The sequence below is a fragment of the Megalobrama amblycephala genome, linkage group LG3 (genome assembly GCF_018812025.1).
Source record: "Megalobrama amblycephala isolate DHTTF-2021 linkage group LG3, ASM1881202v1, whole genome shotgun sequence".
In the NCBI taxonomy this organism is placed as follows: Eukaryota; Metazoa; Chordata; class Actinopteri; order Cypriniformes; family Xenocyprididae; genus Megalobrama; species Megalobrama amblycephala.
This window is the reverse complement of record NC_063046.1, coordinates 37,684,249-37,756,337: the sequence shown is the minus strand read 5'-3', so window position 1 is coordinate 37,756,337 and position 72,089 is coordinate 37,684,249.

The window sequence follows — 72,089 nt, the reverse complement described above, 5'->3', positions numbered from 1 at the left end:
GTTTAAAGCCCTTTGAAGCTGCACTGAAACTGTAATTTTGACCTTCAACCGTCTGGAGGCCATTGAAGTCCACTATAAGGAGAATAATCCTGGAATGTTTTCATCAAAAACCTTAATTTCTTTTCGACTGAAGAAAGAAAGACGTGAACATCTTGGATGACATGGGGGTGAGTAAATTATCAGGAAAAGTTTATTTGAAAGTGGACTAATCCTTTAATATACTGATCTTGTTTATTCTTGGTTAATTAGACTTAGCGTCCAGTAGGACGTGTTGTGAGACGCGGGGAAAGAGACATGTTTTGTATTTTATTTTCTCTGTATTGTATTTTTCCTTTTTTTTTTGGTGCGTGTATTTTTTGATTGTATTGTTTATTTTTTTTTTATACTTGTGGGTTTTTTTTATTTATTTATTTTTTTTTTATTGGGCAGTGTGCAATAATTCCCATCACAATTATCACAGGAGATTGATCAATTTCTTAATTTGACTATTTATGTGTGAAGTAACATGTATGGGGTTTATTGTTGCCTTGCCCATGTGTCTTCCATTATGTAATTTTAATGTGTCCTGTTTGGAGTAAAACTTAGTATTAATTGCTGAACATTGTGTAATAAAAGAAATAAAGTGTAATTTAGTGTAAAAGTGTAAATAATCACCAGCACCTATCTCTGTCTTTTAATTAGGATATGTAGTAGAATTTCTGTATTGGCCTACAGTGCATCTAGATATTAATTTAGTTGTTTGATTGTCCAACTATATATTTGTAAACTGTTAGCAGTGTGGAAAAGGTGAACAGAAGGTCACATGTAATTGTTACTCTATCAAAGGAGTTTTATATCATCGCGACGGGTTACTAAAGACCCGAATTTGTAAGAATGATTGGCGAAACATTCATGCATTTAAAACAAAACTAAGTAACTTTTTTTACCTTCATAAAAAGTTTTCTAACTCCTTACAATGGTTAATTGACTTGTAGTGGTGTTTTTGAGGCAAGCACTAACACCATCTGGCACGTCTACGCCAGAACACAGCATTTGCAAGTTGAGCTGCATCGACACAATCTCGCCTCATGTTCACGTTCAGGCGAGAGTGACAAAATACTTTACGGTAATTCAAAAACAATGTATATATTATGACATTATAAGACAATTTAAAAAATTACCCACCTCCATCGAGTGTACTGTATTTGCAAATTACCCACCTCCTCTTTCTTGTACTGTATTTGCAAAACTACTGCGCTGGTGAGCGTTGTAGTCCAGAGCTGTGCTTGGAGTATTTACAACAGTGTGATTCACTGAACGAAACTGTAGGGGGAGCTTCGCAAATCTTACTGAGTTCCGCTTTAAGGGTTAAATATGAGCTCATTGTTTCTACCTTAAATTAATTCATTGTAAGCTAACTGCATGATTTGTGTGTGTACATTCCTGAAATTACATAATTTGGACACAGTCGATCACCTCTGATAACAGATTACTCTAAATTGTAATTTTGACATGCATTTTCTCTATAAAGCTGCTTTGAAATATGTATTGTGAAACACACTATACAAATAAATGTGAATTTAAATAGTACTATAGACTTATGTTGAACTTTATGCTTGTACTGGCACTGTAGTAACACTATCACTCCCATTTTTGCAGAACAGACCCCAACTTAAATTGTTTTATATCTTGAATACTTTTGAGCACACTTTTGACTTAAGTTTGGTCTCCTTACAAATGGGAAACTTGGCAGATTATTTTAGAAGTGAAAGAAAACATATGAAAGTGGAAAAAAAAGTTATTGAAGTTTTAGTTTAGGAAAATTGTAAAAATATGATTTCTTATTTATATAAAATATATATTTTACAAAACTGTTTTACTCTAAAACTGCAAGAAAATCAAAGGCAAAATCTAAATTCTACTCAAGTTGTTTCAAATTTTAGGTTTATCTCAAAAATTGAGCCTTCAGTAAGATTTTGTTTGGGCTCAGTACCAAACTTTTCCACTATATAACATCCAGGCTCCATTGGTGACCACATAAGGACTCTTCCATTTCCATATAGACTATGATTTGAGTGACCTAAACCATTTATTTCCATAATATTCATACAATTTATGAAACTGACATCCTATTCAGAAGTAGTATCAGAATGTCAGTATGTGGTTTGAATTCAACCTTTTACAAACACATAAAGACCTGCAAACTGAACAAGATTTTTCATTTTCATTGGCATTTCAAAATAAATAGCGAATGTGAATTAATAAATTATTAAATAGTGAATGCGAATTAATAAATTACTGTCCCTCTGTTATTTGTCTTAGAAAACTACAAATATGAAAACTACAATTTGTAAGCTTTCAAATGATATTGTCACAGACACGTCAGGTTCCACCTCACTCCCTTACCCACGCACTCAATCACCAGCTTACTGATCACCGCCACCTGAAGCTCATCTGCACTGCAATCACCACCAGCATATAACCACCACACTCACACACATTCACTGTCCGGTCTCGTTTGCACTACAAACTCTTGTATGCTTACCTTAAGGACTCCAAACGCATACTTACCTGCTCCAGTCGTCTCCTTCGTCTCCTTCGTCTCCTTCGTCTCCTTCGTCTCCTTCGTCTCCTTCGTCTCCTTCGTCTCCTTCGTCTCCTTCGTCTCCTTCGTCTCCTTCGTCTCCTGTGTCTCCTGTTCTCCTCGTGTGCCTACCTGCCTGTGTGTGTGAGTGTCTCCGCCATCATCCTCCAACGCCATTCTCCATCCACATCTGGAAAACACCACAAGGACAGTATCACCCTCTCTTCATCATTCAAGAACTGCTTATACATCTCTCCATTACCATTTGCTCTGCTGTTTCAACAATAAACAAACCTGTGTTGCTTTTACATCTGCCTCCGTGTCTACATTGTAACAGAAGACGGACCGTAACAACAGTCAACAGCATGAGCACCAACGACCCTTTTCAAGAGCTCGTGGACGCATTGCGCCGAGCACTCACCCCACAACCATCCTCACCGTCTTCCACCAACGCTGCAGCTTCCGCACCCACCATCACCGCTCCTTCTCCAGCGTTCACCGCCAGTCCCATGGCCAAACCGGCGCCCTACTCAGGATCGGCGGAGGAATGCAGCGAATTTCTCCTTCAATGCGAACTGGTCCTGGAGATGCAGCCGCACCTCTACCCTACCGACACGGCTAAAATCGCGTTCATCATCTCACAACTGCAAGGTAAGGCCCTCCAATGGGCGGATTCTCTGTGGACCCAGAAAGGCTCTGTTGTAAAATCATATCCGACGTTCGTCTCTCACTTCCGTGAGGTCTTCGGAAAGCCTCTGACGGATTCATCGACTGGTGAGAAACTTTATAATCTAAAACAAGGAAATAACTCTGTTAACGAATATGCCTTGCAGTTCAGAACGCTAGCCGCCACCAGCGGATGGAATGAACAAGCCCTCATCACCACCTTTCGCCAAGGACTGGAACCTAATGTGCGGCTGCATCTCACTGCATACGAGGACTCCATAGGACTCGAACGCTTCATCCAACTCGCCATCCGCGTGGGTTCTCGTATGCAGTCGTGTCTCCTCGAGCACCAGGGCCAGTCACTCTCCAACATCCTCCTCCGTCGGTCCGAACCCGTCAGCTCTCCAGAACCAGCCAGTGAACCCATGCAAATAGATCATTCACGTCTCACAACAACTGAAAGAAAGACCCTGAATTTATGCTTATATTGTGGATCTCCGGGGCATGTCATCTCCACATGCCCAACCCGTCCTCCTCGGCCCGTGGTGAGTGCTATAATTCCCTCCATTCAAAATATGAAACCACTCACTACTATTGTAAACCTTACTGCTGCAAATGCCTCTGTTCCAGTGGTGGCGCTCCTCGACTCAGGGTCAGCAGGAAACTTCATCTCCGGCGCCCTCTGTCGACAACTCAAGCTCAAGATCTCCCCGTCTCCGATTAACTATCAAATCCACTCCATCACGGGCAAACCCCTGAGCTGTAAGACAATCCGTCACTGTGTGGGACCACTTCAACTTCGTGTGGGTATTCTTCATATTGAAAACCTCCATCTGCTGGTTCTGGATGAGTCCACCGCTGACGTGGTTCTAGGGGTCCCATGGCTTGAGCAACACAGTCCCACCATCTCCTGGTGCACGGGCGAAGTTCTGAAGTGGGGCGACCACTGTTTTCCTCGACTGCTTCCCAGCACTTCCTGCTCCGAACTCTCCACTCTCCAAGACTCTCTCCATCAACACCACGTTCATCGAAAGTCCTGTAGAGAAGCGCTCCGTGGATGTTCCTCCAGACTACGCCCCCTTCAGTGACGTCTTCTGCCCGCAACGCACCTCCAAGCTACCTCCACACCGGCCATGGGACTGTGCCATCGATCTGTTACCGGGTGAGCCAGTGCCCAGGGGACGCATTTACCCCCTGTCATTACCGGAGGAGAAGGCCATGGAGGAATACATCAAAGAGGCCCTTAGTCAAGGTTACATCCGCCCGTCTACTTCCCCTGCTGCTTCAAGTTTGTTCTTTGTGGCTAAGAAGGACGGAGGCTTGCGGCCCTGCATCGATTACCGTGCCCTAAATAAGATCACCGTCAAGTTCCGCTACCCACTTCCCCTCGTCCCAGCGGCCCTGGAACATCTCCGCGGTGCCACTGTGTTCACTAAGTTGGACCTCCGCAGCACGTATAACCTCATCCGGATACGTGAGGGGGACGAGTGGAAGACCGCCTTCGTCACGCCCACCGGCCACTATGAATACCTTGTTATGCCGTATGGCCTGGTCAACGCCACCTCCGTATTCCAGGATTTCATACACGAGGTGCTCCGGGAGTATCTCCACAAGTTCGTGCTGGTGTATATAGACGACATCCTCATCTACTCCCGGAGCTTGGCCGAACATCGGCACCACGTTGTGGAGGTCCTCCAACGCTTACGGCAATTCCATCTCTTCCTCAAAGCTGAAAAGTGCTCCTTCCACCAGCCCTCTGTCCAGTTCCTGGGGTACGTGATTGACCACAGTGGCATCCGGATGGACGAGGGGAAGGTTTCCGCTATCCAGACCTGGCCCACTCCAACAACCATCAAAGAACTCCAGCGCTTCCTCAGATTCTCCAATTTCTACCGTCGCTTCATCAAAAATTACAGTACCATCGTCAGTCCACTCACCAACCTGCTCCGTCACCAGCCCAAGTCTCTGTCCTGGTCCCCACAAGCCACCAATGCCTTTGAGACCCTCAAAAGAGCCTTCACCACCGCTCCCCTCCTCGTCCACCCTAACCCTGACCTACCTTTCGTCGTGGAAGTGGACGCCTCCACCACCGGAGTGGGAGCGGTCCTTTCACAGCAGCAGGGGACGCCAAGTAGACTCCATCCATGTGCCTTCTTCTCCCGCAAGCTCAACCCGGCGGAGGTCAACTACGACATCGGTGACCGTGAGCTCCTGGCCGTCAAGCTTGCCCTAGAAGAATGGAGGCATTGGTTGGAGGGGGCTAACCATTCATTCCAAGTTCTCACTGATCATAAGAACCTTGAGTATTTAAAGGCTGCCAAAAGACTCAACCCTCGCCAAGCACACTGGGCCATGTTCTTCTCAAGATTCAACTTCTCCATATCCTACCGCCCTGGTTCTAAAAATACTAAAGCTGATGCCCTGTCTCATCTCCATGCCCCAGAAGAAAAGCCTGAAGCTCCAGAAACTATCCTACCTGAGTCAATCTTCGTAAGCCCCATCCAGTGGTCTGAAGAAACCATACCCTCCTCCAATGCCTCCTCACGCACTCCGCCGGGTTGCCCCCAAGGCTTGCAATACGTCACACGGGCATGTCGCACTCCACTTCTGCACAACGCTCACTCTTCACTTGGCACTGGCCACCCGGGGGTCAATGAGACCCTCTCGTTGCTCAAACAACGCTTCTGGTGGCCCAACATGGCCAACGACGTCAGAAGGTACGTACAGGGCTGCAGGGAGTGCACCATCTCCAAGAGCCCACGCCATCTTCCCACCGGCAAGCTCAATCCTCTGCCCCTTCCTGAGAGACCCTGGTCACACCTGGGAGTGGACTTCGTCACCGATCTCCCCGAGTCTGATGGTCACACTTGCATCCTGGTAGTTGTAGATCGCTTCTCAAAATCCTGCCGTCTGATCCCCCTGGAGGGTCTACCTACCGCCATGACCACTGCAGAACTGATGTTCAACCATGTCTTTCGTCATTATGGAATACCCGAAGACATAGTCTCCGACAGAGCGCCCCAATTTATCTCCCACGTCTGGAAAGCGTTCTTCTCCCTCCTGGGTGTGACCGTCAGCCTGTCATCCGGATACCATCCTCAGTCGAACGGGCAGACGGAACGGAAGATCCAGGAGATAGGCTGCTTCCTGCGTACCTTCTGTCACGGCCACCAGAACTCCTGGAACCAGTACCTGGGTTGGGCCGAGTACGCACAAAACTCCCTCCATCAAGCCACAACTGGACTAACACCGTTTCAGTGCGTACTCGGCTACCAACCCCCACTGTTCCCCTGGGATGGGGAACCCTCCAACGTTCCGGCAGTCGACTACTGGTTCCGGGAGAGCGAGAGTGTTTGGGACTCGGCTCACCACCAACTGCAGAGAGCCCTGCGCAGACCCAAGATGACAGCCGACCTTCGGCGCTCCGACGCTCCAGTCTACCAACCGGGGAAGAAGGTCTGGCTGTCCACCAGGGACATCAGGATGCGTCTGCCCTGCAAGAAGCTGAGTCCCCGCTTCATTGGCCCGTTCACCATCATCCGACAGATCAACCCCGTCACGTACCGTCTCCAACTCCCTGCACAGTACAGTAGAATTCATTCCATGTTTCACCGCTAAAGTCTCACCACCCTTCTGTTCTTCCCTCCACAGATCCTGACGTGGCAGCCGTCGAGCCCCCCCTTCCACTCATCCTGGATGATGGCACTGCATACGTGGTTCACGAGATTCTGGATTCCCGGCGCCGTGGTGGTCAATTGGAGTACCTGGTTGACTGGGAAGGCTATGGCCCCGAGGAACGCTCATGGGTCCCCAAGAATGATATCCTTGATCCTAATCTGTTACAGACTGTCCACACCAACCACCCGGACAGACCTGCCCCACGCCCTAGAGGACGACCACCACAACGTCGGGGTCCTCGGCCCTCAGGAGCGGGCCGTGGGAGGGGGGGTACTGTCACAGACACGTCAGGTTCCACCTCACTCCCTTACCCACGCACTCAATCACCAGCTTACTGATCACTGCCACCTGAAGCTCATCTGCACTGCAATCACCACCAGCATATAACCACCACACTCACACACTTTCACTGTCCGGTCTCGTTTGCACTACAAACTCTTGTATGCTTACCTTAAGGACTCCAAACGCCATACTTACCTGCTCCAGTCGTCTCCTTCATCTCCTTCGTCTCCTGTTCTCCTCGTGTGCCTACCTGCCTGTGTGTGTGAGTGTCTCTGCCATCATCCTCCAACGCCATTCTCCATCCACATCTGGAAAACACCACAAGGACAGTATCACCCTCTCTTCATCATTCAAGAACTGCTTATACATCTCTCCATTACCATTTGCTCTGCTGTTTCAACAATAAACAAACCTGTGTTGCTTTTACATCTGTCTCTGTGTCTACATTGTAACAGATATATAGTTTGTCAATATTATTTTAGGTTTAGACTAATATATTATTTTTTTAAGTTTATAATGGCAAACGTCCCAATAGCAAAGTGTTGAATGATGTGTTTGTTGTTTCATGAAAACATCTGAAATGTGTTTTTGATAAATATAGCATCTAATCCACTTTATCTGTTATAAAAGTGTAACGTCTGGACCAATCAGCCACACAATTATTCATTGTATTTAATGAATTACCCATAAACTCACTCTCACTATCAAAGTTCTCTGAACTCATCCCCCTAAAACTGTAACCAGCATCCCAATGTTGCTAGCACACAGGTGCTTTTATGATCCAGAAGAATTCTGGAGAGACTAGTGACTCATTCTTCCTGAGAAGGACAAATAAACTCTCTTAATCCTATGTATTCTCTATATAACCACTTGGGAAATGTATAAACATGTATCCAATTTTCCCATCTCATGACTTTCCTTTTATAGGCTTTATTCTATGTATTAATTCTCTCTTTTGAACTATTTTGGTATTAATGTTCCATAGTTGCAAATGTATCGTTAACTGAGATCACATTGGCAGCATGTTTGGTATCTACGGACTCCAACTTTAATTTCCTATTTGGTAATTTATGTTACATGTTACTAACTCTGTGACATGTTAGAATTATAGGAAGCTAGAAGGTTATTCTCTCATTCATCCAATCCAGTGTCTTATGCTAATATCTTGCTACAGAACAAAGACTCGTAAAACTTCCCTCTGAAAGGGGAACTCCTTATTGGCTCAGACACCTCAAGAGGGTGTGACATCTTCACCCCTTATATTCACTGATCACAAGGAACCCTCTCTCTTCCTGCTCGTCCTCCTCTTCTTCTTTTTTTACTGACAAATGCTGATGTCAAGATGATGCTGTAAGAAGCTAGAAGCTTCTAAGGAACCCCAAGCTTGTGCCAGGCCTCGGCCTAGACCTTCCATTCACCAAAGATCCTCTGAATCCAACTGGTTCTCTTTCATCAAGACAATATCAGCAAAGATTCAATGGGAGCCTCCACAAATTGCATCAGGACAGTTTTAATTCAACTTGGAGAGACATGCAAGTATCAAACTTAGTCTCATTATCGGATACATTGAGTATCCTTACCCCTTTGAAAGAGGGGCCTGTTAAAACTAAACTGATGGTTTGCTCAAGGCTGTTGATCTGCTGAAATGTACAACAATGCTGTAACCTCTTGCTTCCTGTACTCTGCTTTAGCCCTCTCTCTCTTGGTAAACTGTATGCATGTATGTGTGTGAATGTTAGAGTAGTTTAAGTATTTAGTCTAGTTAATAAAGTCTTGTTCATGTCACACGTAAGGTTGTCCGTGTTTTGCGCTCATATACGGGAGTCCCTATTCATGTCGGTCCTGACTACAGGCTTTTAGTAGAATAAGATTGTTATTTCCCATAACCTGGAAATGAACATTTCTTAGAATTAATAAACAATTAACACTGTGTGTTCATTGAACAACAGGTTAATTGATTGTAATATTAATTTTATTACATTAAGTTAATTTTATTAACTGATTAAAATATTAATAATTAATTATAACTAGTTATGATTAATTATTCATATTTATTTTGAGCTAATTTGCTACAAAAGTATGCAAATACAGTGCAAGCGTCACTATATATATATATATATACACACACACACACACACACACACACACACACACACACATATATAGTTTTTTTTGTTTGTTTGTTTGTTTTTTTGTTTACATTTTTTAGCACACCAGGGTGACTAGGAGCATGAAACCTGAGGAAAGACAAAGGCCAAATTCCCTTAATCATTCATCATAATGAGTAAAACCAAAGAATATAGTTCTGATGTGCAGCATGTTGAGCTTCACAAAATAGAAAGTGGCTGTAAGAAAATAGCTAAAGCTCTGAAAATCCCCATTTCCACTATCAGGGCAATAATTAAGAAGTTCCAATCAACTAAAGATGTTACATATCTGCCTGGAAGAGAACGTGTGTCTAAATCGTGCTAATGTGAAGTGAGGAGGAAAGTTTGAGTGGCCAAAGACAGCCGGAGAATTGCAGAGAGTAGTTGAGTCTCAGAAAGTCTAAAAAAATATCAAACAGCACCTACATCCCCCCAAGTTGTTTGGGAGGGTTTCGAGCAAAAAGTTGTCAGACAAGACTGGAACTTCAAACGTGACTGCCTTCTATGGTCAGATGAAACTAAAAAAAGAGCTTTTTGGCAGCAAACTTACCAGATGGGTTTGGTGCACACATGGATAAAGAGTACCCTATGCCCACGGTTAAATATACTGCTGGATCTTTAATGTTGTGGGCCTGTTTTTCTGCTAGAGGTCCTGGACATCTTGTTCAGATACATGGTATCATGGATTATATCAAATACCAACAGATAAAAATCAAAACCTGACCGCTTCTGCTAGAAATCCAATAATGGGCTCTGGTTGGATCTTCCATCAAGACAATGATCCAAAACAAACATGAAAACCACAGACTGTATAAAACCCAACCGCTAGATGGCAGCGTTATCTCAGAACGTAAACTGATGCGGAGCCGGAGAAGGTGCATGCATCGCTAGTTTTAGCATTAGCAAACCCAGCTCACAAGACGATAGCATTATTCCACTCCTGCGGTATACAGAGCTGAAGTGTGGACTCGTTTTGGCATCAACTATAAAGAAGCCACTAAGGAGATCGACAAGAGTCATTTTGTTTGCAAAATAGGCCATGTTAAAATCCAAAACTCGGGAAACACATTGAATCCGATGTCATCCGCGCTGCTGAGAGAGGTGTTCGATAGAATATGTAATATGTACTGCAAGTTTTCCTCTAAGTAACAAAATAAACACACAACAAAACTGACATTGGTGGCAGCAGAAAGAAAGCATCTGATCATAGCGATGTGAATATGTTTGCACCAGCTCTGCAGTTCAGTACTTCAGTGAAGGCATGTTTATTTAAAAAGCACTTTATACAATAGACTGCTTTAAAGCAAGCAGCTTTACAGTATTAAATATAAAACAGTCATTCAGTCATGGAATGGATGATGCACTTTCTGTTGTTAAATAGTTTAGAAATTAAAAACTGCTATAATGTGAACCTTTAAAACATATACTGGTACACCTAAAAGATCCTGCAGTCACTTTACTATTTTCCCTTTACTTAGATTGCACAAAATAGTGATTAGTGATATAAATGCAAATGATACTGTATTGATTAAATAAAATAAAGTTGTCAGGTTTTATGCATATGGTTGTGTTCTTTATGACCATTTTTTCTAAAATTAGATCCTCTTTCTTAAAAAAAAACAAAAAAAAACAAGAAATATCCCAATATATCGCCTTTCTTACAGTTTCGCAATATATCGTATTGTAACCCCTGTATTGTGCTACGTATTGTATCACCAGATTCTTGGCAATACACAGCGCTAGCATTGTCCACATGCCTTATAGCCTACTAGCTGGGACTCCTTCTCTATGTAAACAGACGTGACGTAATGACACAAAGACGAACGGCTGCATGCTCGAATTTCCTACGTAAACCCACCAGTACCATCCGGATTAGGAAACATTACACGCTTAGTGTTGTGAATCGGGCTAAGGTAAGGAGACAGTTTTGAACACTGGCTGGTTATGTACTTGCTCAAAAATTGATTTTGAATCATTTTTAACCAAAAAATGTTACAGACTGCAGTTTTAACCCTCTACCGCATAGTGTTGCCATATGGCAACACTTTGTGTTCATTTCCTTGCCACCGTCTCTTTAAGAGAACATTCTAGTTTTTTAAGAGAAGACCTTAGTTTAGCCAATGATGTGCTTTGGTAAAGTCACATCACATCCAATTTTTTTCTGTGACGCGATATCTGACACACTGCTATCTCTTGTCGGTAGTTGCTGAAAGCAAACTAAAACGTCAGTAACAAACAATGACCCGCCCATGTCACATTCACAAAAAAAATGTTAACATCATCTCAGGTAAGGTATGATGACATATTCACCACTCAAAAAAGTTTTTTTAAATTAGTTTTTGGTAAATCGAGAAAATGTCTGTGTTGCCATATGGCAACACTGCACAATAATGGAATGCCATTATTATAATAGGTTAGCTAGCTAGCAAAAGTTAGCTGCAGTCTGTTAAGCTATAACAATAAAAACATTAATGCTAGTGATATAATGTTGATTAGTCGTATGTTAAGGACTGCCATGGCATTTGTATTATAGATTAAATCAACATCGGAGACCTGCCATCACAGCCAGTACTACTGGCCCAGACCAACCACTGGCCTACCATGGTGTCTCAAAAAGGCAGGTGCAAGTGGCTGTAAGTGTATTGTTAGGATGAAGTGCACCAAATGTGATGTGTACATGTGTCTCACCTCTGAAAAAAAAAATGCTTTTTGAAGTTTCGTACAGAAAAAAGGTGAAGTTTCAAGGATTATGGTGGGTTCATGTTCATAACCTTCCTCTCATAAGATTGCGTAATGTTGAATTTTCATGAACTGCAATGTTTTTGGTTTTATGTCAATGTTTTATGATACATGATGAACAGTATTAGATTTGTTTTTAACTGTATACATTTGCAATTTAAATAATTTTCATGAAAAATGTAATGAAATTTAAAGAATATAAAGCATTATTCAGCAAAAGAGAATGGAAAAGCACAAGATGTTGGAAAATAAGTATAAGGTATTGTTTATAATTACTGCTAAAGCTTATAATAGAACCAATTGATTCAATACAAACAACATTTCTGAGGAAAAATATCAACTATATACACTTACACTTATTCTAAGTTATTTCCACTATTGTATGTTGTACCTTTAAATATTTTTTTCCATTTTTTTTTTTTTTTTTTTTTTTTTTTACAGCACTTTAAGTTAAGCCATTCTAAGAAAAGAAAAAGAGTCAAATATTTTTTTTTATAGATTTATCATAATGCGTGCGGTAGAGGGTTAAGTCCTACTTAAGTGGGTCAAAAACACACACCTATGTTCAACTGCACTTAATATTAATTTAAAACCTTTTAATTTAATTGCAATTAACATCCAATTAAGTGTCTGAAAACATTACATCCCGTTTACACAAGTATATTATTTTGAAATATATTATATTCTTTTCACGTGTTCAGAAAAAACACTACTCGACTAATCAATTTTAAAAATATATACTTTCACATTCCCATTTCATATACAACACCAGTCTGTAGAAAAGAAACTGGCTTACGATACTGATCTGAACACAAGTCTTTAGTCTGGTGGTGTTGTTGCTTCTGTAAAAGCGTGCAAAAGATTTACTCTAATACAGAAGAATAGAAAAATGCAACACTTGTTCAGAGCACAACTCACTCACTCACTCTGAGCATGCACTCGGACAGAGAGACGGCGGAGAATATGATCCATCTCTTAGAAGTATGAACCATCAAACATATACATGAGAAAAAACAGCCACAGCAGCACGACAGCGACATACAGTCGTGATTTATCGAGAGACGGAGACAGAGATGCATTTCTCTTACGCTGTGTGTGTGTATAGGAAGCGCCGTTTGCTTGTTTATGTGCTTTAATAGGATTCGATTTTATAGATTTTTTTGGGCAATCACCTCCCCCGAAATTCTTCATCCCATTGCAGCGTGATAAATTCACAGGATTAAAAATGGCTCTCTGGCCTCTAAACGAGTGTGAAAAATAACAAAGATCCCGCTGCCTGCATGAACCCATAAAACACTGGAGTGTAGGACCAAATGTCCAGGACAGTATGTCCAGTAACGAAACGCATTCCACTCAAACGCTCTCGGCTGCGAGATCTGTGGGAGTAGATCAGATTATCGGCATGGAAACTGTGGGCTGATCACAGCTCAGCTTCATTTTAACACGGATTAAAAGTCAAAACTACCTTGTTAGCTTTTAAAACTCATCGGATTATAGGAAGGAATTGATCTGTGTCAGTTCCCACCTGTTCGCTGCTCTTCCTCTGATATAAATGTACCATCTAATTTTTTTTGTGTTCTATGTTCAGCACACAATCATAAGGGCTGCGTCTGAAAACTTAAAAATGCTGCCTTCAGAGAACGCATTCCAAGGTAGGAAGGCATCAAGGCATGTCCGAATCCAATGTTAGGGTCACTTCTTGTCTCCTGAGATACCTTCATCTGATCGATTTTTGAAGGCATCATAGATGTATCCTTCGCTGCCTTTGATATCCCACAATCCTGTGACAATCCCACCATTATGTGACAGTTGAGCTAAAAAAAAATAAAGATGGCATGTGAAAGTTGCGGTTGTGTGTAAGTTTTGACCAACGTTTTCCACTTCTGATGTCATTTCTAGTGAGAAATTACTATTATATTAATTAAATATGTGCTTATTAATCACCAAAGCTCACTCTATTTTGCTGTAGATAATTATGCCGCCTCAGTCTGAAATCAGTTTTGTGTGGTCCCTTTGTGCGCACACGCTGCTTACAAAGTCATCACCTGATATGCTAGCGAGGCAACAAGTCAAGTTTTCACAGCTAAAGCGTTCATAAAGTGTGCAATCATTGAATGACATCAAAGTACCATAAGAGTGATACAAAAGAAAACGGAGCCGGACATGAAGTCCATACCAGTCTTGAAAGATATCAGCTATATCAACCTCATGACTTAGTTGTGTGCCAGGTTGTGAAATTTGTGAAAGCATTTCAAAGCTAAAATACAGAGCTACAAATTCTAATGTTAATATTTTATGAACATTAATGTTTATTAATATAATTTTATTTTGTGTTTGAAGTGACTATAAACTGTAATTTCGTTTTTCATTGGCTTTAGAGACAGAGAGACAGTGAAGAGGTTGGGTTTTCATGTTTTATGGGGACTTTCCACTGCTAACGCATTATAAAAGTGTTTAACAGAAAAGCACATCCACTTCCACATATTTGACTGTATATCAGATATTTTTAATGCTATAGCTAAAAAATTTGTGAATATTTTGAATAAAAAAAGGAAAAATGAAATAAAAGCAGATTACCAGCTATTGTGGTTGCGGCGTGTCACGTGACAAGCAATGATGCGTCACCATGGAAACAATAAATTGATACGTTCTAAATAGCGGTTGCCTTGAAAAACTCATGCTGGGGGCTCAGCCAGCATATTTTAATTTATGTGTGAAAGGGTTAAGGCCTTTATGTACGCAGTAACACTGTCCTTCCACAAAATGTGAAATACGACTAGTTTTGTTCTCTTCCAGCTGTGCTTCATTTTTCAGGCTGCTCTCTTGAGGGCATGAGTGTGCTTGTTATAGTGTGCTCTTGGATAAGAGAGAGTCAATATTATCTGTTGCACCACTGAGTTCTAAGTTATCTGGTATGCTGAGGAGTTGAAATTGATCAGGAAGATTATTTATAAAGCAGTTTTTAGTGGTAGAAGAGATAGTTCTACCATATTTGTAACAGGGAGTTGGTTTTACCTTGGCTAAATGCAGTATGAGACTAGATAATAATCTGAACTGTCCTCGCTCTGCTGCAGAATTTCAACGGCATCAACATCAATTCCATGTGACAATATTAGATCTAAAGTATGATTATGACAATGAGTGGGTCCTGACACATGTTGTCTACAGACAAGAGTTTAAAATGTCTATAAATGCCAATCTCAATGCATATTTTTCATTATCCACATGGATATTAAAATCAACAGCAATTAAAGGGGTGGTTCAATGTTTTTTTTTCTAGGCTTGATTTTGTTTTTGGGGCACAGTTTAACATGTCTTAATGCTTCGTTTTTTTGAAAACGTTGTATTTTTCATATATTTTAGCTTTATTCTACACCTCTGTTTCCACTGTCATATGAACGTCTCGTTTGACTTCCTGCTTCTGTGAAGCCACTTCCTCCGAAATACGCAATGTGCTCAGATTGGTTAGCGGCAGAGGTGTAAAAAGTACTCAAAAATGTTACTCAAGTGAAAGTACAAGTACTGAGTGAAAATTTTACTTAATTAAAAGTAAAAGTATCTGTCCAGAATCATACTCGAGTAAAAGTAAAAAAGTACTACATTAAAATTGTACTTGAGTATTAAAAAAGTAAAAGTAACAGCAAGAATGAAAACTAGAGATTCTTGTTTAAGCTTTTAATCTCTAAAAACATGAAGTGAATGAACCACATACAAAGTTTTATCCTCCTTTAGAACTGTTTGTGTTTAATTGTATTTAATTATCAAACTATAAGACTACTACCTAATGCCAGTATGCAACATGCTACTCAAAGTTGCAAAACCTTGGATTTAACTTGAGCAGAAGCTGATTTTCAAAATTGTGAGTGTCAAGCCTAGCTCTTTTGGGGCTAAAAATCAATCCTGCAGTGCCTGAAACACTGGTGTCTGAAACACAGGCCAGATATCCATCCAACTCTTTGCTGGCTTCATGTGTTGTCTGTTTCAAAGAAGCGAAAAAATCTTCATCATCAGATGAACTGTTGGCCAAGGGTGCTCTTGATTCTGTGGCTGATTTTTGACTTCCTCCATTTTCTTCCACTGACTGTTATACAGTGGGTACGGAAAGTATTCAGACCCCCTTAAATTTTTCACTCTTTGTTATATTGCAGCCATTTGCTAAAATCATTTAAGTTCATTTTTTTCCTTATTAATGTACACACAGCACCACATATTGACAGAAAAACACAGAATTGTTGACATTTTTGCAGATTTATTAAAAAAGAAAAACTGAAATATCACATGGTCCTAAGTATTCAGACCCTTTGCTCAGTATTTAGTAGAAGCACCCTTTTGATCTAATACAGCCATGAGTCTTTTTGGGAAAGATGCAACAAGTTTTTCACACCTGGATTTGGGGATCCTCTGCCATTCCTCCTTGCAGATCCTCTCCAGTTCTGTCAGGTTGGATGGTAAACGTTGGTGGACAGCCATTTTTAGGTCTCTCCAGAGATGCTCAATTGGGTTTAAGTCAGGGCTCTGGCTGGGCCATTCAAGAACAGTCACAGAGTTGTTGTGAAGCCACTCTTTCGTTATTTTAGCTGTGTGCTTAGGGTCATTGTCTTGTTGGAAGGTAAACCTTCGGCCCAGTCTGAGGTCCTGAGCACTCTGGAGAAGGTTTTCGTCCAGGATATCCCTGTACTTGGCCGCATTCATCTTTCCCTCGATTGCAACCAGTCGTCCTGTCCCTGCAGCTGAAAAACACCCCCACAGCATGATTCTGCCACCACCATGCTTCACTGTTGGGATTGTATTGGACAGGTGATGAGCAGTGCCTAGTTTTCTCCACACATACCGCTTAGAATTAAGGCCAAAAAGTTCTATCTTGGTCTCATCAGACCAGAGAATCTTATTTCTCACCATCTTGGAGTCCTTCAGGTGTTTTTTAGCAAACTCCATGCAGGCTTTCATGTGTCTTGCACTGAGGAGAGGCTTCCGTCGGGCCACTCTGCCATAAAGCCCCGACTGGTGGAGGGCTGCAGTGATGGTTGACTTTCTACAACTTTCTCCCATCTCCCGACTGTGTCTCTGGAGCTCAGCCACAGTGATCATTGGGTTCTTCTTTACCTCTCTCATCAAGGCTCTTCTCCCCCGATAGCTCAGTTTGGCCGGACGGCCAGCTCTAAGAAGGGTTCTGGTTGTCCCAAACGTCTTCCATTTAAGGATTAGGGAGGCCATTGTGCTCTTAGGAACCTTAAGTGCAGCAGAATTTTTTTTTGTAACCATGGCCAGATCTGTGCCTTGCCACAATTCTGTCTCTGAGCTCTTCAGGCAGTTCCTTTGACCTCATGATTCTCATTTGCTCTGACATGCACTGTGAGCTGTAAGGTCTTATATAGACAGGTGTGTGGCTTTCCTAATCAAGTCCAATCAGTATAATCAAACACAGCTGGACTCAAATGAAGGTGTAGAACCATCTCAAGGATGATCAGAAGAAATGGACAGCACCTGAGTTAAATATATGAGTGTCACAGCAAAGGGTCTGAATACTTAGGACCATGTGATATTTCAGTTTTTCTTTTTTAATAAATCTGCAAAAAATGTCAACAATTCTGTGTTTTTCTGTCAATACGGGGTGCTATGTGTACAAACAAAGAGTGAAAAATTTAAGGGTGTCTGAATACTTTCCGTACCCACTGTAATTTCCAGGTCAACAAAGAGCTTAGAACCCAAGAGGCGACACTCTGATACTTTTTAGGCAACAGTCACTAGATGGCGCTCCAGAAGCGCGGCCACCATTATGGGGTGAAAATACTAACTGGAGCATTGAATCCTTCACATCTTATGCACCCAAAATCGCTGAATTTCACTGCCAAATCAGAAGCACAGTAGAACAGTTTTTTAAATTAAGTCACCCGTAAATTGTATGGCTCCTACAGTAAATGTTGTATTGTCTTATATATTTTATTTTATCAGTTGTGGAATCCAACCATTCATCCATCTGAGGTAACGTAGTTAGCCTACTTTATTGAGCATTTTCATTTTATGAAACTTTACACATTTTTTAATAGTAAATTAATAATTAATTAATTTAAGATCATCATGTTTGCAGCGAACAATATATTTCAGACCTAGTGGAGTAATAATAATAACATCTAGATCTGAACTGAAATAAGCTATATTGTACGTTTTAATGGATCACGCTACAAACATAATGATCTTATGATCTGCTGTGTCCATTATCGCATAATTCCCACTTTTGGACACTTTTGCTTCAATGGACATTAGACAACACTGCAAAATCAAGCTGTTATATTCATATATTTATTGTCCAACATTCCCAATTTTTCTGATGCATGTCATAATTTCAATTTCATATGTCGGTATTAATTCAGTGTTTATAAGTCTAATACTAATACTAGATCTTTTAAAGAGTTTTAACCCAAACTGACTGAGAGCAAAAAGTTTTTGTGAAAAAGTTTTTTTTTTTTTTTTTTTAACAAAGCAGCTGATATTGCCATAGAAACTAGTGGACTGCCAAGTCGCCTTCACCCCAAAATGGCAGAAATACAAGGCCGCTGCTGGCGCAGGTGTTGCAATGGAACATTCTGCTGAGTGTTGCTTCTTGTTAGTGTATATTCTTTGAGGTCAAGGTGCTGTGCATTGTGGTAATTGATGCAACATGACGTCACTTCCAAAGGACCAATGAACATGTCTGACCAATTTCATGGAATGTGAAAATGAATCTCATTGAATAAATAACCATTAAATTAAACTGGTCATCAGCGCAATTCAATTGGTTTGGTAATAGCAAAAGAAGATAGAATGAAGTGATCTCCAAAAAATAAGTACTTTTTGACTGTAAATAAAATTGTAAGGAGTAAAAAGTACTTTTTTTTCTCAAAAAATGTAATCAAGGAAAGTAAAAGTATTGATTTTTAAATGTACTCAAGGAAAGTAAAAATCCCCAAAAATAATACTTAAGTACAGTAATCAAGTAAAATGACTCAAGTACTTTACACCTCTGGTTAGCGGGCCCAGTGTAATCCAGAACCATCGTGATTCGCTGAAGCGTCCGGAAGCGCCACGCCCCTTACCATTTGTTACAGGTTACATGGGCTTCGGTTATATTGTATGCTCAATTTGATTATATTGCTGTATCAAATTGAGCCTGAATCAGACCCAGATGAACAGCAATCGCTGCTTTTAAAGGACGTTTAAGAATGGTATTTCATTTAGTATTTGTGTCAAAGTGTTTAGATGCTGTCACTGCTGTTTGTTGGCTTTCAATATACAGTTTTACCCTGATTAAAGCTTTACTGTAGCCGAATACATGACTGAGTAGTTTTTGTAAAGGTAGCGTTTAATTTACGGCATGAACAACTCTTTGTCTATGAACATAGAAGTTTGATGGTGTTTGTTGGAGAAGTATGCACTATAATACAGCTAACTGGCTAGTGAAGCAATAACGAGTTGCTCTTTGTATATGTCCTTGATGCATCCAAAAAATAGCAACAGAACTATACGTTTAAAAGACATGTACAAACAATAAAACGTACTTACAGTTTGAAGCCAATAAACAGCAGCTTCTGCTTTTAAAGTGGGAACTGCTCCATCTTTCAGTAAAAGCCTAGCTTTATGCAAATCCAGCATTGAACTTGTGTAGATTCTGGAAGCTGTCTTCAGCATCGCATCCAGTGTAGAAAATATTAAAGATTACAATGGGTTCTATTATCTTTTGACGTGCCGCGCCGCTCGCGTCTGGTGTACACAACTCTTCCGCTTTCATTATGCTGCATGACATGGCCTTGCCCACTTTGTTGCATGTTCCCGGGGGCGTATTTTGCAGGGTTTATGATGTCAGCAACCCGGGAAGAAGCTTGTTGTAGTCCAAACCGGTCGTTTTTGTAGGCAATAAACTGCCATAAATTTAAAAGACAATATCTCCGTTTGCATCGAACTTTCAGCGCTGTAACTTTGCAGATACTGTTTATGCTCAAGCAGCAACATTACACACTAACTAAAGTTAAAAAAAGTGAAATCGCATTGAACCACCCCTTTAAGACTTTATCTACAGCCAGTACTAACTCCAATAGAAAATTAGCGAATTCTTTGATAAAATCTGTATGGTGTCCTTGTGGCCTGTATACAGTAGCCAGTACAAATGTCAAATGGGTTTGTTGAATATTAAAGTTTTACATTTAAATGGGTTTGGGAGTTTTTTTGTATTTACTAGTTTGGGATATAGACATAGTCTCTATATGATGATATCTAGGTGTCTCTAGGAGTCTCTATGTGTTGCAATTTATCTGACTTCTGTGACATGAGACAGCTAGCAGATGATCAGTTTAGCCAGTCTGTCTGCTTACTGACCTGGGCTCCAGCTAGTCAAGTGCCAACTCTAAAAGACTATATGCCATATTACTAGAGAGAAGAGTGGGACCACCACAGAAGGGATGAAGACCATCCCTTTTCAACAGGTAAGATCTGCCCCAAAAACTTTTCCAATTGTCTATGAATCCTATATCATTTTGCGCTCACAACTTAGACAAACAGCCATTGAGTGAAGACAGTCTGCTATGTATACTTGTGAGTATAATGTTATTTTGAGGTCATACATAGATTCTTTGAAATGTTGAAATGGACATGAACTAACATAAATAAATGCTTTAGAAGCATTTTTCATATTTAGTTCATGTTACCTAATATAAATAAATGGAACCTCATTAAAAATATATATGTAAATTATATGTTATATTATACACTTATGTTGCTGTTTGTTTTAAATAAAATAACTTTTGTTTTTAAATAAAATATTTAAAAATACAGTTATCTTTAAGATGTAGTGATTTGCTTTTTGCTCTTGAAAGTGAATAATATTCAAATGGTGTAACTTCTGTGAATAAGTAATTCTCAAAATTTTTGCCAATGATTTACATTAAACAAATAAAAAAAACACAATAAGCAGAAATCTAAACACCAACCAAACATGAAATATGTCTTTGGCTAGAGCTCAGTATGTTCAGAGTCTCAGGCTTTACATTAGTTCTGCGAGAAGCTACTGATTCTGGAGCATATCTGGATGTTTGCAGCGAAGTTTGCTAATAAAGGCCCCAATACACTTCAAGCGAGATTGAAGAACGATCTGGCGTGATGTCATTTCATACAAAATCAGGCCAAAACAAAGTTGGTTTGGAGTTTGTTTCTGGAGTTTGAAACAGCTGAAGGCCCTGTGGCCTGCTGCATGAAGCTAGCTGAACAAACTCTGAGTTTCAGAGTAGGTTTGGAGTTACAAATCCAGATAAATCCAACCTGGTTTAGATCAGGATAAACTGTTGCACAACGTTCGGTATAAACTTTCTCTGTCAACTCAGGTTTAATCCAGAGTTTGCAAAGCGTGTCGGAACAAGCAAACAGCCAATCACATGGAACAAGGAGAACGTCAGTTTGATTCACTTCTCACGAGAGAGCTACGTAATTTATGTCTCTTCCGAAGATTAAGAGATTGTTATGAAAAATATGAAATTAAACGCATTTACAAAGCAGGAATAAACACTGCTGCAGTGAAAGTTTGAGAAGGCAGCTGAAAGAAAATATCTGACTATATCAATGCATGTGAATCAAACAAATAGACCAAATAATTAATATAGTTTCACAAAGAACTCAAAAGATACATGTAAGATTAATCTGTTTAAAAGCTTTATATATTATGCATGTATTATATTAATTTTAATTTAAAAGCAAAGTTTAATATTGTCAATTAATAATAGGCCTAATTATATGAATATGTCATATGAATTATTCGTAGTTGTAATTTATTTAATATAAATATAATTAATTATTAGCATACTGATTTAATTTGGAGTGAGAGATGCAAGTGGAGTGGCTTTACTGCATCAGAAACATGTCACTTTACTTACAGCTGATTGGTCCAGTTTTGGTTTGCGATCTCTAACTCAGAATAAAACCTGCTCCAATGTCATAATGCCAGTCTGTGTTCCCCTGTCTTGTGGACTTTTGTTGTATTTTCTGTCGTAGTGCCATGTTTTGTAGTCCTTTCTAGTTTTTCTTGTTTAGTTCCTGATTGTTCCCAGCTGTGTCTTGTTTACCAATCACCCCTTGTGTATAAAAACCCCAGTGTTTCTCATGTTCCTTGTCTATCGTTACCATTACATGCTTGTATCGTGTGTGTTTGTTACGGCTTCATGTTCATGAGCCTGGGTTTATCTTGTTCCTTGTCTACAGTTATTTTAGTTGTTCTGTTTCAATGAATTTCTACTGCATTTGGATCCAACGCCTCTTGTCTGCAGCAGCAGCGTTACATCCGGAGCAGGTTAGCCGTGTAGCGTAAGTTACCATAGCAATGAAACCCGCTAAAAACCAATGCACCTTCATAAGCCCGAAAAAACAGAGTTTGCTCAAACTAATCTTGAACTTACCTGGGTAGAAACTGAAACTGGCTTTGTACAACAGGCCACTGATATACTCACAGCAAAGTTCTTTTTCCTTCTTTGTTTAGGGATAAAAAGATGTCTGAAACTTGACCAGCGATATACTGTTAGTGAACATTCCAAAGCCATCCACACTGATGAGAGTGACATTTAGATGAATGTAAATATGTGCTGCACGCTTTCCCTTCAATAACAAAATAAGCACACAAGTGCTGTTTTCTCACCGCTGTTATTTTAGTTAAAGTATCATAGCGATGTGGATATGTTTGCACCAGCTCTGCAATTCTCTTGCAAAGCTCATGCAAACATAACCACGTTTTCTCTCTGCTGCAGCACATATTAACATTCATCTAAATGTGGGTGGCATCGGTATATTAGTTTACAGTATATATCACTGCAAAGATATTTCAAACCTCCTTTTACCCCTAAATAATGAATGAAAATGAACTTCGCTGCAAGAATATTTGGGCCTTAAGCATGAGCGTTTGAAGAGATACACAACGTTTCAGCATGTTCCATCTGCATGTCACACCAGAAACTAATTCAACTATCTCAGTGTTTTACATGAGAGTCATAACATGCTGTTTTTCAGATGTGATCGTCCTGTCAGAGATGTACAACACTTTGAATCATAAATAAAACATCAAGCTCTTTCTGCAGTCGGCGGCGTGGGCCTGTTGACAAAAACCAAAGAGGCACAAATTTGCAGGATGTTCTTGCACCATCAGAGGTTGTCAGAAATACAGTCTTTCCTTTGATAAAACACTCTGTGAATGTTCTTTCACACAAAGAGATTCTCCAGAGATCACATTATACAAAACCGCTTCAAAAACACAGTCTGTCATTGCTGTTTCCTTAAAATCACTTTAAAAACACTCCAATAGTCTTGGATTGAATGTGCAAAGAGCCTTGAAAAACAGCTGTGTTTGACTAATATTGTGTCATTTACAGGTACGATCATGTTAGGTTTCATTAATTTTTTCATTAATTTATGAGTTTAACACAAATGTTCCATGGATAAATGTCTAAAGATTGATTTGAATATAAGGCGTCTTTCTTATCTTACTGTAGGAGAGACGTTTATTGTTTTTTGCTCAGATTTGCAGATGTGGGTCATTCCATTACATCCTTTATTAGCATGTAAATAACTCTTTTAGTAGCTGCTGCCAACTTTAACTATGTGTTCCCAAATGCATTAATTAACCGGAAAACTTTCATTTCCTTTGTGGACCAGAACAGGAGTCCATCTAAAAAAAGAAATATGGCTATTTTGATCAACTGATTTGTGTCATTTGACCAAACAGGATAAATGTTTTTAAAGAGACACAAAACATTCCAGGATTCATCAGATCCATTGACAATGACCGATGTCTGCTGCTGTTTTCACTCCAATGAATGATGTCAATTACTGGAGAACGATGTCGTTGAAGAATGGGCTTTTTTTGTTTTACAAAAGACTAACAGGATTTGTTTAAAACAGTAAATAAAAACAATTATTGATTAAATCAATACAATCATGACAAAAATGAACATCCACTCAAACCAAAGTAGTAGCCTAAATGTTTGTGCATAGCCCACCCAATCAACCTCAGTATTAAGAAACTCACACACTCCCAATTGTTTTTCAAACACTTTATTTATTTATATCTCCATACTCTTTACTTGGTTCTTTCATTCAAACCCCTCAGGAATACTGTGTCCAGCTTTTTAATACAGTGCCATGAATATTGCAAGCCCCTTTGCTGTCGGGGAAAATTGTACTGTAAGTAGCAGTATCCTCTTCTTAAGCATTTAATTTCTTAAGCATTTTCTCCCCTACCACCCCCTTTTCAAATCAGTCTTCTCCTGTGTGATTTCCCACTTAACTCTAATGGAGGTGTGATGTCGATTTAAAATTTAAAATATCCACAAACTCTTCTTCCGTACATCATCATCATCATCATCATCATCCAGAGATCTCTAGTACATTGTCTCTTCCCACTCGGCCATATTTATATTTGCATAGGCCGGTGCAAACTTTTTACCCATGGCCATACCTTTGATCTGAAGAAAATACCATCCATTGAGCTCAAAGTCATTCTTTGTGAGACAGCTCCAACAGTCTCATTATTGCCCCGTCTGGTCTTTCTCTGTCCGGATATTTTTTGAAATATTTTTTGAAACACCTCTTTACCACTGCCAAGCCCCTCTGTTTCTTGATGTTCATGTAGAGGCTATCAATATCCATCGAGAAGAGTTTTGCATCCTTCCTGATTCTCACGTCCCGTATCTTCTGCAAGAAATGATACCTGTCTTTTAGATATCTCGTGGAAAGCAGATTAAGGAAAAGTCCAATAAACTCTGCCACTCTATAACTCTCACTTCCACAGTTCGACATTATTGGCCTACCTGGGGGAACATATGGAAAAAGCCATGAGACTCTATCTTTATCCTGTCCCCTCACATACTGCTTATGTCTCTCTGTCAAGTAACCCTGTTGGCATAGTTGTTCTAACTCCTCTGCAATTATGTCTATAGACTCCAGGATTATTGGCTTGTCCAAGGATTTGTAAAACTTCCCATCCTGTAACTGCCATTAAACCGGTCTCTGCATCTAATTTATTCCAATGCCCACTATCCATCCCTGCTCCTTTTGGTATGAGAGAAAGAGACCTTTTTGTAACATTGACATTTCATCTTTATTGAGATTTCTTGTTTTGGGGAGGTTCACCACAAAACTGTAGGGGAATTTTACAGTTAAAGACCCAAAAGACCAGATATGATGAATAAAGACCCCGAGTCAGAGTTTAAAAAAATAATAAATTGAAGAAAATTTTACTAAAGAATAGTTTGCAGTTTCATTAGCAGAAGCCAGCTTCGAGTCTCACAACTAGGTCGTAGGCCGCTCTGCATACATTCAGATTTCCACAACAATTATACTCTAACAGAGTCAACTAAATACGTCATTACTTCAGGTTGAATGATTCTAATTGGCTAAGAAAAATAGACAAATTTGGTAATCTTCCACACATGGACAGATAGTCAGAAGCATGTCTACATTCGTCAGGATGCTGACGAGGGGACTCTGGATTTAGGTACTGGATGTCCTTTTGGGGTCATGACATGGCGTCTGATGGTCTCAAGCAGAGTGCCAGTTGTCCACCAGAACAAAGGACCTGCACAGAACACTTAGCACACATACACAGATACACATGATTCACAGCTTCCTTCTCCAACTTGTTCTCCTTGATCTCCTTCCTCTTGTGCAGTGTCAGTGATAAAGTCTGTATAGTAGAAAAAGTATTGTTTATGGAGAATCCTCATAAAACACAAAAACCCAACGTGTGTGTGTATATGTATACGTATATGTAATGGTTTAATTTGGCGTGCTTATATTACAAAATAAGTCTTTATAGGCATGTGAAGTGGAAAATGTCATATACTTCAAAAACCCAGTTGTAGTAAAATACCTGTAGTTTTTTATGAGTTCGACATATACTTTGGGATGACCCGTATAATAACTGACCAAATGGTCGAAAAAACAACACAATTTGAGCCGCAAAGAAGATAAAGAGTCTTTGATCTCCAGACCAAAAAAGACAGAGAGACAATGCAGGCCTTTTTCTCTGAGTGACCTCTGAATGACACAGAAAAACCCACAGAGACAGAAATAAACTATATCAAATTGTTCCAAATCAATTCTAAATGGACATATCAAACATCATTCAACAACATAATTCTATATCATGTCTACAACTTATACATGTAACCATGTATGCTTAGAAACACTCACAATTCATGTAATCATATAACTATTGAACGGTTGATTGAAAGTATGTCTTGTCTGGTATGAATGCAAATCTCTATTTTCAAATTTAGATCATGGATTGAATGAAATCTGTGTAAAATGTATCATATTCCGTTCAAGTCAAAGAGGTTGAACCAAACACCTAGGTTAAATAGTCACATCACTAAGACAAATGAGGTTGAAGACTAAGACTAAGACCAAGTAACTAAGACTTGAAGTAAGAACAAAGAAGAAGACAACAGAATAATATGGCTTAGAAAAGAACAGACTATGAAGGACAGACAAGCAGCTCATTCAAGCCATCCAATTTCTTACTCACTTTCTTTTTCTTTTACTTTAACTTTCTTTTCCGTTGAGAGTCTCATGTTCTAAGTTAAGTTTTTCCGCAAAGTTTAACCAACGACTTTTGCTGCCTCAACTTTAAACTCCAGCCACGACAAGAGACTTCATTCATTTGTCAGCACGTCCGAACGTTTTACCTGACATCATTCCAGACCTGAAAAGATCCAGCAACAAATCATCGACTCAGAAATCACTTTACTCCAAGCTAAGGACACCGACAAGGGAATCCGCATTCAAAGACAAACAACAAGCAAGTACCTCCAGATTATAAAGCTGTACTCGTACATTAAATTAATGATTCATGTTTCGTTCAGTTCAGGTCTTATGAAGTGCATATTTTGCTAGAAATCATGCTCATCATTTCACTCTCTCTTAAAACTCTTTCTTTTTCACTTACTTTCTTTCTGCAACTTGTATGTGTATGAATGTGTGTTAGATATTAGTTTATGTGTTAGAATAATCAATAAAGTCTCCTGTAGATTTTTAAAAGTGTCTTGTGCCGGGTGTATTCAAAGCACCGCCATTAATGTTTACAGTGTGTGCGTTGTGATTGTTGAGCAGATATATCGCGTTCTGCAGAGAAAGGAGACTGGCATTTGTCACGTTTTGGAAAGAAAGGGAGAAAACATGACAGAATAACACAACGGAAATCGCATTTTGCACAAAATTAATAAATGACTTTTCAATACCGACCAGATACAATACTGATTTTGGTGGAAACTCAATTTAAAAAAAAAAATGTTGTTTATCGCGTTTTGGAACCAAACTCTTCATATATTGTATTATAATGTAATACACCTATCAGGCATAACATTATAACTACTGACAGGTGAAGTTAATAACACTGATTATCTCTTCATCACGGCACCTGTTGGTGGGGTATATTAGGCAGCAAGTGAACATTTTGTCTTCAATGTTGATGCGTTAGAAGCAGGAATTTGACAATTTGATGAGTTTGACAAGGGCCAAATTGTGATGGCTAGACGACTGGCTAAGAGCATCTCCAAAACTGCAGTGTACAGTGGTCAGTATCTATCAAAAGTGGTCCAAGGAACGAGTAGTAGTGAACCGGTGACAGGGCGGGAACAACACAATATTAGGAAGGTGGCCATCATATTATGCCTGATCGGTGTATGTTTTTATTATGAGTATTTGTCACAGTTACTGAAACACAGGCAACAGGATAAATACAGAAACAACCCAGTAATCAAATATCAATGAGTGTTGATAGGCACTTGAATGACTTAACTTGTAGATAAGTCAGATTTAGTAAGTTCAGTATTGTTTCATTCCATTGTCAAAAATCATTAGTTATTAGTAGGGTTGCACGGTGTACCGGTACTACGGTAGTATCGCGATACCAAAGCTTCAAAATACTGGCGATGCCATTGTATTTTTTAAACGGTAGTATCGTCAGTACCATAAGGAATGTTGTATGTGAGGCAGGTACACTTCAACTGAACATACGTGCCTGCAAAAACATTACAAGAGACTGCCGTTGACTGTCTGCTGTGCCCTGTGTAGTATATGCTCTGTAGAATTAGCGCCTTATTGTTTCCTGATGTTTCAGTTAATTTTGCAATGAGATAAAGTTGCGCTTGCACGTTGTTGTTCGCAGTGCATTTTATCTGGAGAAAGGGTCTGAAATTCACTTAATTAACATCATAAAATCTTTATATACGAATGAATTCTCACAGTTTTTCCGTTGCTCATTTGACACTTCTGGAAAAGATTAAATAGTTTGTTTCTAGAAATATCTTTGCGAACACGATTCAGACAAATGCAATTCCATTCATCAATAAGCTATAGCGGCTTTGCACTCGGTTCTTATCAATCATATCAATCGTGATTTTATAATTATAAATGTATTATATGTTTTAATATACATACTGCTCTCCAGTCAGGGTTAGATATTTCAAGATAGGCTGGCAAAAATGCTCCTGATAGTTCGTGAAACGAGCAAGAGCGCTGTTTTTGTTTAGTTTCTAAATGAATCTGTTTTTGAACAAATTGAGTCACTGACTCACTAATCCATTCATTAAGACCGTCATTTGCTTAGTTCCTGAATGAATCAGCCGTTTTGAACGAATCGGTTGAATGATTCATTGACTTAATCATTAACACTTGCTGCCACCTACTGGCTACTTTAGTCTCCCATCTAAAAGTAGGCCTAATCTATAATTTTTTTACCATCTAAAAGTAGGTATATTCTATCATTTTATTTCCGCCAACATTTTTATTTCTATATTCAGATTTTTATATTTGAAACATTAATATCATAACATTATTTATGCAATTGTAATTTAAGTGTAAATGCATAAATGCTACATCGTAATGTCAGTTCATACAGCTTCTGTGCAGATGAATTTGAATTTGAAGATGAATTTTGTTTACAATGATTCATTTGATTGATAATAAAAGCCTGTTATTCATTCTCATTAATGAAGTATTCAGAGAAAAATCTGGTCTGTTTTCATGTTTTTATGAAAGTTTGGTTAATTTTGTATACTGCATGGTATCGCGATACTACTTGGTATCGTGATACTTCAGCTGGTATAGTATCGTAAGACATTTTTATGGTATCGTGACAACCTTAGTTATTAGTTTAGTTCATTTATCTATACAGCAGCTCTGGAGAAAACAGTGTCAGATCAAAAACATTGTTGATTATCAAGTTGAATGTCAAGTGTCCCAGCAAGCTAGAGGGAACAGCGGCAAGGAACCCAAACTCAATCAGGTGATAAAAATGGAGAGAAGGAAAAAAAAAAACCTTGGGAAAAAACGGGCGCATTGTATGATGTAGGCTAGAATTTTTGCTTCAAAACGATGTGAAAATCATCCTTCCCACTCATTCACATAAAACAATTAATTGATTTAAAATTCGTAAGACATGTTTTGTGTCAGAATGCTGTATGCGGGAGGGTGTGAATGATTATGAATAATGATGTGTTTCACAAGAGAAAGACCCTCCCCTAATGGCCCTGTCAGCTGAATGGGACTGTGAGGGAACTTGAACAAAGAATGTGAAGAAATTTAAAAGAATGGCCTTTTGATTGTATTTTATTTAAAACACAACATAATCCAAATGTACATAACAAAGGCCAAAAAACACATTATTAAGCACACTGATCTAAAGACAGATACTTAAACAGTCACACACCTTTGTGCCATTCCTGTAACAGTTCCTGTTCAATAGTTCAACATACCTGTCATTTCCAAGGTGTTTGTTTTTTTCATTTTACCATGTTTGTGTAGTTCAGTTTCAGCATGACTCATCAGTGGCATCTGGTTCCTGTAAAACACAACAACCGTGAACATGCTGATATCAGAAGCAACCTGGGCTGCATCTAATTGTGATTTTTCTGGTTAAAATTGTGATTCACCAAAAATATAAAGAACACCAGGGGCCCGTTTCAATAAGGAGGTTCAACCAACTCTGAATGAAAACTTGGCCTCTGAGTCGACTTACCCTGAGATGGGAAACTCTGAGTTTTCGGTTTCAGAACAGCTGAATTGAGTATGTTCAATCAACTCTTGAGTAGACTGACTTTGAGTTAAGTGCATGAAGCATGACTATAAAAAGCCATGATCAATGGAGCTCCGATATTATGATTCAACATGGCAACAGCATCCAAGAAAAAGACTTCTGCATACTTCCGGGGCAATACAAGTTGAATTCTTATCATATCAGAGGTGAAAACTGGCAGAACTTTAAGTTATTAAACTAATATTCATTTTCATGGTATCCCATAACAAAAAAAAAAAAAAAAAAAAAAAAAAAAAAAACGCATTTTTTATCTGCCAATGGGGTTAGAAAAATAAGGCAGCGGCCATTTACACTAGGTGGAAATAGCATATTTTCGTAGCAATAGATGCTGTTTACAGTAAGTGCAAATATTAGGGATACTATTAGGGAAAATAGTGATATATTATATTTACCATGTAAAATTTTTTGTTGTTTTTTTGCAATAAGTGTGAATAGCAATTAGATTATTTATACTTTATACTGGCAGATACATACTACCTTAGTGTTGTACTACATTAACAGGATGCAATAATAAGTGCAAATGATAATATTTATTAAAATTATAAATAGTTTTATCATTATTAAACACTCATTACGCACTTTACCTCCACTTTTAGAACATTTTCTTTATTTTTATGGAAAATGCCTTTCTGTTGTGATGTGTGATAGGAAAAGGGAGAAGAGCGAGCACGGCAAAAGGCGGACTCGAATCCTGGTCAATTGCATCACAAGCTACTTCTACACGCTTTATGCACTACTTCCTACACAACTGAAATCGTTAAACCCTGTGCGACGTTTTTAACCTTGTGTGACATTGATGGGTGGAGTTGGTATAAATTTGCACTTAGTGTAAGACACTCCGGATAACCTTATTTTCCATTAACATTAAGATATTTTTTATTACCACACTGGCAGATAATTGTACTTAAGTAAAATGCACTTAATTTAGATTCCCCCCAGGAAACAAGACTAAATATCTCATATCATTTTCTTACATAGAAAATGCATCTTGATTTAGGAATTTTTAGATATCTGTACTTGAAATAAGACAAAAATAATGCATTTTTGCAGCGTGAATTAATGCATACATTATTTAAACATCACTTGGGCTTTAAAAAAGGGGAGGAGACTGAAATAATCTCTCTGTTATACAGATGCTGCAGTGAACACATTACAGAGCTTCTGAGTTTACGTCCGAATACCAACTCATTGGCCTGCTCCTGCATCAGCATCACACGCATGCATCGTGTCAACACAGCCTCAGCCAATACTGAGCCCGCCTTTGGACATAAACATGGAAGCTATGCAATGCATTCACTGCGCCAACTGCATAACAGACTGATAGGAAAAAGGAAAACTTGTTGAATAAAGTCACAATTTTTTTGTTTTTGCACACAAAAAGTATTCTCGTCACTTCATAACATTAAAGTTGAACCACTGCAGTCAGGTCAACTTTTTTAACGATGTCTTTAGTACTTTTCTGGATCTTGAAAGTGGTGGTTATATTGCTGTCTTTGGATGAGTCATATACCTCTCGGATTTCATCAAAAATATCTTAATTTGTGTTCCGAAGATGAATGAAGGTCTTACGGGTGTGGAACGACATGAGGGTAAGTAATTAATGGCAGAATTTAAATTTTTGGATGAACTAACCCTTTAAGGAATATAGTCATGAAAGTATACTCTTTTAAAGTGTACACTTAAAGTACACTTCACCGATTTTCAACCCACTTTGTGCTTTTTACAATATTGGTAGCATATGTAACTGAACAATGTTTACTTGTTCTCTGTGTTACCCGGACCAAGAAATTTGTCAGCAAAAATCCACCGGATCCAACTTCAGAGCTTTTGTGAAAACTACAGATTATACTTCCGCATTTTTGTATCCCCACCCACAGACAGTTGGATCGATAGAGGGTTATAAATGCAACAGTTATTGTAAGGGTAGGTTTATTACTGAAAATGTTGTTGTACTTTGTGTACTCTTTAAACAGAGTACAGTGGCGAAAAGGAAGACAACAGCCTCTTTCTCTGATTCAGATTTTTTCTTTGCTTTCAAGTTTTTTTGAAAGACAATTTTCAGCAGTGAAGTACCCCTTTAAGTGGCCTTTCATTACTATCATATTAGCTGCAACTGAAAGCATGCAAACACAGTTTTTGTTTTGTTTTGTTTGTTTGTTTTTAAATTGCACATTAAATACAGCTAAATATTTTTCACAAGGGTTAATAGACATGTTAATTATGCAAAAGAGCATCATATAGATTCTTCAAAATTTCTCCTTTTGTGTCCCCATAGAAGTCTGAAAATCAGCTAAGGTTGTAATGAAAAGAAACTGAATAAATGATGACAGAATTTTCAGTTTTGCATTAACTATCACTTTAAATAATCATCCCTCGCCCTGCCTCACTCTTTCCTTTTCACTTAAATGAGAAATAAAAAGCCAATGGCAGAGATTAATATTGGGCTGAGCAAAGATACAATTGGCCCCGGGCACTGATGAACAGAATGCAATGAATGATTTCAACCCACCCGTCATATCGCTCATGCTCTCTCTCTCTCTCTCTCTCTCTCTCTCTCTCTCTCTCTCTCTCTCTCTCTCTTGGTCTTGGACACTTCAGAAGTTTTTGTCACATCCGCTCTTATCTCGGTTAATTCTTCTGACACCTCTCAGATAAATTCGGAGCCTGTCACAACTCCCTGAACTCCTCAACGGCTGAGCTGAATTTCATACTCTTTCTCACTTTATGAGCTATATTTACCAATTTTCTTTAAGAATTTTGGCTTTAAGCTTGTCATGCCCACAGAACAAAAGCTCTTTTGTTGTCACTGGGAGTTGAATCCTTTTGGACACTGTTAATATTGTAATGAAGGCCATTAAGTCCAGTTTTAAATAACCATTAAGACACGATTTCTCTGAACATTGATCCACCTAGAATGAGCAGATGTGTGAGAGCTTCCAGAATTCCCCCTTTGAGGATGTCTACACTCGATGTGTCAAAGCGAACGTTGCAAATCCATGTGTCTTTTGTGTCAGAAGTTTTGCATGTGCTTGAAGTGCATCAGAAACAAAACGGGGCATCAGTTTAATGTCGGAAATATGTTATTGCATCATGCCACATTGAGCATAGACAGCATCACTGATTATAACGGGTTCAATTCTTCTTTTGTAACATGTCTGTTCTTAAGCTAACTGACAAAACTCATTAAAAAAAATCTAAAAACATACCATCCATTGAAAGACCCAAAGTCCTTATGGATTTCTGCTGTTTATCCATCCAATCATCCATCCAAGCTATTACAAGTAACAGTTCCTGAGCGGCTCTGGTCAGATCATCAAGTTCCAGCTAAATCTTCTTTTTGTGTAGTTTCATAAAAGAAGCTAGTGTACACTTAACAGTTTGCTTTGGACTAATACTGTAAGTGAGTCCATACAGAGATCTGATAGCACAGCAGAACATTTTCTTTGGTCATAAGAGGATGCAAATGTTCTATGAGATCAGGATCAAGTGTACAATTAATATTTCAAAACAACGATCCCATCCTGTAGACAGTAAATTGTCTTTAATTCTTCAGAGCAAGCAGTGTATTCTTATCCAAGAAAATGAAAAAGGAAAAATTAAGACCATGAAGTGTCAGATCAATATGTTCATTATTTTCATGATTAAATCAAATTTTGGTCTGTTTTTCACCAAAACTCAATCATATTTCCTCAGAACACTTGAAATATAAGGCATTAGTTACACAGGAGTATTTTGTAAGACCTTTTCATTCTTTTTTTTAAAGCTTGAAGGTCACTCTTCACTGCTATTAAAAGGACGAGCACAAAGAGAACATTATTTTAGACCCATCATTATTTTAATTTCATTATGGAAGTACATTATGGAAGTGTACTAAGTGTACTGAAATAAAGTGTATTTAAAGTGCACTTTTTTTCACCTGGGATAGAAAATACAATTGTTAGAATTGTTTAAAATATAAGAATATTATATGATAAATATATACAAAATGTATTTATAATGTATTGCCCACATATTTTCATACATGAAATAATTAATTTCAAATGTACTCTAACTACATTAATATTCCCTTTATATGATACACTTAACTACACATTAATGGTGTCTTTCAATAGTACTGTCACGTGAAATAAGGAGGATTCAATAGCGAATGCAGCAAATATCAGTTTATTAAGACAAATAGCAGCAGGAAAGATAGCAAGACGTCAGACGTCATGGGTACAGAGGACAAAGGTTTTTTTTTTTTTTTTTTGGTAGCACAGAGACTGCAATGAGCAAACCAGACAAAAGTCCAACAGGTAATCCAAAACTGCCGTGAAGTGGAATATCCAGAACAGCAACAAGGAACGAGAGACTCAAAACACAGCCAGGACTGCACAAACACACCAATGATCTGACAACACAGGGCAAAATGCACAGACATTAAATAGAAGAGCTGATGAATCACAGCTGACGCTAACATCAGCAGCAACACTTACTCACAGAGAGACAGAGTGAACCTGCGAACAAGATCAAGTAAAGTACGATCAAATAAACTATTAGGCCCTTTCTACACGAATGCGGGTATTTTCAAAACTGCAGCTTTTTCTATGCGGTTTGGCCATTCGTCTACACGCAAACGCTGTATCTGTTGTTTACATGAGACAAGTCTGTGCAATGAAGGACGTAACCAAAATATTGCTGCTAATAACTGTGGGCTTATAACATGTCTACAGATACATGCACAGTTCTCCCATTATATCGCGGAAAATTTTTCTCAGAATTATGAGATATAAACTAGGAATTGACAGAAAAAGACACAATTTTTTATTTTCTATTCATGGCAGAAATAAGCTTTCATGGGTTCCACAAAACCACAGAGATGCACAATCCAGCAAACATTCTTTTTCCTCTCTTCTTCTCCCTTGTCCTGCTCCTATGCTTTCTCTGTGTTGTTCTGCATAAACACTGAACAAATCCGATTCAAAGAGACCTATGTTACTGTATGTTCATTTACATTTTTTTTTTCAATTGCTAGCATACTTTTGTCCAATCTGTAGTCACATTTTCAAAACTCTAAACACATTTAGCAGAACATCCGTCTGTTGTGACCATACCATTAACACAATTCATGTCATTTTCACACAAAATGCAGTCAATTAACACATTTTTAAAATGCTTACATTTTCTTTTCATATAAGCTTACCCCATACTAAAATCATGGATGTTCCAATCTTTAAATATAGGATAAAACATATACTTTTGCAACAACAGCAGCACTGGAAAAAATATAAAACAAATACTGAAACAATTTATAAGCATTTTTAAGTAGCAGATCATTTAAATATTTAGAAATAGCAGATTCCAATCTCAGTTGGAGGCATAGTCAGGTGTTAAAGTTATTTTCATTACATGGACACACAGTAAAATAGGACTCTTTGAATCGTATTTGTTCAGTGTGGATGAAGAACAACAAAGAGGAGCAAAGAGAAAATAATATCTGGGTAAAGGAGAGGAATGGATGAAGGAGGAGAGGAGTAGTTGGATCAGAACAAGGGAGAAGAAGAGGTATATGGGAGAGGAGGAAGAATGTGTGCTAGATTGTGCATCTCTATACACATGTGGAACCTATGAAAGCTTATTTCTGGAAAAAAAAAAAAAAAAAAAAAAAGGAAATTGTGACTTTTTATCTCACAATTGTGACTTTTTTCTCTCAATTCCTGGTTTATATCTCACAATTCTGAGAAAAAAAAATGTGAATTGTGAGATATAAACTCACAATTGCAAAATAAAAAATATTTTTGATAAAAAATTACCTTTTATGCTTTTTTATTCTGTGGTGGGAAAAAAAAGCTTCCATAATACCCAAAGACCATGTATGTTGGATTTGTTGTTGATCAATGGCAGCAAATTCATGTTTTCATTTTAGTAAAAGCTTCATACTAACAACAATTTTACTACAACGATTCCACTACCACTGTTCCATATTTACAAAATATGTGGTCTGCGTAGGGCACTATACCTAGGGGACACCATCCCACCCTCTATGGGGGCAACGTCAACACCACACATCCACCCCCGGAAACAGATTTCAACCAAGGGGGCAACTGAAGTTCTAGGAGACACATTTGACCAGTAGCAATTCTGTTACTTTCTTCTTCTTCTTCTTCTCTTTTTCTACTGTACATTATATAAAATAATTACTCTCTTCTGTTGCCAAGAATGCACACATTCAACACTCAACCAAAAATGTAGAATGGCTTACATGCATTATACTTGTCACGAACTCCGTACCTCCCTCCTCTGGACATCGGAGGGAACCCTCACCTGAGTACTGACATTCATTCACTACATTTCCCATCAGCCTTCATCCCGGACTAATCACCTGCCAGGTGTAGCTCATTTATTGGACTATATAAGGACTCACCTTTCCCACAGTCAATTGTGAAGTCTTGTATTGCTGTGGTGTACAATTCTGAGCGTTATTATTCTGTCTGTCTGTCTGACTGATTGCCCGTTACTGATCCTGTTGTTTACCGTCTCACGAACCTCTGCTGCCTATCTCTGACTTGTGCCTTGTCTCCTGATCTGTGAGTGTTTGCTGCCAGCCCTGACTATTGCCTGTTATCTGACTACGATTCTGCCTGCCCTGTATTATACCTGTTTGCTCCTGATCTACCCTGCCTGTACGACTACACTACTGTTCAATACAGGGAGTGCAGAATTATTAGGCAAGTTGATTTTCTGATCATATTTTTTTCCCAAGCACATTTTACCAATTCCAATCCACATCAATCTTAATAACTACTATTAATATTGTTTTTAATCATTTATAAGTGATATATAATTGTTCATGAAGGCTGGAAATGAAAAATGCCTTATATTCAGGTGTGCAGAATTATTAGGCAAGTTTTCTTTTACAGGCAAAATGAGCCAAAAAAGAGATTTAACTCAGACTGAAAAGTCAAAAATTATTAAATACTCATGAGAAGGACGCAATACTAATGCAATACTAGAAATTGCAAAGTTAAAGCATGACCAAGGGACAGCAAAATGCTCATTGGGTCAGCGGGGTCAGACAAAAACAGGTGGAAAAGAAAAGACACGTTAACTGCAAAATAATTAAGAATTATGTGTGAAACCATCAGGAACCCTTTAGTCTCCAGCGCCACCATTTTCCAGAACTGCAACCTACCTGGAGTCTCCAGAAGTGCAAGGTCTCAGGATCTCAGAGACTTAGGTTAGCTAAAGAATCCTAAAAAATGACCCGCACTTGATAAGAATCACAAGCTGAAGTGTTATAAAATACATGAAGACTGGGTTTTTATAGGCCTTATAAACAGACAGCTTGAGAGTGACTCCTGAAGGACCAGCACCACATCCTCTTGTACCACTGTTTGAAGAATTTATCCAGAATCTGGCAGTAAGTTTTGGAAGATCATTTTTAGTCCATCTCTGCAAGACAGACATTTCAGGATAAGAGATGGACTAAAAGTGAACTCAAACATCTTACTGCCAGATTCTGGATAAATTCTTCAAACAGTGGTACAAGAGGATGTGGTGCTGGTCCATCAGGAGTCATTCTCAAGCTGTCTGTCTATAAGCCCTATTAAAACCCAGTCTTCATGTATTTTATAACACTTCAGCTTGTGATTCTTATCAAGTGCGGGTCATTTTTTAGGATTCTTTAGCTAACCTAAGTCTCTGAGATCCTAACACCTTGCACTTCTGGAGACTCCAGGTAGGTTGCAGCTCTGGAAAATGGTGGCGCTGGAGACTAAAGGGTTCCTGATGGTTTCACACTTAATTCTTCACCTTAATTCTTAATTATTTTGCAGTTAACATGTGTCTTTTCTTTTCCACCTGTTTTTGTCTGACCCCGCTGACCCAATGAGCATTTTGCTGTCCCTTGGTCATGCTTTAACTTTGCAATTTCTAGTATTGCATTAGTATTGCGTCCTTCTCATGAGTATTTAATAATTTTTGACTTTTCAGTCTGAGTTAAATCTCTTTTTTGGCTCATTTTGCCTGTAAAAGAAAACTTGCCTAATAATATTCAGGTGTGCAGAATAAGGCATTTTTCATTTCCAGCCTTCATGAACAATTATATATCACTTATAAATGATTAAAAACAATATTAATAGTAGTTATTAAGATTGATGTGGATTGGAATTGGTAAAATGTGCTTGGGAAAAAAATATGATCAGAAAATCAACTTGCCTAATAATTCTGCACTCCCTGTAAAGCATGCAAATGGATCCCAGCCTATGTGACGATTCATTACAATACTTTTACTGCAGTACACTGCGTTCCAAATTATTATGCAAGAGACAAATCAGTAAGATTTCTGTACAATAAACATTCAGATTTTAGTTTTTCTAAGAAAATGTTTGTTTATTTATCCATGTCTTTTTAGATAACTGGTAACAATCTCAGACAAAATAATTTGCCAGATCTATGGAAACCCTACTTAGAGGTTGTTCCACATTATTAAGCAAGTCACAGTTCTCATGCAATATGGGGAGGAAGAAAGATCTTTCTGAAGATGAAAAGCATGAAATGGTGCAATGTTGTGCAAAAGGCATGAAAACAACTAATATTGTGTGAAACGGAATGGAGATTATCAAATTATCATAAGATTTGTGAGTGATCCAGAGCACAGCAGAACTCGGTCAGATAAAGGTTTATTGAGGAAAGTTCCTGTCAAAAAATGTAATTGTATTAAAAGGGCAGCTATAAAAAAAAAGCCAGTGTTGAGCAGCAAACAGGTATTTGAAGCTGCTGGTGCCTCTGGAGTCTCAAGAAGCTCTCCATGCTGGCTGGCGGTTGTGCGTAAAGATGCATTTCAGCCACTCCAAACCAAACCTCACAAAGAGAAACATTTACAGTGGGTTTAGAAATACATGAAGACTCATTTTTAAATAGTTTTATTCACTGACTAATGCCGTACTACAATGGATGGTCTAAATGGATGGATTTCTGGATGGTTGGTGAATGGCCACCACGTTCCAACAAGACTGTGACGTCAGCAAGGAGCTGGTGGGTGATTATATGGGCTGGAATACTGGGAAGTGAGATGGAGGGTATTAAAATTACTTTTGCAAGATATGTGGAGCTCATAACTGGCCATTTTCAGCTATGGTATAAAAAGGAGGATAGTTCATAGTACAATGCACTATTTGTACAATGCACTATGCACTATCCCATGCTGAAAAAATACACCACAGCAATAAAACTGTTTGAAAATGTATTTTTACACCCACTGTTAATGTTTCTCTTTGTTAGGTTTGGTTAGTGGTGTCTAAAATGCATCTTTACACACAACTGCCATCCTGCATGGTGAGGCTCTCAAGACTCCAGAGACACCAGCAGCTTCAAATACCTGTTTGCTGCTCAACACTGGCTTTTTTTATAGCTGCCCTTTTAATACAATAAATTTTTTTGATAGGAACTTTAATTAATAAGCCTTTATCTGACCGAGTTCTGCTGTTCTCTAAATCACTCACAAATCTTATGATGATTTGATAATCTCCATTCAGTTTCACACAATATTAGTTGTTTTCATGCCTTTTGCACAACATTGCACCATTTCATGCTTTTCATCTTCAGAAAGATCTTTCTTCCTCCCCATATTGCATGAGAACTGTGACTTGCTTAATAATGTGGAACAACCTCTAAGCAGGGTTTCCATAGATCTGGCAAATTATTTTGTCTGAGATTGATACCAGTTATATAAAAAGACATGGATAAATAAACAAACAAACATTTTTATTTTTTAACTTAGAAAAACTAAAATTTGAATGTTTATTGTACTTAAATCTTACTGAGATGTCAATTGCATAATAATTTGGAACGCAGTGTAAAAGGAAACTGGAATTTTAAAAACTATGGATTTCATATTGTCTGCAGGTAGAACTGAAACATGACAAGTAATGCAGTTAAAAATGCTTATCAATTGTTTCAGTATTTGTTTTATATATTTTTTTTTTCAATACTTTTGAGCTGTTGTTGCAGAAGTAGAGGATTCATACTATATTTAATGATTGAAACATTAGGTCTTCATTTCTGACTTTCTGTGTTTAAGCATTTGCAAATAAGATGAGAAAGATCCATGATTTTGGTATGGGGTAAGCTTATATGAAAAGAAAATTTAAGCATTTTAGAAATGCGTTAATTGACTGTATTTTGTGTGAAAATGACATGAATTGTGTTAATGGTATGGTCACAACAGACAGATGTTCTGCTAAATGTGTTTAGAGTTTTGAGAATTTGACTACAGATTGGACAAAAGTATGTTAGCAATTGAAAAGAACTGTAAAAGTAAATGAAGACAGTAACAGAATTGCTCAGGGCAGCTACTGGTCAAATGGGTCCATTATGCAGAACTTCAGTTGCTACCTCCATTGAAATTGCTTTCTGGGGGTGGGGTGGGGTGTTGATGGTGCCCCCATAGAGGGTGGGATTGTGCCCCCTTAGTGCCCTATACAGACTGCATATTCTGCGTATATAGAACAGTTGTATATGGAATTGTTGTAGTAAAAGCTTTCCATGAAGCTTTTACTGAAATGAAAACATAAAATTGCTGCCATTGATCAACAACACATCCAACATGCATGGACTTTGGTTACTATGGAGGCTTTTTACCACCACATAATAATAATAATAATAATAATAATAATAATAATAATAATAATAATAATAGTATAAAATGTAATTGTCTTGTTTTTTCCCCCTCTGAATAGTGAGCTATAAACTAGGAATTTAGAGGGAAAAAAGTCACAATTGTGAGATAAAAAGTCACAATTACTTTTTGTATTTTCTATTCCATGGCAGAAATAAGCTTTCATAGGTTCCACATGTGTAAGGGGGAAAACATACAGATGCACAGTTCAGCACACATTCTTACTCCTTTCCCCTACCTCTTCTTCTCCCTTGTCCTGATCCAACTACTTCTCTTCTGCTTAAACTCTTCCTCTCCCTCACCCAGACATTATTTTTTTTCTCTCTCTGCTTCTCTTCATCACATTAGTTTATGGTATACGCTACTTTCATGTTTTTTTTTTTAAATCAGCTTACAACAGATTCCTTATTTGATAACACCATTCAAAAGAGCATTCACTACAAATAACATTTTAAACAAGGCACCAACAGCTATACTGCTTGGGCCCCTAAACAGTGACTGTTTCACTGAGTCTAATGTGATGGTTACAAAAACAATGCAATTTTGAAATGTCAAAAATCTGCAGAACCAGTGTTTAAGCATGACAGCTGCAAATCAAAAATTTATCTTTAGTTAAAGTTATATATTTTATCAACATCTGAACTTTGCAAAAAGGGAAATGTCACTTTTTCAGAATATTGTATATATTGTATAAAGATAATTTGTAAAATCCACAAAAGCTTTATAGATCTTTATTGTAAAGTTGTTAAACAGTGTTTTTCATGCTTGTTTTGCACATTCATATTCAATTTTATACATGCATCTAAATGCCACTTCTGATGCAGATTCTGTTTCCTCTGCCGTGGAAAAAATAACGGTAAAAGCCCTACAGTGAGTTATTCTAATTAACATGAGATTGATAGCCAAGGTTAGGGGAAAAGTACCTTTTTATAAAGGTAAAAAAAAAAAAAAAATGCCATGACAATCAATTTCAAGGGATCGTTAAACCTGTGATAATTGATGATAATAATGATAATTCTGTCATCATTGACTTACACTCTAGTTTGTTCCAAACCTATATGAGTTTAGTTCAACAGAAGAAAGAAAAAGGATGATATTTTGAAGAATGTCAGTAACCAGTTGATGGTAGCCAGTGACTTCCATATTTTTTTTTCCTACTATGAAAGTCACTCGCTACAGTCAGCTGTTTGTTTACTGACATTCAAAATATATTTTTAGTTCAACAGAAGAAAGAAACTCATACAGGTTCGGAACAACTAGAAGGTAAGTCAATGATGACAGAATTTTTATTTTTGATTGACCTATCCCTTTAAGGGGGCATATACAAATCTGATGATAAACAGTTTACATCTTAACAGTAACAGTTTACAGAACACTGATGGGAATATTGCTTCAGAATAAATTACATTTACAACACAAAAATGATCAATTTTACTAGATGTAGTTAGTTATTGCACCATCACAGTATTTGAAAAGAAACGTGAGGAGAGTTAATGCTGCGTGAGGAAAGTGAGTCGCCGGCTGCAGAAAGTGACTCGCCGGCTGCGGAAAGTGACTCGCCGGCTGCGTGAGGAAAGTGAGTCGCCGGCTGCGTGAGGAAAGTGATTCGTCCGCTGCGTGAGGAAAGTGAGTCGCCGGCTGCGTGAGGAAAGTGAGTCGCCGGCTGAGAAGAGTCAGTGGTCAGCTGCGTGAGGAGAGTGTGTACAGATGCACCGCCGGCCTACCAGTGGTAAACTCAGTGGCTACTGGCAATTGTATAGTGAATTCCCGCGACAAGTCGGTAGCCATATTTTTGGACCTTCCGGCCCGCCATACCTCTGAACGAAGTCCAATCTGATAGTTCTCAGAAAATGAACTGTAACTTAGTGAATACTAATCACAGAAAAGTTAAACATATGTCTAAAAAAACGTTAAGATGTCAGGTTTTAAATCATTTAAGTCAAATCGAAAACAAACCTTCTGTGTTTATGTAATCTGTATGAAAAGAGAGCCATGTCAGAAGTCCGTGATTCAGCTCATTATCTGCTAATGCGGCCACGCCCACGGAGCCAGCGCTATTCAGACGCAAATTCAGAGGCATTCGTCTCAATCGTGTATTTATTGTCTTGAAAAGGGTTTATCTGGATGTAAAAGTCATGGTTAGGGAGCTCTAGAAGACATGCCGTTAGTTCCTGTTTTCTTTTCTTCTATAGATCAATTTTAGATGAGTTTTTGTTTCTTTAGCGCCCTCCGGCTGCAGTATGAATTGGAAACTCCATTCATGGAATAGCCTCTTCTTCTTTTAGATGAATTTGTGGACTAAAAATGCACAGAGAGCGCCCTCCGACTTCAAGGATGAATTGAAAACACCAGCGCTCATAGTAATGACAATGAATATTAAATAAATATAACTTCTCTGTATAGAAAATTGACATAAGCATATGAGAATCCAATATTTCTCCAAATGTGCATGCTTTTAAACTAAAAGCCTATATTCAGACTCTTTGCATCACAGAAATACATTATATTTTAAAGTATAATATAAAACCATTACTTTATATTGTAATAATATTTTTCTGTATGTTTCATATATCATGATGAGCTTGAGACATCACAGAAGGTTTTTTTCACAGCCTACCTGACTGAAATGCCTCATTAATATGCAAGTCATTTCAGCTCATTACTATCCAATTCTTTTGTCTTCTCAGGTGAGAATGGCCCATTTTTCAGTGGTGATTCACGCCTCCATGCATACTGTGTTTCTTGGCAAAAAGTGTCTTACAAAAACTAAATCAATATATTGTTTTATATGAAGGAGTATAATTTTTACATAATTTTGAAGCAAAAACTGTAGTCTACAACCTCCAATACCCAAAAGTCTTGTGAACACAGATTTAATATACTTATTTTGGCCTTATTTCAGTGACATAAGTTTTTTGTTTTTTCAGTAACCACGCATAAACATTATTCCTTCAAAAACACAAACATGTACATACATGTTCCTCACATATTATTGTAGCCTAGTTTGTGCTGAATACAGTGTAATGACACTTTTGTCATTTATATGTTTATGAACAACTGAAAAAAGCACAAATGTCAGAGCATGTCAAAACTTCTCCAGGCCCCAAATCAGCCTCAGACTCCAGAGGGATATATACTATATTTAAGGTTTGGAACATTAGGTCTTCATTTCTGACATGCTGTGTTTAAGCGTTTGTAAATAAGACCAGAAAGATCCATGATTTTGGTATTGGGTAAGCTTGTGTGAAAAGAAAATGTAAACATTTTAGAAATGTTAATTGACTGCATTTTGTGTGAGATGCTAGCAACTGAAAAAAACTGTGAATGGAAAAACGTAGTTTTGTGCTTCTACCATGTGACAGATAAAGAGTTTGGACGATCGTTTTTTGACGTCAACAATAAACAATACAGAGTGTTTTGTTTTACAAATTAATATGTCTATTTATTTTGCTATTCTAGTTATGCATAATTACATGGTTGGTTGCATTTTATTATTTGCATTTAGTATGTTAGTTTGGTCATCAGAACATAAGAGCTTTAAGAACTCTCTTTGCTTAAAGTAGAAAAAGAGAAATAAGACAAACTCAGAAATGCACACACTGACTCCCAAACAGACAGACAGACAGGGGCACCTGTCACTTAGAAAATAAGAGAAGTGAAGTGTTTGAGACCGACAGACAATGAGTTGGCCTTTTTCACTTCATTGACTGCAGGGTCTCATGAAGCAGAAGGAATGAGCAAGTCAAACCTGTCTGTCTCTCACAGGAGTGATACTGTCAGCCATGAGCTCAGCCGTCTCACATTGAGCTCATTCAGAGACACAGAGGGAAAGGAAACGAGGGACTGACGTAAATGAATGAATGAAACAGAGTACATTTACATTCAGAGTCAGTAAGAGGCAGAGCCTCATAATAAAATATCAGGTGTAGAAACATTGGGTTGCGTTTAGATGTTCAAAAAAGAGTAAATGGAGAAATGAAACCATCTCTCTCTCTCTCTCTCTCTCTCTCTCTCGCCATCTCTAAATGTCTTTCACAGGGTTAATGAGCAAATCTGTTGCTGTCAGACTCTCATTCGTTCTTTTCTTTGCTCAGCCACGCCCTAATGGACCGAGCTGTCAATCATCTTTTTGTCCCTCATTATTTTCTTCTCTCTCAAAATCCATCTCTCTTTCACCATTAATCTGTCTATCTTTCTATAGAATATATAGTAATTAATATTTCCTTTAATAATGTAAATTAAGAAAATGGTAAATGTGAGTTGGTCAAAGTCGTTTTATACTGTGATTGTTCTCAAATATGTTTAATGTATGCATATGTACCACTCCAGTATTTTTGTGCAACATGACAAAATTGGGTAAAACTATGGCTTATTAGCTGGTTAATAAACCACAGCCGTGACAGCAAAGAGTGATAGGATGTTTTGTCGGTCTCTTGATTTCTTTTTCTGTGCTGTCATGCTGAGTACAACTCAACCATTATAAAATATCAGTCACCTTTGTTTTTATAGTGCTTTATACGATACAGATTGTTTCAAAGCTACATCACATTAATAAACAGGAAAATAACAGAATCAGTGATGCAAACTTCATCAAATATGAAACAAATCCAGCTCTAAAAAGACTGTAGTGTCATTATTCAGCTCAACCCAGTTCAAGTTTTGTTCTCATACGGTAGTGTCAGTGCAGTCAGAACAATAATATTACTCAAGATTAAGTGTTTTTAATGGGTTCCTAAACAGCTACACATAACTGTACATTGCATATCTTCCTATTGGCTCTGACTGTGTCAAGCAGCTGCTTCACATTCAGTGTGGACAGAAAAAACATTATCGGAAATCGCTACGTTGCGTCTGGTTAGTGTCAGTGTGAGATCAGGTGAAAGTCATGATGGCTCATGATGTCTTTCAAAATTGAGCCACATGAATGTGCATTTCAGCTGATTTCTCATGGACGATGTTCTCAGAGTAATAATAAAGCTGATAAATGAACTGGTGTCTCGACAGAGATTCACAACGATCATATTCTTTAACATCTCTAATGGTGCATGAATTTCATTAAAGTGATGCAGCACACCTACATGTACTTGATCATATAGTGACATTGGGAAAGTGACACTGTGTGTTTGCAGGAGAAAGAGAGCATTCTGTTTTTTTTATGATAAAGCTGAATATTTGCATATTTGCATTCATGTGAATTATTAGTTGTTTGACGGGTGTTTTTGATTGGTTTGGTTGCACATTGACATTGAGTAAAATGTTGGTTTAATGGACTATATGAGCAATAATCATCTAACAATATACATGACTGAAACATTTTTGTATATAATAAATATTATCTGAACATGGCCTATACAGTATGTTGTGCCCGATCATTGTGATGTTGTTTGTGTTAGTGTAAATTAGTATTTTAACCTTACTTTTTTTCTTTTTTTTTTAAATTTATTTTATTTTTAAGGCGTAAGTCACTTTTTTTCAAAACTCTTCACACAATGAGCACAACAGCAGTCTATGTGGCCTAAACTGTGGATCGTGGACTACACAGGTGAAAAAAAAAGAGTATACTTGAATGCACTAAAAAAAATACTTAAATACAAGCAAGTACATTTGAAGTACATTCTTATTTTTTGTGCTAAATAAAATAGTTAATAAAGTTATACACTATAAACACAATAATTAAAAGTATGTTTCTACTTCAGTAGTACTTCATTGCACTTAAAAAAGTATACTAAATACCACTAATACCTAAACTGATTTTTAGTGCATTGAAAAAGTATACTGCCACAGACATATACAGAGTAGTTTTATTAGTGTATTTCATAAAAGTGTGCTTTGAATGCTTGACTTCGGAGCTTTACCAACCGAATCAGTGATTTGGATCTCCTATCAAATAGCTAAACTGCTGAAATCACGTGACTTTGGCGCTCCGAGTCACTGATTCGATTCGTAAAGCTCCGAAGCAGTGTTTTGAAATCGCCCATCACTATATTGTTGAAAAGTCGTTATTTTGTATTTTTTGGCGCACAATAAGTATTCTTGTCGCTTTATAATATTAACATAGAACCATTGTACTCACATGAACTGTTTTAAATATGTTTTTAGTAGCTTTCTGGATCTTGAGAGAGGAAATGTCATTACTGGCTATGCAGGCCTCACCGAACCATCGGATTTAATCAAAATATCTTAATTTGTGTTCCGAAGATGAATGAAAGTCTTACAGTTGTAGAACGACATGAGGGTGAGTAATAAATGACATTATTTTCATTTTTGGGTGAACTAACCCTTTAAGTACACTTAATATAAATGCACTAATTAGCACTAACACTTAATTTGATTTTAAGTGTAATCAGATAAAGTAAACCAAATATACAGAAGTGTATTATAAGTGCATTACTTAAAAGTGTGCTATGAATGCTTTACATAAAATTTTACTGGATTTTTATATATACTGTCACAAAGTTCTATTTTAAAGGATTTTCATGAAAAATAAAAGATGCAGGTTAAATGTGTACTAAAATTCACAATATACAGTACTTTAATGTGGGGGAAAAAAGTGATACTAATGACATACTAATAGTGTACTTGATTGTACTTGTCACGGTTCACAGGTTCACTGGTTTACTTTGTCTCTCTGTGAGTATGTGCGAATCGACTGCCTGTCTGCTAATCCTCAACATGTTTTATGCTAAACAATATGTTTGTTGGGAATGATAAGTAGAATTTACAATGATAAAAAGGTTATTTTATAAGAGAAGTCAGAGAAGGAAATGTTGCGACAGGTAGGGCTAATTTACGGCATAGTGATATTTTATATTCTATAAAGAAAGTAGAAAATGCCAATGTTTTCTTTCTTTGGCTTTCAGGTTTTACCGGTTATGTTACTTGAACGGTAATGACTATTATAACTGCATGTATGCACATAATGCTGTTATTATGCATTTTAATGAATAAAGAGAAAATTAATAATTTAATTATTGTGTTATATTGTATGTTGTTTAATGAAAAATAAAAAATATAATAATAATATATTTTTAAAAAATATTTATAGAATTAATATTCTTTCTATTGCTGCCAGGTTAGTTGTGTGTTGTAATGATTTATGACTCTGCTGTGTAAAACAATACATATAATTAATTAATTAAATATGTATTAAATTACAATGAAGTTTTTAGTGTACTCGTAAATGTGCTTTAATGCGCCCTAGCTAATAGAGATATCTGCTCAGTAAAGCACATTCCATAAACAATGCAGTCCTACTTTACGTTTACTAGTGATATAACACCAAATATAGAATAATTTTATGCAATTTTAGACCAGCGCGCTGATCCACAAGAAACTGATCAACGTAAACTGAAACTGACTGTCATAAAACTTTGAACATCACACATTGGGCTGAGAGGTGCTGCACGTGATCTAAGTTAGCTGTTACGCTTTCTCCAAATGTAAGAGGTACAGACCCTCTCATCTCCCTGTAATAATCTCTTGTATGTGTTGCTGCTGATGAGCTGATCAGCGTCAGCTGGGGCTATTTAAAGGCGGGTTCACACTGTGAGATTTTGGCCACGATTTGGTTGTCTGAGACAAATTTTGCAAAACCTGAAAGATTCCTATAATCCTAGCCTAAAATCTGTAGTCTTTGATCGATAGTTTGACATGTTTACAGACAGCCGGTTAATGACCGTTGCGATCAAATTTTACCTCAGACTAATTCTGGCAGTGTCCGAAGATTTGGCGCACAATCCTCCAGTGTGACTTCTCCTAGCTACGACGAACGTCAAATTGTCTTCATTTTTCAAGACAAGCTGTAATCAAAATTATCGATAGAGATGTCTTTGTTAGCCACCATTTCAGTCCCGCATGTAATGCAGCTCACAGTCATCGAACGTGTGTTGGTTGATGATGTAACTCCGGACAAGTTTTCATGCTCGTATCCATTTTTAACGTTTCCATTTTAATCTTGACTGTCGTAAAGTCTGACATAAATGACAGCTGAGATCCCACAGTGTGACATGAGGATCATGTTTGTACAGTCTGACAAGCAACCATCGTAAAGGACTATTATAAATAAATTATATATTAATTATAAATCGCAGTGTGCACCTGGCTTAACATAACTATTTAAGACATTTTTAGATTACCTGTTGGATTCTTGTCAGAGGACTGGTTTGTCCATTGCAGTCTCTGCACTAGCAAGAAATACTTTGCCATCTGCACCCATGACATTGGACCCTTGCTATCTTTCCTGCTGCTATTTTTCTTAATAAACTGATATTTGCTGCATTCACTATTGAATCCTCCTTATTTCACGTGACAGTACTATTTAAATACACCATTAACATGTAGTTAAGTATATCATATAAAGGGAATATTAACATAGTTACAATACATTTGAAATTAATTTAATGAATAAAAATATGTAGGCAATACGTTATCAATACAATTTGTATATATTTATCATATGTTATTCTTATATTTTAAATAATTCATAAGTATATTTTCTATGTCTGATGAGAATATTTAAAAATGTATGAAAGATGGGTTCAAGTGTACTACAAGTGGTAACTAAATACTTTTTTAAATATAGAAATATTATGTTAAAAGCACATTTTAGTTCATACTCATGGTGTCTCAAAATAGCACAGTTGAGTACACTTAGATTATCTTTAGAAGCACTAAAGAATTTTTAGTATATTAAGTACAAAATTAGTGCACGAAAATAGAGCACTTTAAGACCATTTATGGAAGTGTACTAAGTGTACTGAAATAAAGTGTATTTTAGTGCACTTTTTTTCACCCGGGTACATCTTTCAGATTACACTAATTCTTTTTTCCTTTTACAGGCCATGTACATGAATGAAGTGTTTTGGTAGTTTGCATTTTGAAAGTGAAATTAACTGTTGTGCCAAGCAGAAAGTTAGGAGAACTGTGTGAATTTTTTTGAAAAAATTACCTAAATAAAGTATGTAAGAGAAATGTGTCCTAGCGCTTGTAAGTTTTATAAAGTAAATGTCCTCAAAACACACCATCATTTCACATACCTTGCATACTTTGACTACTAATGCACACTAAAAATATTCCGTTCACAAGTGAGACTTGAGTTCAAAGGTAAGAGGTTTTTTTTCCCCATCATATTTCATTTTATAAATCATATTCATAAATATAAATCATATAAATTTCATATTCATTTTTGTAAAATAGATGGTATACTACTGACAGCCTCTCAATGAACTCACCGATTACTAAACATCTGGAAACTACAAACTCAGAGCCCCCCCAAAAGAAAGTCCACCGCAATAATTCATTCAAGGGGGAAAAAAAAGGGGAATAAAAGGAAAAAAAAAAAAAAAAAAAAAAAAACAGATGTGCTGCCCACGTCCTGACAGCAGAAAGGTGAATGTTACAGGGGTCCGAGTCTTTCTCATTTAGTTTCTGGGAAAGCAAGCCGAGAGCCGGATGAGCTCATGTTTTCACCTCCTGCTCGACTGAGCGCGCTGAGGGTTCGAGGAGGCCACGGTGTGTCTGTCACAGCTCAGCGTGATTGGGCGAGACATGCTCTTTTAAAACACTTTGACTGCATTGTTGAGGAATGAACTTTGCTCTGGGTTTAAGAAAGTCTAAACTGAAGTTCTGCCATCAAATACGAGCTCACGTCTCATGAATGGGAGCTTACTCAAAAGAGAGGGAGAGAGTAAAAACTGCTGGCTCTACTTAAAATTGCCCAATTACAACAAAATCAAGTTAGAGAAATATATAATTTAGCTTGGCCAAGCTAAAACTACATTTTATTGCATTTTCTTATTGCACTGGTGAGAGTTTGTGGGTAACCGGAGATTTTTTTGGTCATGTTTTGAAATTCAGCTCAACCAGTAATCGGCTGCTGATTTCTTAAAGGCTGGTTCTTTTTCATAATATGTTAATGTTGTTTTCCAGAAAAAAAGTTTTTTTTTTTAAAATATATAGTGACTTTGTGAATGTGATTGTCACGGAACGGTGTGTAGTAAATCACACGGCGAAGGAGAATAAGTAGCAAAAAGGAATTTAATGACAAACTCAGGAGAATATCACAGAATAAACTTCACACATGTTAAACATTGACAAAGATGTACAGAGAGTGAGAACTAAAGGTTTTTTAAGCGTAGACCTGAAAAGGTGCATCCTTGTGCTGTAATAACGTCCAACTGAGGAGGGAGGGTGGGGCCTCTGGAGGAGGGCATGGAGTAAGAGAGGGGCAAAACCAAAGTAAGTCCAAAGAATAAGTTTATGGGGGAGTGGAGGGTGGGTGGAGCCAAGGGGAAGCCAGGATCAGGGGGAACCAGAAGTTTATCCAGAGACCAGCCAGGATGAGGCCCCAGGGCGGAGTCGAAGGCAGGAGGAGCCATGGTGTAAATGACTTGATGGTAGGCAACACCCCTGGGGATGACGGACGGAGATGCAGCAACACGTGATGGAGACCCAGGTGAAGCCAACAAGCCCACATGAAACCGATGGTACTGGAGGCCGAGGTGGAGCTGCGGCAACGATTTCAATTAAATCCTCCTGAAATACATCCTTGAGTTCCTCAAAATTAGAGCCAGAGGTCTTGTTAAGCTCACACACAGCAGTGGGGTTGTGGCCAGGGCTATCCTCCCAGCCCTCGAGTTCCACAAGCACTCCCTCGACGATCAGCGTGTTACCGGCTCGCGCTCCTGGTCAGGCACTGTTAGGGTTAGGTTAGGTTAGCAACAGTTAGGTTCCAGGGTGATGTCTTCGCCTGTCCTCTGGATCAGGCTCGTCGATCGTGGCAGGGCGGTCTCTCTTGTCTGCGGTGGGTTCTCGCAACATCTCTCTCATGTCACTCGCTGGTGGTGGATGGCTGGTCTCTGGCAATGCTAGAGTGGGGCTGGTGGCAATGTCATCCTCCGCGGTGATGATGGTGAATGGCGAGTTGTTGTTCACCAGCACTCATTCCATGAATGTGGCAAAATTGTAACAAGGGCCGCTCCCTGGGAGGCGTGCCTTGGACAGCTCGTTAAGGATTGAGATGTAAAACAGGCAAAGCGAGGTCTGGATAGTGTGTCTGGCATGCCAACTCCAAAAAATTTGTGGTGTGAGACTTCAGGGAGCGATCCCTCTGCTCCAGGCATAGCAGGGCAATGCCAGGAATGTCCATGGTGACAGGGAGGAGGGAAAAGAAAAGAAACAAAAACGCCACAAAAACTGTTTGGGTCCGTCTTTCTGTCACGGAACGGTGTGTAGTAAATCGCAAAATGATGGAGAATAAATAGCAAACAGGAATTTAATGACAAACTCAGGAGAATATCACATAATAAACTTTACACTCATTATACATAGACGAAGACGGACACAGAACAGACTGACATAATAAAAGTAAAAAATTTTTGCAGTAAAATATCCAAAAACCACTAGGCCAGTGTTATATATTTTGTTCAGTTGAGTACTTACAATATCCCAAATGTTTCCAACTATTTGTAAATCGTGAGAAAATTGCAGTTTTAATCAAGGCTCCGGGACGTGTGAGGAGTCGCCTGTCATACCCGCGTTACCCTCGTTTTCCGGTTTTATTTTGTAGAAACCATGGAAACACCAAAGACGCTTTAATATATTACGTTTTAATAGACAAAGGAACAACTGTTTTGATATATTTAGAAAGAGACAGAAAACTATTGTTATATAGCTCAACACATTTAGTCTTATTGTTTAAATCTAATTTTCTTGATTTTTTGTGAGTACCATGTTTTACCATGCCTCAGAGAAAAACACTACTTTGTCAAGCAGCTAACATAGCATAATCAGATGCAGCTTTATTTTTAGTAACAGTAATACAGCATTTTTTCATATAATACGTTTTAAAATGAATTGCATACCATTTATCAACACAAGCCATCCAGCATTTAATATGAGCGAATGCACAGAATAACGTTACAACATAATTTTCAACACACTCAAATGTATCAAATACAATAAACAGAGCTGCATTACCTCATACTCATGACCGGAAAAGCGGAAGTGGAAGCGGCGCCAGCGACTGTGGCATAATAAAAGTTCTGCTGCTCGTGAGGCGTGTGAGGCGTGTGTTGCGCAATCGCTCCAGCAGCCTCGTTCAGCTCCCACAACACTCGGTCCTGCTCTGCTTCATACTACAGTAACGTTAACAATCGCATCCATGAACATGATTTCTGCTCGAGTCCTATCCTGATTTATTTCCACCGGCTGTGAGGTGAAGACCACATGTCCCAAGATTCCGGGCTCAAACTTGCCATCATCAAGCTACGCCTTTGTTTTGAATAGGCACCCCCTAGCGGATGGAAAAACTACATAGTGCACCTTTAACAGACTGAAGGAAACTAGGTCAAAGGACAAGCATACTCGTTACAGTGATACTGCATGTTTGTAAGGGAAAGAGAGTTTTGTTATTTTATGAAAAAGTTAACCATTCTTTTAACATCTGAATATTAGCATCGTTGTGAATCAATAGTGGTTTGACTGTTGTCGTTGTTTGATTGATTTAGTTGCACATTGACATTGAGATGGAGTCAAATGTTGGTGGACTAAAAGAACAGTAATCATTAACAATCACCAAGACTGAAAAAAATTTTTGTCTTTGAAAAATATTATTTGAACACAGTGTTTTTGCACTTTACAGCATTTTTACACAAGTGCCTAAAACTCTTCACAGTACTGTATCTTTGCAGGCAGGTTTCTTCAAGCATCTTAGAGACACGGCCACAGTTCTCCTGGATTTAGTTTGTCTCATTTTCATCTGTTTCTTCATGTAATCACAGAAGGATTCGATGATAGTGAGATCAGATCACTGTGTGGAGCACCGGCTATTGTCAGACTCCTTGTGTATTCAAAAATCTCACTGGATTATTACAATTAATGGCAAAATGAATGTTTGGAAATGTGAACAGATATTTCCTATTGACACACTACAGCAAAAGATATAAATAACTGGCTTAAAACCTTTGTTGGGGGGTGAAAATACTGACGTGCCTAAGACTTTTGCACAATACTGTATATATATATATATATATATATATATATATATATATATATATATATATATATATATATATAGGTGTGTTTGGGTTCTTATAAATATATATATATATATATATATATAATATATATCATAGAGTTGTTTGTGGTGGGGTAAATTAAACGCGATATGTGGTGACGTCACAATTATGTTGCATTGTGGTATATGACGCTGCCTGAAGTGTACATATGAAGTAGACTCGCTCCCTTGATTTTGACCTGTCTATCCATATAAACTTCCCTCGTCCACTTCACGAAGTGGAACGCACTTCAAAATGGCGGCAGGGATTCCCCCAAGGGGAAGTGCCTAGGTAAGTTCGCAAGTGCGTGTCTAAAAGTGGAGTGGAACGCAGCCCTGTAGCATGTTCTGTTTTACAGTGAAAAACAAAGTAGAAAAACAAGAATATGGGTGATCTTCTTTCTCAATACTCCACTTTTCGTGGCATGTTTGTGGCTGCCAAATAAAAAAGCATGCAACATCCGGTAGGTGACGCTTGCTCACTCTCATTGGCTATCACGGGTATCATGTCAGAGTCAGTCCGATCAAGAGTCATAAATATCAATATTATGATACGTTTTATATTTACGTTTTGAGTTCGGGGGCACTCTGTCTCAAACGGGAGCAGTTAAATAATTGTAATGACACCACACAATAGTGGATTTTTTTGGACAAAAAAAGTATAACTTTTTTAATAAAAAAATAATAACAAAACTATTTCTATGTGAATATTGTAAAATGTAATTTTATTCCTGTGAACAAAGTTTAATTTTTAGCATCGTTGCATCAGTCTTTAGTGATACTTCAGAAATCATTCTAATACGCTGATTTGCTACTCAGGAAACATTTCTGATTATTATCATTGTTGAAAACAATTGTGCTGTTGTTAAAAAAACAGTTGTTCATATTTTTGTAGAAACTGTGGTACATTTATTCTTTAAGGATTCTTTTGATGAGTAGAAAGTTCAAAAGAACAGCGTTTATTGAATTCTTTTGTAACATTATGTCTTTACTGCCACTTTTGATCAATTTAATGCTCCCTTTATGAAAAAAGTATTAATTTCTTAAAAAAAAAAAAAAAAAAAAACCCACCCCACTGACCCCAAACTGTAGAATTCAGCCAAAAAAAGAGCTGTCTAGGCAGCCAGCTCACTAGGTTTTGGAGCAGCATCTCTCATTTCAAACAAATAAAAACTTTATAATGGACTCCAGAGCGAAGTGAGACATTTTGATGCATAATCCTCGTTAGAAAATGCAGTGATTAATGATCTGGCCTGAAATGCAAGTACCCAAAGGAGGAAATACGCTTTTTTTATTGTGAATGTGTCCAGGTGGGAATAACATTCCACATCTGTACGGAGAAACCAAACACCAGCACATTTAGGAATCCGAGCGTTAGTGAAGCAGCTGTTCGCGGTGTTATTTTTGATGTAGAAGTAATTCAATCATTTGCCGTGGAACACCAGGTTTCATAATCAATGCCTTTGCTTATGAAACTGTCTGGAAGGGACTTTGAGAACTGTGAAGAGTTGCTGAAATGCTGGATGACATCTTCAAGAGCTGACTGGAATGGGCGATGACATCATCAACACACATTCTTGGTTACCACACATTTATTCTGTTGTGTGACGTGAAAGCCAGATCTAATTTCCTATCAGATCGTTCATTTCAGACCACAGAAAAGTCAAATAAACCATCAAATGCCTGACTGGTGATTATGTGCTGCGTAACTAGCTAGACGATTCATGTAAATGTGAGATCTAAACCTGTGGGAACTTTGGTTAAGTCTCAGCTTTTTGCTGTGAATGAACTGCATTTATACTCACTTATACAACCTACAGCATACAAATACTTCTTAAATTTTTCAGTAGTGTATGTGTGATGGCAATGTTTACTATGTTCTTTCGCTTTTACAGAGTAAAAGAGAATTGTGTACAGGTTATTGATTTTATTTGTTGTATCCTTACTTTTTGTGTTAACTTTTAATTAATTATTAATGAATTTAAAATCCAGATATTGAATAACATTTTTTAGTGAAATGTTTTCTGTCAGTGTTATTGGCTTATGTTCAGGCATCATTTATTGAACACATTATCAGTTTTACTTATAAATATTTAACTAGTAATATTGAGTAATGTTTACAATTTTTAAAGATAAATAAGACTAGTATTTGCTTTTCATTTATGGCCTATATGTGTTTCCCACATAACATATAATGTTATGGTAAGACTTTAGTTTAATTCTCACTATTAACTTGCTTATTTGCATGCATATTACTAGGATATTGGCTGTTTATTGGTAGTTATAAAGCACATATTATTCTACAAGACCATATTCTACATTCCTTAATCCTACCCAATAAGTAAACTCAAGAACTACCTTACTAACTATTAATAAGCATTAACTAGGAGTTTATTGAGGCAAAAGTCATAGTTAATGGTTAGTTAATAGTGAGAATTGGACCCAAATCTAAAGTGTGGCCAGTATAATAAGGTACTCACTATTAAGTAGTTGCTTATTAGCATGAATATTACTAGCATATTGGCTGTTTAGTAGTATTATTGCCTTATTCTACGTAAACATGTTCTACAACTAATAGACCATTAACTAAGAGTTTTCTTTCAATAAACTCCTAATTTCTTTTTTATTTGTAGTAAAGCAGTTGAACAGTGAATTACAATCTTAATATGCTTTACTCAGTATGAGCCTTAAAAGGCAGTTAATAAGTGCAAGACCTCACTTTACAATGGGGAACATACAGACTTTGAAAGACTTAATTTAGAGTTAATTGGACGCTATTATCACTTGTAATTCTGTTGTTCCATCCATCCATCCATCCATCCATCCATCCATCCATCCATCCATCCATCCAAAAGGACTTCAGTGAATGTAGCATTAAAGGGTCATGAAACCCCAGAATACATTTTTTGAGCTGTGAACAGATATTATAGGCTGCACATAATTGAAAACACTAAAGGTGCTCATTAATTTTATTTATAATTTGAAATGAGTTATTTTTGCATTTTTCAGAGCGATTTCTGTCTTCCGGTTTGAAAAGCAAAGTCGGAGCAACGACTGCATCCGAAAACCTAGGCAGCTGGCTTGTTGCCTTGCTACCCTATCAGGCAATGACTTATAAGCAGCGTTTGTGCATGAAGGCACCTCATGAAATTTATTTCAGACAGACTTCTGAGGCAGCTTAACTGTTTAATGATCTACAGCAAAATAGAGCGAGATTTGGTGAGAACTAAACAAATATTTAATTACTACAGTAGTAATTTCTCACCAGAAATGACATCAAAAGTGGAAAATGTTGGTCAAAAACATATATTTACACACAAACTGACCAGCAAACGCAAATTTCGGATGCCATCTTTATTTTTGTAGCTCAACTGTCACAGAATGGAAAGCACAGGATTCTGGGATAGCAAAGATGTATCCTTCGCTGCCTTTGATGCCTTCAAAAATCTAACAGAGGAAGGTAGCCTATCTCAGGAAACAAGAAATGAAGCATACATTGGATTCGGACGTGCCTTGATGCCTTCTTACCTTGAAATGTGTCCTCCAAAGGCAGTATTTTCCAGTTTTTGGACGCAGCCAACGTCACAAAATCTGACATCATTGTGTAATAACAGCAAGATCCGGAGTGCTGATTGGCTCCAGTATGGGCTGGTCGAACATGCTGACGTCAACAGTTTCTGCATTTATTCATGAGAAAAAGCACATTCAATCCAATCACTGTGCTGTAGTATGCATAAGATTATAATTGCGGTACTATGCATGAGGAAGTATCACTTCTCTTTCCTCTGTCTCTATTGTGGTCATTCAGAGACATGGGTCTTATGGTTGTGTTTGTTGCCTCAGTGCTACAACACAAAAATGCATTTTCCTGCGACACGACCAGAGCAGAAGTTTGGGTGCATGTGGTTTGTTTTGCTGTAATCTACCAGCACAAATGGAAAATATGTTCACATGAGATCACATTAAAGCGGATAATGCAAATGTCACAAAAGTGCTGTGTATTCATCTCTGCGTTCGGACATGTGAGACTTATGTATGTTTCCCTCAGCACAACTAGCACATGAGTGTGCATTTTTATCTGCAATGCAGTCTGAACTGGAGTTTGAATACAAACACATGAAAAATACGATTGTTATGATATGCATGTGGAGTGCACGTGGAGATTCTTTCGCATTTCTCCCTTGTGCTTGGGAGTTTGTTGTAATTTTCCTCCCTGCTCATATTCATTATTCTGTATAATGAGTGTGTTGTATGTCTCTGTTTCATTGGTTGTTCTCTACCCCCCCCCCCCCCCACCCCTCTACACTCCCACTTTTCCAGAGCTTTACACACCCATTTTCACAGAGTTTTTCCAGCTCAGAGGTGTGAACGATCAGGCTAAAACAGGGTTTCATGACCCTTTAAAAGCATGAATCGACATATCAATATGCCTTTTCACCAAAACCAAACTGAACAAAACCTGAAACATTCACATGGTCTGTCACATATTTGTTGTTTATTACAAATCATTGAGGTCACTCTAAAACGTCTTCGCTGACCATAATGATCCTGAATCAATTTCATCAAATCGCCTGTCTGTGTGGTCGCCCTCTAATTGCTTTCAAGCATCTTGCGGCATTCAGGGTCTTCGGCCCTCAGATGCACGGAGCCATTACGCCCCCCACAAGCTTTTAGCGCTTGACAACTGACATTAATTATAGCACTTAGTGGAGTTTTTAATTACACTCAATTATGGCTCTGGCGTAATAACTGATAGGTAGATTGATATTCTGATAGACTGGTGAGAACATCCTTTTGTGCACGTTCCAAAATTAACACAGTAATTATTGTGTTTCTGTGGATGAAGAAATGGAAGTGGTTTGGCACAGAGGAAGGAATGGCCAAGGGAATGCCATCAGATCCAGTCTGACCTCTCAGAGATATTTGTGTATCTGGAACAATTATTTATTTATTTATTTGCTCCAATTGGACTCAAGATTCAAGTGGCTTTACTGTAAGGCTCTTTAACTACATAAACCAAATGCAAATTTGAGGGGGACAAACATCACATGTTAGAACTTTCATTACACTGCCCCAAAAAACACTGACATCCAGCAGTTGTTGGGTTTTAGAGCCATGCAAAAATCTATGATATAACATCTATTAAGCCATTTCACTACACAGACCCTCACAGCTAATCTTTATTTTGGTTGCATAGCAACCCTTGTGAATAAGAAGTGCACTTAACTGTATTGAATGTCCACTTGTAGTGTACTTCAAATCCTAAAAGTATGTTCTTGCAGATAATATAATATTAAAGAAATAAAAGGCTGCTTAAGTGTATTTAAAGAGTGTATAATAACTGTTTCTTAACACACTTAAGTTTTTAAGGAGTGCATTTTGTAATGTCAGATTAAAAGTTTTAGTTTTACTTTAAAGTATATTTTAAATCACTGTTTTAATGGTAGTTTGTTGTGTTTTTAAGTAGTTCAGTTATTTTGATGTGTACATTTTAGTGTGTTATTTGATATTACATTTAAAGTTAATATATTTTAAATGTACTAAATTGCAACTTCATCATTACAAATGTGTAATAAAATTATTCAAATACTGTGTACAACATACAGGTTTCAGTAAAAATGACATTACATTATATTTCACTTTGCCGTAAATGTTTGACAGTACATTTTAATTATATTTCAAAGACATAATAGAAGTAATTATGAAATTACATATAAAGATGTACAAGTCGTACTTAAGTGGGTGAAAAAAGCACTAAAGTTAACAGCTAATTGCATTTAATGTAAATTTAAACTATAATACATTTCTATTTAATTGCAATTCACATGCATTTAAGTTTCCAAAAACATTCAATTCACACTTAAAGGGATAGTTCAACCCATAAGAAAAAATTATCCCATGATTTACCTAGTCTTAAGCCATCCTAGGTGTATGACTATTTTCTTTCAGACAAACACAATCGGCAACAAACTCAAGCTCCTCTTTGAAATCCTCCAACATTTCTCTTTAAAAATTTGTGACCAGTGTTTTGTTTTGCTCTATCCTCTGTGCTTCCGTGTTCGTCAATACGTCATGTGTTGGGTCAGAGGTCACTCTTCCACCCGGATATTTTTTAATAAAACATTGATTGTGTTTGTCTGAAAGAACATAGTCATTTGCTCCTAGGATGGCTTGAGGGTGAGTAAATCATGGGATAATTTTCATTTTGGGGTGAACTATTGTTACACAGAGAAGGGGATGGAGACACAGGTAATGATTAACCCTCAGGGGTCTGAGGATTTTTGGGGCCCTGGAGAAGTTTTGACATGCCCTGACATTTGTGCTTTTTTGCAGTTGTTCATAAACATATTAATGGAAAAAGTGTCATTACACTGTATTCAGCACAAACTAGGCTACAATAATATGTGAGGAACATGTATGTACATGTTTGTGTTTTTGAAGGAACAACGTTTATGCGTGGTTATTGAAAAAACAAAAAACTTAAGTCACTGAAATAAAGCCAAAAAATATATATTAAATCTGTGTTCACAAGAGTTCTGGGTATTGGAGGTTGTAGACTAGAGTTTTTCCTTCAAAATGAGGTAAAAAATTATGCTGCCTGCTTGTTCATATTAAACAATAGAGATATTTAAATTTTTTAAAACATCTTTGGTCAAGAAACACAGTATGCGTGGAGGCGTCATGTCTCAAGAAAAAACAGCAATACTGTGAAATATTATTACAATTTAAAATAATGGTGTTCTATTATATACTTTAAAATATAATGTATTTCTGTGATGCAAAGTGCCTGAACAATTATGTTACCTCTATGGCATTTCATATAGGCTTTTAGCTTAAAACCATGCACATTTGGAGAAATATTGATGGATTCTCATATGTTTATGTCAATTTTCTATACAGAGGAGTAATATTTATTCAATATTTATTGTCATCACTGTGAGCGCTGGATACTGTGTTTTCAATTCATACTTGCAGCTGAAGGGTGCTCTGTGCATTTTTAGTCCACAAATTCATCTAAAGAAGAACAGGAACCAGGAACTAATGGTATGCCTTCTAGAAGTCGCTAACCATGGCTTTAACATCCAGATAAACACTTTTCAAGACAATAAATACATGACTGAGACAATGCATACAAGTATTGCCTCAGAATGTGCCTCAGAATAGCGCTGGCTCCGTAGGCGTGGCCGCATTAGTGGATAATGAGCTGAATCACGGACTTCTGACATGGCTCTCTTTTCATACAGATTGCATAAACAGAATTTTTGTTTTAGATTTGACTTATATGATTTAAAACCTGACATTTCAACATTTTTTTAGACATAAGTCTCATTTTTTTGTGATTAGTATGTAGTGATTTTTACTTTGTCCATCCAAGGACGCAAAGTAAAAATAGGGATTGGTACTCACGTCACCGCTGACGTTGTGATTTTGGATCAAACGTCTCTTAAGGTGTGGTTATGAGTACATCAGATGACCACTTCCCGCCCTTTCCCTAGTTCAGGGCACCATTTAAGGTCTGTTACCTTGGCAGTATGAGAACACTCCCAACAGGGGCTTTCATTCATTTAGAATTAATGTAAAGTGGTCAGCTGATTTATCTGAAAGATTGGTGATATTGCTAACTTGTAGAACCTCTTCTGTATTATCAGCACAAGGAAGACACAAGTGTAATAAAATAAATTTTATTAACAAAAAGATAAACAAGAATAACTAACACAACTACTAAATGAATACTATGAATGATAAAGGAACAAAGTGCATAAGCTACATAGAATACAAGTGATTAAGTTGGGTGTGGCTATGGAAGAGTTACGCTATCTTATGGAAAGATAAACTGTTTCTCTGAAAATAATAAGGTGGAGAACCTTATTATGCACCAAACAAATAAACGAAAGATTATTGGTTATTAACTAACATCAGCTATATTACATCTAATGGAAATTAGGAAATTATATACTGATAATATACAACAATGCCAAGGTCTCTGGAAAAAGGTTTGGTTTAGTGATATTTACGTTCCACTTGGTCGAGTCCGATGACGGTGACGTCTTCCACTGGTTGTGCTAGGCGACAGTGCAGTGGGGAGAGGAGCCAGAATCTGTTTCAACAGTCTTGAACACGAAGCTCTGTTGGATGCTGATCTCCTGGAGCACCAAAGGGTCCTAAAATCTGGAACACGCAGATGAGGCCCTGGTGTAGGTGCAGAAGGTCCTTCACAATCTGGAACACGCAGACGAAGGTACCTTGAAGTGAAGGTTTGCTCTCCTGAGCTTAACTCTCTGAGGTCTGAAAACGTGCCGGCGCGTTTTGCAGGTTTTTTTCACATTGCAGCAAAACAGACTTAAAATACTCCGTCATTTTTTTGTCATAGAGACATAAGTAATATATCAATTGAAACTATAGAATATCTTCTTTTATTTGTATACACTCAGAGTAAAAACAAAATGTTGTGCTTTTTGTAAAATAAAGAAAACTAACATGATGCGTGATTTCTCCTCTCCCTCTGAACGAAGTCCAATCTGATAGTTCTCAGAAAATGTACTGTAACTTAGTGAATACTAATCACAGAAAAATTACACTTATGTTTAAAAAAACGTTAAGATGTCAGGTTTTAAATCATGTAAGTCAAAACAGAAAACAAACCTTCTGTGTTTATGTAATCTGTATGAAAAGAGAGCCATGTCAGAAGTCCGTGATTCAGCTCATTATCCGCTAATGCGGCCACGCCCACGGAGCCAGCGCTATTCAGACGCAAATTCAGAGGCAATACATGCATTCATCATCTCAATTGTGTATTTATTGTCTTGAAAAGTGTTTATCTGGATGTAAAAGTCATGGTTAGCGAGCTCTAGAAGACATGCAGTTAGTTCCTGTTTTCTTTTCTTCTATAGATTAATTTTAGATGAGTTTTTGTTTCTTTAGCGCCCTCCGGCTGCAGTATGAATTGGAAACTCCATTCATGGAATAGCATCTTCTTCTTTTAGATGAATTTGTGGACTAAAAATGCACAGAGAGCGCCCTCCGACTTCAAGTATGAATTGAAAACACCAGCGCTCATAGTAATGACAATGAATATTAAATAAATATAACTCCTCTGTATAGAAAATTGACATAAGCATATTAGAATCCAATATTTCTCCAAATGTGCATGCTTTTAAACTAAAAGCCTATATTCAGACTCTTTGCATCACAGAAATACATTATATTTTAAAGTATAATATAAAACCATTACTTTATATTGTAATAATATTTTTCTGTATGTTTCATATATCATGATGAGCTTGAGACATCACAGAAGGTTTTTTTCACAGCCTACCTGACTGAAAGGCCTCATTAATATGCAAGTCATTTCAGCTCATTACTATGCAATTCTTTTGTCTTCTCAGGTGAGAATGGCCCATTATTCAGTGGTGATTCACGCCTCCACGCATACTGTGTTTCTTGGCAAAAAGTGTCTTACAAAAACTAAATCAATATATTGTTTTATATGAAGGAGTAGGCAGCATAATTTTTACATAATTTTGAAGCAAAAACTCTAGTCTATAACCTCCAATACCCTAAAGTATTGTAAACACAGATTTACTATACTTTTTTTGGCCTCATTTCAGTGACTTAAGTTTTTTGTTTTTTCAATAACCACGCATAAATGTTATTCCTTCAAAAACACAAACATGTACATACATGTTCCTCACATATTATTGTAGCCTAGTTTGTGCTGAATACAGTGTAATGACACTTTTTCCATTAATATGTTTATGAACAACTGAAAAAAGCACAAATGTCAGGGCATGTCAAAACTTCTCCAGGCCCCAAATCAGCCTCAGACTCCAGAGGGTTAACCTTGTTGCAGATGTCGTTACTGTCTCGCTGGACAGAAACTCTGAACGTAGTGTTTGTTGATGTCTCTTTCCTGACAAGCTAGAGGCTCAGAACGTGGTCATCTCTGTTGCTGCTTCACAAGCTGTAGGCTCAGATCACGGGATCTGTTGTTGTCTCTTCTGGATGGACCAGAGGCTCAGAACGGTATATCTGTTATGTCTTCTCCCTTCGCAGGGCAGACTCAGAACGATGTATCTGTTGTGTCTCAGCTTCGCAAGCCGGGACTCAGAACGCTATATCTGTTACGTCTTCCCCCTTTCAAGGGCAGACTCAGAACTGTGTATCTGTTGTGTCTATCCTCGTTGACGGGCAGACTCAGAACTGTGTATCTGTTAATGTCTATCCCCTTTGACGGACAGACTCAGAACGAGGAGTGTCTGTTGAAAGGATACCTTTATCCCTTTCCGATAAGGAGGAGATTGCACTCTGGCGGTTCTCCATTCGAGTGCTGTGATTGGCTGCTGGCATCAGAGGGGACACACACAGTGTGGCCCACCCTTCTCTCCCCTGTGGAACTCATTTGCATAAAGCACAAAGTTGGAAGTCTTTACAGTGTCTTTAAAGTTTACCAATGCATTTCTCACTATCCAAACCACCACCAGAATACCTTTGGCAATATTCTAAACAAATAGAGACTAAACATGATGGAAAAAGATTGAACTGTCATTCAATTGTACATTAACAGCTGGATTTGTATCAGATGTTGCACTACAAATGGCTGTCACTGAGAATACTTATTTCTGTGAATAAGTATGAAATGGACGTGTAGTTTGCATCAGTTCTAAGGTTTTCAAACATAGTTTTTAATGGATTTGGATGGATCTTTGTGATCTCTCTTTGTTTCACCCATTTCTGCTAAGGTCCTGAGGAATTTTTATGGCAGTCTCTGGCCAACCTTAGGAAGTAGTGTCTAGATGGGTGAAGGGCAGTAACTGCCTGTGGACCAATGAGAAGCCTTGTTCTTCCCAGGCTTGGTACAAGAGGTCTTCTTCTTACCCTCTAAGAGAGGTCTGGATGTTGTCCTTACATCTTTATCTGATGGCGTTGGACAGTTTGTTTGTGTTAGTCCACCAAGATCCAATCAAAATGTTGGAAACCTTTGTCCGCTGTTATGGACAGAGAGGGGCCCGGCCATAAACTGGGCCCTAGAATGTGCTGTTCACTACAAGTATTCACAAAGTTACCGTTCATTTTCAGAGAACTATCAGTTTGGACTTCGTTCAGAGGGAGATGACAGATCACACATCATGTTAGTTTTCTTTATTTTGCAAAAAGCAAAACATTTTGTTTTTACTCTGAGTGTACACAAATAAAAGAAGATATTCCACAGATTAAAATGGAGTATAACTCTTAATTTTATGTGCAACATTGACAGAGTATTTTGAGTCTCTTTCACACTGGTAAGAAAAAAACGCGGTGGTATCGCTGGCGTGACCGCCGACCCGAGGGAGTTAAGATGTGTTTATTTAACAACCAGAGGATGAATGGCAGAATGCAGGTGAGTAAAGGCAGGATAAGTTCGTGACTGTAGCTGTGACTGGATCTGATGATGTTTCTTATCTTTTCCCAGGGAACGTGGATGCAGGCAGACGTGGAGCAGACAGGACACGATGACACTCGCTGGAGACACGGAGACACTAGGAGTCACGGAGAACACTGGAGACAGGTAAGCAGGCGTTAAAGGAGTCCTTAAGGTAAGCATAACAGGTAGGTATGCGTTAACGAGACCGGACAATGACTGAGTGTTCTGGAGTGTCTTTTGTAGTGCTGCTGATGATGACTGTGATGAGTGTCAGGTGGAGCTTGTTAATACTCAGGAGAGGGAGTGTGTTGTGATTGGGTGAGTGAAGAGCCTGGCGTGTCTGTGACAATAAACCCTGTGGAAACCGTGTACGCATTGAAACGGAGTAAGACCTGTGGTGGACTGACGGAGAGAGTTCGTACAAAGTTCCAGGAGTCCTGGTGGCCATGACAGAAGGTATGTAGGAAATGGCCGATCTCCTGAATCTTCCTCTCTGTCTGCCCGTTCGTCTGGGGATGGTAGCCAGAAGAGAGACTTATGGTCACACCTAGGAGCTTGAAGAACGATTTCCATACTCTGGAGGTGAATTGTGATCCACGGTCAGATACAATATCTTCGGGCAGTCCATAATATCTGAACACATGGTTGAACATGAGCTCTGAGGTCTCCATAGCCGTTGGTAGTCCAGGCAAGGGAATTAATCGACATGACTTGGAGAATCAATCCACCAGAAGCCACCAGAAGCACTGTTTAAGCAGCGAGAGGGTTTCACTGACCCCTGGGTGGCCAGTGCCCAGTGAAGATTGCGTGGAGTGAATAAGGGGAGTGCGCCATGTCCGTGGGATATACTGCAATCCCTGGAGGCAACCCGGCGGGGTGTTGGTGGAGGCACTCGGCTCGGGGAGCGTTTCAGCAAACCAAGTGACGGGGCTGACAAAGAGGTTCTCGGGGATGATTGGCTCTGGATCATCTGAGGTTTCTTCAGGGCTATAGATACGAGACAGAGCATCAGCTTTCACATTCTTTGATCCAGGGAGGTATAAGATGGTGAACTTGAACCTTGTGAAGAACAGCGCCCATCTTGCTTGGCGGGGATTTAGTCTTTTAGCGTCCCGTAGATACTCAAGGTTCTTATGGTCTGTCAGAACCGTAAATGGGTGTTTAGCTCCCTCGAGGCAATGCCTCCACTCCTCCAGAACAAGCTTGATGGCTAGAAGCTCCCGTTTCCCAATGTCATAGTTGACCTCCGCCGGGTTGAGCTTGTGGGAGAAGAAGACACATGGGTGGAGCTTACAGGGATTCCCCTGCTGCTGTGACAATACCGCTCCCACTCCTGTGGTTGAGGCGTCTACCTCGATGACGAAAAGGAGCTCTGGAGCCAGGAGGGGAGCGGTCGTATAGGCTTCCTTGAGGGTGTTGAAGGCTTGCGTGGCGGCTGGAGTCCAGGACAGAGACTTGGGCTTGTTCTTGAGGAGGCTTGTGAGAGAACTGGTGATGGAACTGTAACCTTTGATGAAGTGATGATAGAAGTTTGCAAAACCCAGGAACCTTTGTAACTCTTTCACGGATGTAGGAGTGGGCCAGTCTTTGACAGCGGTTACCTTCCTCTTGTCCATGCGGACGCCACTGCGATCAATGATGTAACCCAGGAAATGCACTGAGGACTGGTGGAAGGTACACTTCTCGGCTTTCAGGAACAGATGGTAGTCTCTCAGGCATTGGAGGACCTCCGCAAAGTGGCGGCAATGGTCGGCCATGCTCCGGGAGTATATCAGAATGTCGTCGATGTAGACCAGGACTGACTTTTGGAGGAACTCCCGGAGCACCTCATGCATGAAGACTTGGAATACGGAGGGGCCGTTGACAAGTCCATACGGCATGACGAGATACTCGTAGTGGCTAGTAGGGGTCACGAAAGCTGTCTTCCACTCGTCCCCCTCACGTATTCTGATGAGGTTGTAGGTGTTGCGGAGGTCCAACTTAGTGAACACAGTGGTGCCACGTAGTTGTTCCAACGCTGATGGGACGAGAGGAAGTGGGTACCTGAATTTGACGGTGATTTTATTTAAAGCTCTGTAATTGATGCATGGCCGCAAGCCTCCATCCTTCTTCGCCACAAAGAAAAAACTTGAAGCAGCAGGGGAAGTAGACGGGCGGATGTAGCCTTGTGCCAGAGCTTCGTTAATGTACTCCTCCATGGCCTTCTCCTCAGGGATTGACAAAGAGTATATCTTTCCTCTGGGCACTGAAGTTTCCGGCTGACCCAGAATCGAGGAGTGCATTGACTGGAAAGCAGAGATCAGCAGCAGTAAGGTTTACAACAATAGTGAGTGGTTTCATCTTATTCAGCGTAGGCATAATAACACTCACCATGGGTCATACTGGATGAATGGGGCATTCAGAGGTGAAATGCCTAGCACAGCCACAATAGATGCAGAGATTGTGGGTCAGCCTCCTCTGTCACTCAGCAGTCGTAAGACATGAGTATTCAACATGCATGCTGGCTGGTTTTGGGTGGCTGACAGATTCTGGCTGGCGGAGGATGGATGGAAATAGCGGCTGGCCCTGGTGCTCTTCGAGACACAACTTCATACGAGTGGTGAACCTGATGGATAACTAGCGAGCTGGCAGTGGTGATGGACCCAAGAGCGCGTAAGTGTTTTGCTTAACCCTCTGGAGTCTGAGGCTGATTTGGGGCTTGGAGAAGTTTTGACATGCCCTGACATTTGTGCTTTTTTCAGTTGTTCATAAACATATAAATGACAAAAGTGTCATTACACTGTATTCAGCACAAACTAGGCTACAATAATATGTGAGGAACATGTATGTACATGTTTGTATTTTTGAAGGAATAATGTTTATGCGTGGTTATTGAAAAAACAAAAAACTTAAGTCACTGAAATAAGGCCAAAAAAAGTATATTAAATCTGTGTTCACAAGACTTTTGGGTATTGGAGGTTGTAGACTAGAGTTTTTGCTTCAGAATTATGTAAAAATTATGCTGTCTACTCCTTCATATAAAACATTATATTGATTTAGTTTTTGTAAGACACTTTTTGTCAAGAAACTCAGTATGCGTGGAGGCGTGAATCTGCATGAATAATGGGCCATTTACACCTGAGAAGACAAAAGAATCACATAATAATGACCTGAAATGACTTGCATATTAATGAGGCCTTTCAGTCAGGTAGGCTGTGAAAAAAAAAACCTCTGTAATAATGTCTCAGCTCATCATAAACAGCAATACTGTGAAATATTATTACAATTTAAAATAATGGTATTCTATTATATTCTTTAAAATAAAATGTATTTCTGTGATGCAAAGTGTCTGAACAATTATGTTACCTCTATGGCATTTCATATAGGCTTTTAGCTTAAAAGCATGCACATTTGGAGAAATATTGATGGATTCTTATATATGAAGAGTTTGGTTCCAAAACGCAATAACTCCATTTTGATTATTTTGAGTAAAAAGGTGTTTTCTTTACCAAGTAAGTGGCAAGATGAAAACCCCTATTTTCTGTTTCAAACTTTCAGATAGCATCTTTTGGATATAAAAACATTAAAAATTCAAATCTACATTTTGATTTTAAAAAGTTTATTATAAAAACGTATTATTTTTTCCCCCAAAATGCAATAAATCCATGACACTTTTTTTTTTTTCAAAATGCAATTAATTCATCAATATAAAAGTTATTTTTCATTTTGAAAATACACAACAAAGTAAGTTGATTCACATATATGACAGAGTCTAAACTTTGCCAATATTTATCTTATATTCAGCCATTTTACTAAAAATACATTCAACCGTCACTCCCAAAATGGTCATCTTGTTAATGTTATGAATTATTTGTCATTACCGATTAAAGAGTATCTGGCTCCACCGCACGGTTAAATAAACACACTTTTTTTCTGCGTACATTGGTATTAAAAACGGCTTTTAAAAAAGCCTTTAATGTTTACAGTGCGTGGAATGGTGCGCTGTGATTGGTTGAGAGCGGATATATCACGTTCTGCAGAAAAAGAAGACTGGCGTTTGTCGCTTTTTGGGAAGAAAGGGAGAAAACATGACAGAATAACACGACGGATATCGCATTTTGCGCAAAACTAATAAATGACTTTTCAATACCGACCAGATACAATACTGATTTTGGCGGAAACTCAATTTTTTTGAAAATGGCGTTTATCGCGTTTTGGAACCAAACTCTTCATATTTATGTCAATTTTCTATACTGAGAAGTAATATTTATTGTCATCACTATGAGTGCTGGATACTGTTTTTTTCAATTCATACTTGCAGCCGGAGGGCGCTCTCTGTACACCTTTAGTCCACAAATTATTCTAAAGAAGAAGAGGACATTTCAGGAATGGTATTTTTAATTCATACTTTCAGCCGGAGGGCGCTCTCTGTACACCTTTAGGCCACAAATTCATATAAAGAAGAAAAGGAACTAGGAACTAACGGCATGTCTTCTAGAGATCGCTAACCATTGCTTTAACATCCAAATAAACACTTTTCAAGACAATAAATACACGATTGAGACGATGAATGCATGTATTGCCTCTGAATTTGCGTCTGAATAGTGCTGGCTCCGTGGGCGTGGCTGCATTAGCGGATAATGAGCTGAATCACAGACTTCTGACATGGCTCTTTTTCATACAGATTACATAAACACAGAATGTTTGTTTTCGATTTGACTTGCACGATTTAAAACCTGACATTTCAACGTTTCTTTAGACGTAAGTGTCATTTTTTTTGTCATTAGTATTCATAAGTTACAGTTCATTTTCTGAGAACTATCAGATTGGACTTCGTTCAGAGGGAGAGGAGAGATCACACATCATGTTAGTTTTCTTTATTTTACAAAAAGCACAACATTGTATTTTTACTCTGAGTGTACACAAATAAAAGAAGACATTCTATAGTTTCAATTGATATATTACTTATGTCTCTATGACAAGAAATGACGGAGTATTTTAAGTCTGTTTTGCTGCAATGTGAAAAAAATCCTGCAAAACGCCGGCGCATTTTCAGACCTCAGGGAGTTAATATCTGCTCTGGGTCAGTTGCTTTGTTTATTATTTGCTGCTAGGAAGGATTTAATTCGTATCTGTGTTTGTCCTATTTCCTACCTCGACTATAATTGTATTTTAATTGTACTTGTTTAGAATAACAGCCGCGTTTGCAGACTTTATTGGTGTTATTGCCCGCACTTAAGCTTTAGTTAGTTTCGGTTTTCAGCCATTCACAGGTTTAGGCTTTTGCAGTGCTGATTTGCAAGGCGGGCCTGGCGAGGGTAAGCATGCTTAAACTCGTATATTTCAGAAGTGATCAGGACTAGCGAGCTGGCAGTGGTGACGGACGCAAGAGCGCGTAAGTGTTTTGCTTAATATCTGTTCTGGGTCAGTTGCTTCGTTTATTATTTGCTGCTAGGAAGGATTTAATTCGTATCTGTTTGTCCTATTTCCTACCTCGACTATAATTGTATTTTAATTGTACTTGTTTAGAATAACAGCCACGTTTGCAGACATTATTGGTGTTATTGCCCGCACTTAAGCTTTAGTTAGTTTCGGTTTTCAGCCATTCACGGGTTTAGGTTTTTGCAGTGCTGATTTGCAAGGCGGGCCTGGCGAGGTTAAGCATGCTTAAACTCGTGTAATTCAGAAGTGAGCAGGACTAGCGAGCTGGCAGTGGTGACGGATGCAAGAGTGCGTAAGTGTTTTGCTTAATATCTGTTCTGGGTCAGTTGCTTCGTTTATTATTTGCTGCTAGGAAGGATTTAATTCATATCTGTGTTTGTCCTATTTCCTACCTCGACTATAATTGTATTTTAATTGTACTTGTTTAGAATAACAGCCGCGTTTGCAGACTTTATTGGTGTTATTGCCCGCACTTAAGCTTTAGTTAGTTTCAGTTTTCAGCCATTCACGGGTTTAGGCTTTTGCAGTGCTGATTTGCAAGGCGGGCCTGGCGAGGGTAAGCATACTTAAACTCGTGTAATTCAGAAGTGAGCAGGACTAGCGAGTTGCCCGCACTTAAGCTTTAGGCTTTTGCAGTGCTGATTTTCAAGGCTCGTTTCAATCACGTGTTAATAAGCAGTATATTAATTGTGTGTGCGCGCTGTCGCGGAAGCGTCAGTGGGAGCGTTCAGCCTCCTCGTGTGAAGACCGACTCGGGTAAAGACCTGCGACTCTACCTGCGCGACTCCACCGAGCAACGAAACCGGTAGGCACTTAAGTTTCTTCCCTCCTTTCACACTTTTCCTTCTTCCTCAGCATGTGCTTTCAACTCATTCCTGTTGTCTCTTGGCAACGCTCCACTAACCCACGTATAAGGCAGCACAATGCTTCTAACCTGCGGTCTATTTACTCCTCTTCTAACACTAATACTCCTCTCTCTGTCTCTGTGGGTCTATGGAATTGTCAGTCAGCAGTTAACAAAGCTGACTTCATTCTAGCTTTTGCTACTAATTCTTCTCTTAATATCTTGGGCTTGACTGAGACCTGGATTCGTCCAGAGGACTCAGCAACCCCTGCTGCTCTCTCTAACAACTTCACTTTCTCTCATACCCCTCGCCAATCTGGGAGGGGAGGGGGCACAGGTCTTCTCATTTCTGACAATTGGAAATACTCGACTCATTCCTCTCTTTGCAACTACAATTCATTTGAGTTTCATGCTATTACAATCTCAATTCCTGTCAAAATTCATATCGTAGTAATTTATCGCCCCCCAGGCCAACTGGGTACCTTTGTAGAGGAACTGGACATGCTGCTGTCCTCATTCCCAGAGGATGGTAGC